Source organism: Dendrobates tinctorius, unplaced genomic scaffold, assembly GCF_039654945.1.
Source record: "Dendrobates tinctorius isolate UK_male_01 unplaced genomic scaffold, ASM3965494v1 ptg000151l, whole genome shotgun sequence".
NCBI classification, from domain to species: Eukaryota; Metazoa; Chordata; class Amphibia; order Anura; family Dendrobatidae; genus Dendrobates; species Dendrobates tinctorius.
The window spans coordinates 31,837,353-31,909,441 of record NW_027361818.1 but is presented as its reverse complement, the minus strand read 5'-3'; the positions used below and the strand labels follow the sequence as shown (position 1 = coordinate 31,909,441).

The 72,089-nt window shown below is 49.1% G+C and overlaps 2 protein-coding genes across 3 annotated transcripts in view; one reads left to right on the top strand and one right to left on the bottom strand.

Moving 5' to 3' along the window:
* SPAG7 (sperm associated antigen 7) overlaps positions 1-923 on the top strand; it is a 16,691-nt gene extending 15,768 nt beyond the window's left edge. The window contains exons 5-7 of the mRNA XM_073547181.1: positions 22-111; positions 269-425; positions 504-923. Of these exons, the coding sequence (XP_073403282.1) occupies positions 22-111; positions 269-425; positions 504-616 (360 nt within the window). The 3' untranslated portion in view covers positions 617-923. The remainder of the gene's footprint in view (positions 1-21; positions 112-268; positions 426-503) is intronic.
* A 16,730-nt stretch (positions 924-17,653) lies between these two features.
* On the bottom strand, positions 17,654-55,391 carry LOC141050284 (beta-enolase). 2 transcript variants are annotated; one of them, XM_073547180.1, is made up of 12 exons: positions 55,367-55,391; positions 45,345-45,435; positions 45,031-45,126; positions 44,895-44,953; positions 32,925-32,994; positions 32,714-32,847; positions 28,166-28,388; positions 27,835-28,032; positions 21,985-22,186; positions 19,593-19,701; positions 18,230-18,288; positions 17,654-18,089 (listed from the first exon to the last, which is right to left on the bottom strand). In XM_073547180.1, exons 2-12 carry the CDS (start codon positions 45,427-45,429, stop codon positions 18,020-18,022), a joined length of 1,305 nt encoding a protein of 434 aa, XP_073403281.1. In that variant the 5' UTR covers positions 45,430-45,435; positions 55,367-55,391; the 3' UTR covers positions 17,654-18,019. The 2 variants fall into 2 exon arrangements, with proteins under 2 accessions (XP_073403281.1, XP_073403280.1); XM_073547179.1 differs by lacking the exons at positions 32,714-32,847; positions 32,925-32,994; positions 44,895-44,953; ... (1 more) ...; positions 45,345-45,435; positions 55,367-55,391 and having other exon boundaries at positions 28,166-29,862.
* Positions 55,392-72,089: the final 16,698 nt, after the last annotated feature.

Here is a 72,089-nt window from a genome sequence, read left to right as displayed (position 1 = left end):
CTCATTGTGCTCCATATTTAGGAGTTTGCCCCGTGTGATGAGGAGCTGGAGTCGTACCGTCGCGGGGAGGAGTGGGACCCGGTGAAGGCGGAGGAGAAGAGGAAGATGAAGGTAAGCTTCCTGCAGCCACCAGCAGAGGGCACTGTGGGCTGACCCTTGTAACCATGTGACCTATGGTGGCCAATCACAATGCAGCTTTAATTTTTTGGTGACCAGTCCGCGTCTGCCGTGGGTGTATATTTATAATATATATTCTTTGTTGCGGCAGGAGTTGGCCGAACGAGAGGCTGAGATAGACGCCATGAAGACGCCATCAAGTGTCAACCCAAACAGCGACTACAAAGACAAATACAGTCACCTGATCGGGAAGATGGCCGCCAAGGACGCCGCCCATACCCTGCAAGCCAACAAAGCGTACGGCTGCGGTAAGTGATGCATGGTGTCGGGGGTCAGCGGAGATATGGGGATGTTGGTGGTCTTGACGTCTCCCCCTTTATCCTCAGTTCCAGTCGCCAATAAGCGTGACACGCGATCCATCGAGGAGGCCATGAACGAGATCCGAGCCAAGAAGCGATCAAAGCAAGAGGACGGTGACTCCGCACCTGGGAAATGCTGATCGTCCAGTGTGTTGTCCATGTTTGGGGGAATCTTCGTTTATTTGTATGAATCGGCGCTGCTGTTCTGCCGCCAGCTGTAGACTGTCAGACACGCGACGTCTCCGGCGCTGCTGTTTTTGCCGCCATTCCCGGACTGTCAGACACACAACGTCTCCGGTGCCGCTGTTCTGCCGCCATTTCTGGACAGTCAGACACGTGACGTCTCCGGCGTTTTATTTAATCTGGTTTTATTCGCGTTCAGGACTCATTTTAACCCTTGTCATGCTGTTATTATTCAGAGGTTTTTAAAGTAAGAGTATAAAAGAAGGTGGCTGCGATGTGTGATGATTTCCTGGCTTTGCTGCTGTTTGTGACGCCCATCGCAGATTTATCTAGAAATTATTATCCTTGTACAGACGCCTTTGTCCCAATATCTGACCGGGTGACACCGCTTCTTACTGCAATGATGGCTGCCCCTGAACACTTTAGGGTCTGGTTTTCAGATGTTTTATCTCCGCAGAGAAGAAAAGCAATCTGAAGACCCATAGGAGGAGGACTAGTGTTGTAGGATCGTGCTCAGAATCAAGTCCATCAGTAGAGGGGGGGGTTTGAGTCCTCAGAATCCCCCTCATCTTCAGATGAGGAGGGGAGGCCTTGTTTCCCCATTGAAAATATGGACACATTGGTGAGGTCGGTACGAGACACCATGGGACTCACGGACAGTAGGGAGCCCCGGTCTGCTCAGGACTTAGTGTTTGCAGGCTTATGTCAGAGGAATCGTAAGTGCTTCCCATGACATGGTGAAAAACCTCATAAAAAGAAGTGGGATAGCCGAGGGTTCCTGCCATCTTCCTCAAACTGTAAATACCCATTCGATGATTATCTGCCTATGGAATGGGTTAAAATCCCCAAGGTTGATGTGGCGGTGGCCTCCTCATCAAAACGGTTAGCGCTACTACCCCTAGAGGATGGAGGTAACTGCTAAAGGATGCGTGGGATAGAAAAGCAGAGATGTTTCTGAACTAGGCGTGGGAGTCGTCGGCCGGTGCATGATGAAATCCTCACAAAGGCAAGTGACAAAAAAAAGGGATTCCCTAAACTATTTACCCCTACTTTCAGGAACACCTTTAGAAAGCGGTCGTCTTTCTAGAGAAAATAGAGACCAAGACTGGGAGACGGTGGAACCGACGTGAAAAGGTGCCTACTTCGGTGTGCCTCATCTTCCAAGTATAGGCGCAAGTATCGCTATCCCTGATCCTCCGTTGGGTGGTAGATTGAAATATTTTTATAGTCAATGGGTCTATATAACATCCAGCGCCTGGATCCTCGATAGAATATCATCCAGGTTGAATTTAGAGTATTCCTCCAGACTCCTTCCTGTTAACAACCTTGAGGCATTCCACCGTCCAGCAGCGGGCCCTGGAAATAGAGATTCTGCAATTGATGGAGAAACGATGGGAACAAGATACCTTTGTCATTCCATACTTGGATGACTTCCTTATAGTAGGGGGGTCGGCCGTCCAGTGTAGGAACCGGCTGAACCATATAATATCGTCCCTGCAGGGTCTGGGTTGGTTACTCAATCTGAAGAAATCAAGACTAGTTCCCTTGACCTGTAAAAGATTCCTTGGCAACCTCCTGGATTCGGTAGCTCAACATTGTTTCCTTCCAGAGGACAAAAAGTTAGGCATCATCCGCAAAGTCGGAAAGATAATAGACTATCCAGATCTGTCTTTGAGAGATACAATGTCCCTGCTGGGTTCTCTGATGTCTTGATTGCCAACTGTACAGTGGGCCCAATTTCACACCAGGACGCTACAGAACGAGGTGCTCGAGGCAGAAAGGAGGCTGCGAGGCCACCTCGGAAGGAGATTGCAATTGTCGGTCACCACGGTCAACAGTCTATCCTGGTGGCTAGACCCGCTACATCTGTCCAAAGGGGTGCCCTGGGGGATAAAACCCGACAGTATAATCACGACAGATGCCAGTCCCTTGGGGTTAGGAGTTCACGTGGGAAACAGTCTAGCCTAGGTGAAGTGGACAACCAGGGAGGCACAGGGTTCCTCAAATCTGAAGGAATTAAGAGCGGTGAAGTATGCGCTTCTTGAGTTTCTACTGATTCTGTGGGACACCCATATATGGATACACACCAACACCACTATAGTGGTAGCCTATTGAAATCATCAGGGGAGGGCAAGGTCACAATGATGTCCACCGCAGACGACATACTCACCTTGGTCGAAACACACCGCCTCTCCCTGTCGGCACTTCACATCAGAGGGGAGCACAATATTCAAGCTGACTAAACCAGGAGGAATGGTCCCTGAACCGATAAGTTTTCAGGCAGATCATACACTTATGCGGCCTTCTGGTCATAGGCCTTTTTGCCACAAGACGCAATAGGCAGGTCAGGAGGTTTGCATCACTGCAGGTGTCAGACCAGCCAAAGATGGTGGACTCCCTTCAGGTTCGGTGGGATTATACTCTGGCCTACGCCTTTCCCCCGATGTCTGATTCCTATAGTGATCAGAGAGGAATGAGCGAGAGTAATTCTGATTTCCCCCATTTGGCCCAAGAGGCCTTGGTTTTCTTGGCTAAGGGCGATGTCCGTGACTGACCCTTGGGTGCTACCAAGTCCGGGGCTTCTCAAGGACCGTTCCGTCATCCACAGATGGATGGTCTCCACTTGAGTCCGTAGAATTTGAGAGGGAGCTGCTGAGGTGTGGAGGGGTTTTCAGAAGCCCTAGTTACCACCTTGCTAAGCAATAGGAAGGAGGTTACCACAAAGATTTATCATAAGACCTGGAAAAAGTTTTTGTTTCACTCAGCTCCCCGTTCGGACCAGGTTCCAATTCCGGCAATTCTGGAATTCTTACAGAAGGGCCGAGAGTTGGGGTTATGTGTCAATACCCTTAGAGTACAGATGTCTGCTCTGGGGGCACTGTATAACTATAATGTAGCAGGGGACAGGTAGGCCACTAGGTTCATAAAAGCCTGTGAGCGAAGTAACCCAGTACGTATTGCTAGATTGCCTCTGTGTGATTTAAACCTTGTGCTGGACGCATTGACAGGTCCCCCTTTAAACCCTTAGATTCAACCTCGGTTAAGGTTCTGATCCTCAAAAAAGCTTTGTTAGTAGCCTTAACTTCTGCAAGACGAGTCAGTGATATTCAGGCGCTATCAATAGATGCTCCGTTCTTGATTTATCAGTATAAGATGGTTCTGAGACCAGACCCAGCCAATTTACCAAAAGTTGCTTCTAAGTTTCAAAGGAGCCAAGAGATCTATTTACCATCCTTTTATGATAGCCCGGCTACAGCGGAGGAGTGAAGGTTCCATACTCTAGACGTTAAGAGCTGTACTGGAGTACTTAGAAAGGAAAGGCTTGGAAGCAGAGTAGGGCGCTGTCTTCTTTCCGGGTCAAAGAAAAGGGTCAGGTGTCACAAAAAACACTATGGCCCCGTGGATAAGAGATGCAATCTTCCTAGCTTATTCGGCCAAAGGGGAATCTCCACCAGAGGAAGTAAGAGCTCTCTCAGCGTGGGCCATGGCGTCCTCCTGGGCTGAAAAGGCAGATGTTTCCATTGATTTGATTTGTAAGGCGGCAACGTGGTTGTCACCCTCCACGTTTTTTAGACACTACTGTCTTGATCTATCGTCCACCTCTAGTCTAGACTTTGGGCGATCAGTACTTAATGCTGTGGTCCCTCCCAGGTTGCAGCCACTGAAAGTCTCTCACTAGGGTTCTGTCGTGGCGATAGGAAAACTGGATATTACTTACCGGTAATAGGATTTTACGGAGTCCACGACAGCAGCCGCACACACCCCTGCCCCCCCGTAATAGATCACTTGGCTTCCTACACTCTGAGGGAAAGTGTGTTATTAAATTTTCACTCTCTAGAGGTGATGGTATTTTGTAGTGTAAATGATATAATTATTGTGTACTAATCCAATGGGCAGTTCCTCTCATAGTAACATAGTAAGGCCGAAAAAAGACATTAGTCCATCCAGTTCAGCCTATAAAATTCTGTCAGAATAAATCCCCAGATCTACGTCCTTCTAAAGAACCTAACAATAACTGTAAGATACAATATTGTTACGCTCCAGGAAGACATCCAGGCCTCTCTTGAACCCTTCGACTGAGTTCGCCATCACCACCTCCTCAGGCAGGGAATTCCAGATTCTCACTGCCCTAACAGTAGAGAATCCTCTTCTATGTTGGTGGAAAAACCTTCTCTCCTCCAGACGCAGAGAATGCCCCCTTGTGACCGTCACCTTCCTTGGTATAAACAGATCCTCGGAGAGATATTTGTATTGTCCCCTTATATACTTATACATGGTTATTAGATCGCCCCTCAGTCGTCTTTTTTTCTAGACTAAATAATCCTAATTTTGCTAATCTCTCTGGGTATTGTAGTTCCCCCATCCCCTTTATTAATTTTGTTGCCCTCCTTTGTACCCGCTCTAGTTCCATTATATCCTTCCTGAACACCGGTGCCCAAAACTGTACACAGTACTCCATGTGCGGTATAACCAGGGATTTGTACAGAGGCAGTATAATGCTCTCATCATGTGTTTCCAGGCCGCTTTTAATGCACCCCATGATCCTGTTTGCCTTGGCAGCCGCTGCCTGGCACTGGCTGCTCCAGGTAAGTTTATCATTAACTAGGATCCCCAAGTCCTTCTCCAGGTCAGATTTACCCAGTGGTTTCTCGTTCAGTGTGTAATGGTGATATTGATTCCTTCTTCCCATGTGTATAACCTTACATTTATCATTGTTAAACTGCATCTACCACCTTTCGGCCCAAGTTTCCAACTTATCCAGATCCATCTGTAGCAGAATACTATCTTCTCTTGTTTTGACGGCTTTACATAGTTTTGTATCATCTGCAAATATCGATATTTTACTGTGCAAACCTTCTACCAGATCGTTAATAAATATGTTGAAGAGAAGAGGTCCCAACACCGACCCCTGCGGTCCCCACTGGTCACAGCGACCCAGTTAGAGAATATACCATTTATAACCCCCCTCTGCTTTTTATCACTCAGCCAGTTACTTACCCATTACACACATTTTCCCCCAGACCCGGCATTCTCATTCTGTGTCCCAACCTCTTGTGTGGCTCGGTATCAAACACTTTGGAAAAATCAAGATCTACCACGTCCAATGACTCACCTTGCCCCAGTCTATAGCTTACCTCTTCATAAAAGCTGATTAGATTGGTGTGACCGGAGCGATTCCTCATAAACCCATGCTGATATGGAGTTACACAGTTATTCTCAGTGAGATCATCCAGAATAACATCCCTCAGAAACCCTTCACATATCTCACCAACAATAGAGGTTAGACTTAGTGGCCTATGATTTCCAGGGTCACTTTTAGAGCCCTTTTTTGAATATTGGTACCACATTTACTATGCGCCAGTCCTACTCCACACTGATGAGGGACAATACCCCGAAACAGCTGTCTGTGGATGGATACCATGTTTTGGCATAGGTGGTTTCCTTCATTGGAGACTGCCCTTCCCGTGGTTGTTCCTTCCCGGGGAAAGACCTGGCTAGTCATTGCTTGTGTTGAGAAACATGTGATGGTGTCTCCGCGGCTTGTGTTTTGCATGTTTTTACATATTTCCCATAAGGGATGGGGGCATTGCTCTAGAATCACTGCATTGAGAAACATTGGTTGGTGTGTCCGCAGTGTTGGATGTTGATCTCCATGAGTTCATTCATCCTCATTTTTCACAGTCCTGTGGAACAGACCCCGTCGCTATAGAGTCTCTAAATATAAGAAATAATGGTTTGTCTATTTCATGACTTAGTTCTCTTAGTACTCGTGGGTGTATTCCATCCGGACCCGGAGATTTTTCTATTTTAATCTTTTTTTAGCCGGTTTCGCACCTCCTTTCGGGTTAGATTGGTGACCCTTAATATCTGGTTTTCTTTGTCTCTCGGCATTTCATTTTCCACCGTGAATACCATGGAGAGGAAGGTGTGTAATATATTCGCTTTTTCCTCGTCATCTACAACCATTCTTCCCTCACAGTTTTATAAGGCTCCTACACTGTCACTTATGATTCTGTTACTACTGATATAGGTGAAGAACAGTTTGGGATTAGTGTTACTCTCCTTTGTGCTTCTCTGTCTCCTTTTTGGCAGCTTTAATTAGTTTTTTATATGAAGTATTCTTCTCCCTGTAGTTCTTAGATCCTCAGCGGGGCCGTCCTGCTTTAGTAGCGTCAATGCTTTCTTGTTACTGGAAATCGCCCCTCTTACTTTTTTGTTTAGCCACATTGGGTTTTTCCTATTTCTTGTCCTTTTATTCCCACAAGGTATAAACCGCTTACGGCGCCTCTTTAGGATGTTCTTACACATTTCCCATTTATTATCTGTATTCTTATTTCTGAGGACATTGTCCCAGTCACCAGATTAAGGGCATCTCTAAGCTGGTCAGACTTTGCCTTCCTAAAGTTCAGTGTTTTTGTGACGCCCTGACAAGTCCCCCGAGCGAAACACAAGTGACACTGTACAATATTGTGGTCGCTATTTCCTGCAGATCTGTTATTCTGTCCGGTCTGTTAGGTAGTATTAGGTGTAAAGTGCTGCTCCTCTGGTCGGATACTGCACCAACTGTGAGAGATAATTATTCTTGGCTATTAGCAGAAACCTGTCGCCTTTATGGGTTTCGCAGGTCTCTGTTTCCCAGTTAATATCCGGGTAAAGTCCCCCATAACAAGGACCTCATTATGGGCTGCAGCTTCATCTATCTGCCTTAGTAGTGGACTTTCCATGATTTCTGTTATATTTGGGGGGTGTAACCGACCCCAAAGAGAATTTTGTTACTATTTTTCCCTCCATGTATTTCGACCCATATGGACTCGACATCCTCATTCCCTTCGCTAATATCTTCCTTTACAGTGGACTTTAGACAAGATTTTACATAAAGACAAACCCCTCCTCCTCCTCTCCGATTTTTACGGTCCTTTCTAAACAGACTGTCACCCTGTAAGTTACCTGCCCGGTCACAGCTTCCATCTCACCATGTCTCGGTTATTCCCACTATGTCTCAGTCACCTGTAGATGTTTCTGCTTCTAGTTCTTCCATCTTGGTTGTCAGGCTTCTGGCGGTTGCGAGCATGCTGGTTAGAGGATTTTGCTTTGTTCCAATCTCCTCCCTGTGGATTGTTTTAGACATTTTCTTACCTCCCTTCGGAGTACGTTGTCTTGGATCTTCTCTGCACCTCATATCATTCATCAGAATAATTTCTGGTTTCTTGTTCGTGTCTAACGTTTTTCTTCCCATCCCCTCTTCTAGTTTAACGCTCTCCTCTCTCATGCTCTGAAACACAACTGAGGAGACGAGGGGATCACACTCCTTTTTAACCTGTGGGTTCCTGTCCTGATGGTGGGCGGATACCCGCTCTCAGTAGGGTGCTGTCGTGGACTCCGTAAAATCCTTTTACCGGTAAGTAATATCCGGTATCCCCCCATTGCTATAGTGAGCGGCTGAGTCAGGGCGTCACTGCTCTTACTGCAGAGAATCTCGCTCACTGCTCTTCCAAGAAGGAGAATGATGGCGATCACAGGACAGAGACGGCGCTGATCTGTACACGATGGAAACCACACGATCACCTCCTCTGAATTTCTCCATTTTGGAGTCTTGGGTCGCGAGCAGAAATCCCGGCACGTCCATCCTCAACCGCCATCGGTGAGGTTAATCCGTTCCCACTCTGCCAACTTCCGTTTTTATAGTTTTTATTTTGAGTTGTAACGTGTTTGCTTTCCTATAGATGTGAGGACTTGTTGTTTTTTACAGGACACATTGTCTTCTGAATGACACCATCCATTTTACCGCATATTTTTTTTCCCCATCTTATGTTTAAAAAACCCCATAAAATACCAGAATTTAGTTTAATTAATTGTGTTTACGGTGTAGTTTGTGTGGTAAAAATTACCTGGAAATATGATTCTCCTCATCGGTGCGATTGTGGTGACGCCGAACTTGTCCAGTTGTTGTTTTTTATAATTTTAGTGATGGGGGGGGGGGGAAAAAAAGAAACAAATCTGTAACGGCTTCTTGTTTTTATGGAGCCGTGCGACGGATTTTGTTTTGCAATGTGAACATTTTTTTCTTCGAACCATTTTGGGATGGATGTGACACTTTGCTTCTTAAAATGCCCCTGTCAGCAGGATTGTGCTCAGTGACTACAGACAGTGTCAGGTCGGTGCCATTATACTGATTACACTGATACCGGTCAGCAGGATTGTGCTCAATGACTACAGACAGTGTCAGGTCGGCACCGTTATACTGATTACACTGATACCTGTCAGCAGGATTGTGCTCAGTGACTACAGACAGTGTCAGGTCCATGCTGTTATACTGATTACACTGATACCTGTCAGCAGGATTGTGCTCAATGACTACAGACAGTGTCAGGTCGGTGCCGTTATACTGATTACACTGAAACCTGTCAGCAGGATTGTGCTCAGTGACTACAGACAGTGTCAGGTTGGCACCGTTATACTGATTACACTGATACCTGTCAGCAGGATTGTGCTCAGTGACTACAGACAGTGTCTGGTCGGCGCCGTTATACTGATTACACTGATACCTGTCAGCAGGATTGTGCTCAGTGACTACAGACAGTGTCAGGTTGGCACCGTTATACTGATTACACTGACACCTGTCAGCAGGATTGTGCTCAATGACTACAGACAGTGTCAGGTCGGTACCGTTATACTGATTACACTGACACCTGTCAGCAGGATTGTGCTCAATGACTACAGACAGTGTCAGGTCGGCACCGTTATACTGATTACACTGACACCTGTCAGCAGGATTGTGCTCAATGACTACAGACAGTGTCAGGTCGGTGCCGTTATACTGATTACACTGATACCTGTCAGCAGGATTGTGCTCAATGACTACAGACAGTGTCAGGTCGGCACCGTTATACTGATTACACTGACACCTGTCAGCAGGATTGTGCTCAATGACTACAGACAGTGTCAGGTCAGCGCCGTTATACTGATTACACTGATACCTGTCAGCAGGATTGTGCTCAATGACTACAGACAGTGTCAGGTCGGCACCGTTATACTGATTCGGCCGGAATCACACTACGGCCGGGGTCACACTTGAGAGAAACTTGCACGTGTCTCACATCTCAATACCTGGCACTGTCTCCGGCACTCGGGACCGGAGTGTGCGGTTACTTGTATTTCTATGCAGCTGAGCGCTCCAGTCCGAGTGCCGGGTATTGAGATGCGAGACTCGTGCAAGTTTCTCTCAAGTGTAACCCCGGCCTACCGTAGAATATGGCCGAGTGTTATGCGAGAAAACATCACATAGCCCTCGTCCCAGTGTTAATCTATGGGGCAGCTCACATCAGTGTTGTTTTTTTTCTCAGGCATTCGTGTAAAATCGCAGCATGCTGCATTGTCACAGAGTGTCGCCTATGGGTGCAAGAAAAAGAATCGCACCGCACTCTGACCATGCAAGTGCTCTCCGATTTTTACACGCCAATGTCCTTTGAAAAGCCGGCAATTCATGTGCCGCGTACAGTGCAATCACACTGACAGGTTAGGCTAGTTTCACATTTGCGCTTTTGAGCGCAGCGACGGCCTGCGCACGGCCGCCGCTAAGCCCCTGCCGCGCCTCCGCCGGTAGCTCCGCCTACCGGCGCATGACGCTGCATGCGTCCTCTATCTTTATCACTGGGGGCGCAGGCCGTGCGCAGTATGCGTTTGGCGGCGCATGTGTCCTTTTCACGGTGCGCCGAGCGCAACCAAACTGCAGCAGGTTGCATTTGGCGCTGGTCGGCGCACCGTGAAAAGGACGCATGCGCCGCCAAACGCATACTGCGCACGGCCTGCGCCCCCAGTGATAAAGATAGGGGACGCATGCAGCGTCATGTGCCGGTAGGCGGAGCTAGCGGCAGGGCTTAGCGGCGGCCGTGCGCAGGCTGTCGCTGCGCTCAAAAGCGCAAATGTGAAACTAACCAAAACAAAATTCCACATGGTCAGGTGGAAAAAGCCTCTAGACCACAAACATGAAAACCAAAGAGGACCATCAAGGTCAAAGAGATCAAGGGCAAAAGGAATTCTTCTAAGGTGAAAGAAAAAATATATAAATGACTATCAATAGAGTCTCATAGATTAAATATCTTTCACCAATTCATAAACGCAAATATAAATGTGCTATAATATTACTCCTTGATATAATAGAGGCTCCATACATAATTACAAACATTGAAATTTTTATTAAGCATAATACATAAATAGTGACAACATGGGAGCAAAGAAGACACGGGATAGTGAAAATTCTGAATATGGAATGTCATATAACCAAGGCGAGGAGAATGAACATGTCCTTCATACAAAACAATGGATCTAAGCACAATTTGTTATAAAAAGATGAATAACAGGTAAATGCATAGAATATTCTCAAAATGTTAGCTAGAATAGCTAAATATACGTATAACAAATGTGCAAGGACATGTAAAAGGACATATATCCCCCTAAACAGGGTGTATAGACATAAGACAAGGGAAACTGTCTCACACTGCCTTACATAATTACTGCAGCTGCTCTGAGGAGTTAAATGCTCACCTCTAACATGGCTATTGTGAAGATCTCATCAGCAAGTGAAGTAATCGCTATGCCATTCGTTACAGAACGTAAATAAGAAAGAATGAATAGATGTGTCCATATACTAAATACCTTCAGTCATGGTATAGCAGAATATAAGTGCAGCAGACACGTGTGCGACACCAGGAGCCTCTTTGACCTTGATGGTCCTGTTTGGTTTTCGCAAATGTGAAACTAGCCTTAGAATAAAATAGATATATACACACAGAATATATAAAAGTCAGTGACACACAACACAGCTCTGGCAAAAATTAAGAGACCGCTGCACAATGTTCAGTTTCTCTGATTTTCCTCTTTATATCTTTGAGTAAAATGTAAATTGCTCTTTTATTCTATAAACTTCTGACGACATGTTTCCGAATCTCCAAGCACTAAAGTTTGTATTTATTTTCAGAAAATGAGAAATGGTCAAAATAACAAAAAAAAAACAGTTCTTGCAGACCTCAAATAATGCTAAGAAAACAAGTTCATAATCATTTAGAAACAACAATACTAATGTTTTACCTCAGGAAGAGTTCAGAGATCAGTATTCTGTGGAATCCCCATGATTGTTAACCCCAGCTTTCCTGCGTCTTGGCTGCTTTCCTCCAGTCTCTCACGCTGCTTCTGGGTGACCTTATGCCACTCCTGGAACACATATGTAAGCAGTTCTTCTTTGTCTGATGGCTTGTGACTCTCCATCTTCCTCTTGATTACATTCCAGAGGTTCTCAGTGGAGTTCAGGTCTGGAGATCGGGCTGCCATGACAGGGATTGGATGTGGTGGTCCTTCATCCACACATTGATGACCTAGCTGGGTGGCATGGCGCATTGTCCTCAGAGTTGGGGAACATTGCCTGAGCAGAAGGAATCAGCTGTTTTTCCAGGATAACCTTGTATGCGGGTGATTCATACATCCTAACCTGCCCAATTCCAGCCTTGCTGAAGCATCCCCAGATCATCACCGATCCTCCACCAAATTTCACAGTGGGTGTAAGACACTGTGGCTTGTGCGCCTCTCCAGGTCTCCGTCTAACCATTAGATGACCAGGTGTTGGGCAAAACTGAAAATTAGACTCATCAGAGAAGATTACCTTACTCCAGTCCTCTATGGTCCAATCCTTATGGCAAACTTCGGCCTGGCTCTCCTTCTCATTGATGAAAGGCTTTTTTCTACCTTTACATGACTTGAGCCCTGCCTCTAGGAGGCTGTTAACTGTTCTTGCCGTGCACTTCACCCCAGCTGCCATTTGCCATTCCTTTTGTAGGTCACTTGATGTCATCCTGCGGTTGCTGAGTGACATTCAAATAAGATGATGGTCATTCCGGTCAGTGGAGAGTCGTTTTCGCCCTCTGCCGGTCTGTAGCTTTGTTGTCCCCAATGTCTGCTGCTTGACCTTGTTGTAATGGACTGCCGTCTTAGAAATTTTAATGATGGAGGCAACATGACGCTCACTGTATCCCTCTGCTAGTAAAGCCAGAATTGAACCCTTCTTTTTCTCACTCAAGACTTTTCTTTTCAGCTCCTTTGGCATGGTTAAAAGTTATTTTTTCATTCCTATTACTTTTGGGATATTACTAGCACTTGTTTTGCCATCCAGCTTGTCCTATTGCAAGAGGATTGTGAACACCACAGCAGGGTTTTTTTTTTATACTTTCCTTCATTAAATAAGACTTGGTTCAGGTGATCACCTGATTAGAAGCACATTAAGTAGAATGAGGTGTACTCTGGTTGGAATTCAACTGACACTGGATTGGCTGTCAGACATGGAGAGAAGCGGATTTTTATAAACTGTGCAGTGGTTTCTTTTTGCCAGAGCTGTATATAATTTGATAGAAGAAAAATCGGCAGTTCCTCAGCCGCGTAATATAAAATCACATCAGGACTCGACAGGATAGAAGGGGGTAATACCCATGGAGCTTCCCAGGCTAATAATATCAACTCACAGCTGTATACTTAACATTTACTGGGTATTAAAATGGGTGACCCTAAAAAAAAATGATGTAATGTCACTCTATAATTAATAACCAGCAAAGGCTATGCAGACAGCTGCAGGCTGATATTAATAGCCTAGGAAGGGTCCATGGATACTGCTCCCTCCCCGGCTAAAAACATCAGCTCTCACCCACCCCAGAAAAGACTTATCTCTAAGATACGCCAATTCTGTCATCTTCTCTGCAGAAAGGTGAGGGAATATTGTTTTGTTTTTTTTATCTATTTTGCAGAAGATAATGGCAAAATAGCCGCGCTCTCTGGTCTGCGTGCCGAGTATTGCTGCGAGAGACTCGCACGAGTTTCTCGCATCACACTCGCAAGTGTGACCCCAGCCAAATAGAACAATACATATGTATACGATATATATTCAGTATGTGTCTATGAATATATCAATTATGTATGTCTTTAGCCTGAAAAGGAGAAGGAAAAAATGCTAAGTCCCTCAAATTCAGTGTGAGAGACAGAAATAGATGTCAGTCAGAGATAGTAATGAATGATATCTACCTATAGGATTCTGAATCGGAGAAAAATCAATCAAGCACACATTATTAATAAGCTAAAGGTATGTATATGCCCACTGAATGCAGAATAGATTCCAAGTAGACCCAAAAATAGGGATAGGCATAATCAGTGGTGTGCCTAGATGTAAAAAAGAGCAAGTGAAAAATTTCACCAATACTATGGAGTAACGGCATAACTGATCAGGCTAGGTAGATTACTTGGGCTGTTCTCGGTTCAGGTGCAGCGCACTCCCCAACGCGCGTTTCAGAGTGTGTCTTTCATCAGAGGGTGGACATGATCTCGAAGGATACACTCTGAAACGCGCGTCGGGGAGTGCGCCGCACCTGAACAGAGAACAGCCCCGCAGCACAAGAATCTGATTAACTGAAAATTGAAAATAAAGATTAAACAACAACAACAAGACTGATTTCATCAACCAAGGTATCATTGTAATCAGTATAACGGCACTGACCTGAAACTGTCTGTAGTTTACTGACAAAATCATGCTGACAGGGGCACTTTCAGCATTTTTTGCAGTATTGAGGTGACCAAAAATAAATTTTGGTGTTAAATATTTTTATATTTTGATCACTTTGCTGGACACTTCGATAACATCATTTTTTTAAAATTGTCCTTATTTTTAATGAATGCTAAGGAGGTAACGTGAACTTTTTTTTTATTCTGTTAATATTTTTTTTACATTTTGTTTTCCTGTTTTTTAGTCCCCTTAGGCTGGTTTCACATTTGCGTTTTTTTGCGCTGTAAAAAAACGCATACGTGCGCATGCGTTTTTCCCCTATATTTAACATGGGTGCGCATACCTGCGCGCTGGTAAGCGCACATATGCGATTTTCATGCGCTGCGTTTTTTTGGGGTGTGCGTTTGTATTTTCCAGACGCAGCATGTTGCATTTTTTGGCCCTGCAAAAAAGCGCATGCGCACGTATGCGCACGTTTTGCGCTAAAAATGGCCATTATAGCCTATGGATGCGCATACGTGCGCACTGGCATGCTCATGTATGCGTTTTTTTGCACATGCGTTTTTTTTTGTTAACCATGGAATTTAGGGGTTTGGGTTAGAGTTAGGGTTAGTTAAGGGGGTTTAGGGTCAGGGTTAGGGTTGGGGTTAGGGTCAGGGTTAGGGTTAAGTATGGTTTGGTTAAGGGTTAGGGTCAGGGTTAGGGTTAAGTATGGTTTGGTTAAGGGTTAGGGTCAGGGTTAGGGTTAAGTATGGTTTGGTTAAGGGTTAGGGTCAGGGTTAGGGTTAAGTATGGTTTGGTTAAGTGTTAGGGTTAGGGTTAAGGTTAGTTAGGGTTTGGGTTAAGGTTAAGTATGGTTTGGTTAAGGGTTAGGGTCAGGGTTAAGGTCAGGGTTAGGGTTAGTTAGGGTTTAGGGTTTGGGTTAGGGTTAAGTATGGTTTGGTTAAGGGTTAGGGTTAGGGTTAGGGTTAGTTAGGGTTTGGGTTAGGGTTAAGTATGGTTTGGTTAAGGGTTAGGGTCAGGGTTAGGGTCAGGGTTAGGGTTAGTAAAGTCATGGTTTGGGTTAGTGTGAGGGGCCACCTAATGTTGGAAAAAAACGCAAACGCGGTAAAAACGCACTAAAAACGCATACAAACGCATAAAAACGCTGCGTTTTTTTCATGCATGCTCATAAAAATGCTTGAAAAAAACGCAGCAGTTGTATGCTTTTGTATGCGTTTTTTCAATGCGTTTTTTTGCGGGAAAAACGCGCTGCAAAAAAAGCAAGTGTGAGACTAGCCTTAGGGGCCTAGAACTTGGGATCATACCCCAGTATTGCTTCATATAGTAAAAATCAATGTCATTTTTGATGCCTAGCCATGTTTCAAGGGAGCCCTATAATTACAAGTGCGGAGGTGTTCCAAAGACCCCCGGCTGTCATAGCATGGGTGCTCTTCAATTGCGTTAAGGGGCGGTGATGGGAGCATGAAACAAGGCACCCTCATGCCAGGGCCTTGTCAATGGTGTTATAAATTTGACAGTGGCATTTAATATGTTAACAGTCGTGGACAGAACTCTGCTCCACCTGCGGCTGTTAGGGGCAGATCCTGCCTGCGTGTCTCTGCCATTATCTGCCCGGTATGGGGTGAACTCTGCACCATGATGGCCCCTGAGAGGTGACGTGAGCTCTGCACTATGATGGCCCCTCAGAGGTGACATGAGCTGTGCACCATGATGACTCTGGTATGGGGTGAGCTCTGCGCCACGATGGCTCCTGAGAGGTGACTTGAGGTCTGCACAATGATGGCCCTGGTATGGGGTGAGCTTTGTGCCATGGTGGCCCCTGTATTGGGTGAGCTCTGCGCTTTGATGGCTCTGGTATGGGGTGAGTACTGCGCCATGATGGCTCTGGTATGGGGTGAGCTCTGTGCCATGATGGCTCTGGTATGGGGTGAGCTCTGCGCCATGATGGCCCCGGTATGGGGTGAGCTCTGCGCCATGATGGCCCTGGTATGGGGTGAGCTCTGCGCCATGATGGCCCTGGTATGGGGTGAGCTCTGTGCCATGATGGCTCTGGTATGGGGTGAGCTCTGCGCCACGATGGCTCCTGAGAGGTGACTTGAGGTCTGCACAATGATGGCCCTGGTATGGGGTGAGCTTTGTGCCATGGTGGCCCCTGTATTGGGTGAGCTCTGCGCTTTGATGGCTCTGGTATGGGGTGAGTACTGCGCCATGATGGCTCTGGTATGGGGTGAGCTCTGTGCCATGATGGCACCGGTATGGGGTGAGCTCTGCGCCATGATGGCCCCGGTATGGGGTGAGCTCTGCGCCATGATGGCCCTGGTATGGGGTGAGCTCTGCGCCATGATGGCTCTGGTATGGCGTGAGCTCTGTGCCATGATGGCTCTGGTATGGGGTGAGCTCTGTGCCATGATGGCCCTGGTATGGGGTGAGCTCTGTGCCATTATGGCTCTGGTATGGCGTGAGCTCTGTGCCTTGGTGGCCCTGGTATGTGGTGAGCTCTGTGCCATGATGGCTCTGGTATGGGGTGAGCTCTGTGCCATGATGGCCCTAGTATGGGGTGAGCTGTGCGCCATGATGGCCCCGGTATGGAGTGAGCTCTGCGCCATGATGGCTCTGGTATGGGGTGAGCTCTGTGCCATGATGGCCCTGTTATGGGGTGAGCTCTGTGCCATGATGGCCCTGTTATGGGGTGAGCTCTGTGCCATGATGGCCCTGTTATGGGGTGAGCTCTGCACCATGATGGCCCCGGTATGGGGGGGGGAGCACTGCGCCATGATGGCCCCGGTATGGGGTCAGCTGTGCACCATGATGGCCTCAGTATTGGGTGAGCTCTGCTCCATGATGGCCCCAGTATTGGGTGAGCTCTGCTCCGTGATGGCCCTCGAGAGGTGACAAGAGCTCTGCACCATGATGGCCCCGGTATGAGGGGAGCTCCGCTAGGTCACCCTAGTATGGGATGACCTGTGCACCATGATGGTCCCAGTATGGAATGAGCTCTGTGCCATGATGGCCCATGAGAGGTGGCGTGAGTTCAACGGCTGCCTGTAGCCGAGTTTGGTGCAGATGCCTTCTAATGGTTTGTGTAACCCCGTGCTTCTAATGGGACATCAATGGTGACACCAGAGGTCAGTGCCTGGATTTCTATTTGTGACTTTCTCACTCCAGGTGAAGATACAAAGACATGAACATTTAGTTTCCATTTCGCCACTATTTTTCGTCAGTGTTTTCTCCGGCCTGTGACTTCCATCGTTCACCTCTTCCCTTCTTGGTGCTGGAGGTTCAGGGCTGAGAAGAGTAGTTTAGACAGCCGGGCGCTGCGAGCCGACATCACTAGGACCCTCGAGACCAGGAGACATCTGTCCCATACTGCGCCTGTCTGAGAAGGGCCCAAGAAAGATGTCACCAGCACACGGGGATGGAGAGACATCTCTTCCTAAAATAAGTAGAAAACACATTTCCTTTGGTTTTTATATTTGTTTTATTTGTTGTTTGGGGTTCCATGGAGGCGCCATTATAATGGCCGGTACCACGCGCCGTATGATGCCGTAGATGCCGGTTATGTCATGCCGGTGATGTCATATGTGGCACGGATACATGGAGGTGCAGTAGGAGGCCCAGACGATCATGCCTCATACGGCACCAAATGTCCTGTACACGTGAGGGATGGGCCTGGCGGATGAGGTATGGCGCACTTACACCCCTCCAGGTGACGCGTTGGGGTCACGGTAGCCATGTTGGATCTTTAGTATGTATAGACGAGTCTAAGGTGGTTGGTGAGGAGACCGATGAGGCAGAAGATTCATGAACGTCAGATTCATCTTCACTTGGCCCGGGGGTTTCTGAAGTTACGTCCAGCAAACTTTGCTTTGTCGCCCAGTTCTTCCTCAATTCTGCAGAAGAGATCGGTGCCGGTCAGAGACACAAGGGCCCATATTTTAGTGCTGCTGTGGGCACTGCCCTTCATTAGATTGTTTATGCCCACATATAACCCACCAGCTATAAATAATAACATGTGGTTGCAAGGCCTTACCTCATCAGCTGGTTGTATTTAGCCAATCTCTCTGACCTGCAGGGGGCGCCAGTCTTAATCTGGGAAAACAATGAGCAGAATATTATTTAATGTGCTGGTGGCTTTTTTTTTTCATTTCATTGTGTGACGTGGGAAGTCCATGTGTGTACCTTCTCTTCACAGTCCTGTACGCAGCCCTTGTCCTCACCATTTCTGCACCCCTTGCCTGGGTGCAGCCCGTCTTCCTCCTTCCCTCGCCTGGGTGCAACCCCTCTACCCCTTCCTCTTCCTTCCCTCACCTGGGTGCAGCCCGTCTTCCCCTTCCTCTTCCTTCCCTCCCCTGGGTGCAGCCCGTCTTCCCCTTCCTCCTCCTTTCCTCGCCTGGGTGCAGCCTGTCTTCCCCTTCCTCCTTTCCTCGCCTAGGTGCAGCCCATGTTCTCAGTCCTCTTCCTTCCCTTGCCTGGGTGCAGCCCGTCTTCCCCGTCCTCCTTTCCTCAACTAGGTGCAGCCCATCTTCCTACTTCCCTCGCCTGGGTGCAGCCCGTCTTCCCCGTCCTCCTTTCCTCGCCTAGGTGCACCCCGTCTTCCTCCTTCCCTCGCCTGGGAGGATCCCGTCATCCCCGTCCTCTTCCTGCCCTTGCCTGGGTGCAGCCCGTCATCCCCGTCCTCCTCCTTCCCTCGCCTGGGTGCATCCCATCTTCCCCGTCCTCTTCCTTCCCTCGCCTGGGTGGATCCAGTCTTCCTCGTCCTCTTCCTTCCCTCGCCTGGGTGCAGCCCATCTTCCCCGTCCTCTTCCTTCCCTCGCCTGGGTGCAGCCCGTCTTCCCCGTCGTCCTCCTGCCCTCACCTGGGTGCATCCTGTCTTCCCCGTCCTCTTCTTTCCCTCGCCTGGGTGGATCCAGTCTTCCCCGTCCTCTTCCTTCCCTCGCCTGAGTGCAGCCCGTCTTCCCCGTCCTCCTGCCCTCGCCTGGGTGCATCCCGTCTTCCCCATTCCCTCGCCTGGGTGCAGCCTGTCTTCCCCGTCCTCCATCCCTCACCTGGGTGCAGCCCGTCTTCCCCGTCCTCCTCCTTCCCTCACCTGGGTGCAGCCCGTCCTCCCCGCCCTCCTCCTGCCCTCGCCTGGGTGCAGCCCGTCTTCCCCGTCCTCCTCCTGCCCTCGCCTGGGTGCATCCCGTCTTCCCCGTCCTCCTTTCCTCGCCTAGGTGCAGCCCATCTTCCTCCTTCCCTCGCCTGGGTGCAGCCCGTCTTCCCCGTCCTCCTCCTTCCCTCCCCTGGGTGCATCCCGTCTTCCCCGTCCTCCTCCTTCCCTCGCCTGGGTACAGCCCGTCTTCCCAGTCCTCCTCCTTCCCTCGCCTGGGTGCAGCCTGTCTTCCCATCTTCCTTACCTGTCCTGTGCAGAGTCCCACTACAAGGTCAGCAATGAAGGTGTCTTCTGTCTCTCCGGAGCGATGGCTGACCATCACACCCCATCCGTTAGACTGAGCCAACTTGCAGCTGTAAAGAGGAAATAAAACCAGTTTGGTCATGATCAGGAATAACAGCGTATTGGACGCAGAGTATTTTTGCGGCGTTTAAAGCGCTGTGTTCTACCGTAATTGCCGCACTTGTTTGTAATGACATTAAATTGGTCAAAATCCACGCCTCGGCTACAGAAATTGACATGCTGCGCCTCATAAACCTGTGCCGTGGGGGAGTGTACAGAGCGATAAACAGCGACACAGTGGGCGTGGGATTCCTATAAATCCATCCACTGCTTGTATGGGCCCCACGTCACTATGTACAGAAAGACGTCATCTGCACCTTAATCTAACAAATTACCCCCTGATTATTATATATGACAGTTATGTGATATCTGCATGTGAACAATGGCCCCCAGAGTCAGTGCCAGACGTCATACACGGGAGGAAGGAGCTGAGGGTCTGGATGTCATACAGCGGGGGGAGGGGGTAGATGGATGGGCCAGATGTCATAGACTGGGGAGATGGAGGGGCCGGATGTTACGTATTGTGAGATGAAGGGGCCTGATGTCAGACTGGGAGGGATAAAAAGATCGGATGTTATGCATCGTGGGCAGATGGAGGGGCCGGATGTTATACATCATGGGGAGAAGGAGGGGCCGGATGTTATACATCGTGGGGAGGAGGGGCAGAATGTTACACATCATGGGGAGATGGAGGGCCGGATGTTACACATCGTGGGCAGATGGAGGGGACGGATGTTACGCATCGTGGAGAGATGGAGGGGCCGGATGTTACGCATCGTGGACAGATGGAGGGGCCGGATGTTACGCATCGTGGGCAGATGGAGGGGCCGGATGTTAGACATCGTGGGGAGATGGAGGGGCCAGATGTTACGCATCGTGGGGAGATGGAGGGGCCGGATGTTACACATCGTGGGGAGACGGATGTTACACATCGTGGAGAGATGGAGGAGACGGATGTTACACATCGTGGGGAGATGGAGGGGCTGGATGCTATACACTAAGGGGAGAGGGAAGGGCCAGATATTAAACACAGGGGCAGTTGGAGGGGCCGGATGTTACACATCGTGGAGAGGCCGGATGTTACGCATCGTGGGCAGATGGAGGGGCCGGATGTTACGCATGGTGGGCAGATGGAGGGGCCGGATGTTACATCTCGTGGGCAGATGGAGGGGCTGGATGTTACGCATCGTGGGGAGATGGAGAGGCCGGATGTTATGCATGGTGGGCAGATGGAGGGGCCGGATGTTACATCTCGTGGGCAGATGGAGGGGCTGGATGTTACACCTCGTGGGCAGATGGACGGGCCGGATGTTACGCATCGTGGGGAGATGGAGAGGCCGGATGATACGCATCGTGGAGAGATGGAGGGGCCGGATGTTGCGCATCGTGGGCAGATGGAGGGGCCGGATGTTACGCATGGTGGGCAGATGGAGGGGCCGGATGTTACATCTCGTGGGCAGATGGAGGGGCTGGATGTTACACCTCGTGGGCAGATGGACGGGCCGGATGTTACGCATCGTGGGGAGATGGAGAGGCCGGATGATACGCATCGTGGAGAGATGGAGGGGCCGGATGTTGCGCATCGTGGAGAGATGGAGGGGCCGGATGTAACACATCATGGGGAGATGGAGGGGCCGGATGTTACGTATCGTGGGCAGATGGATGGGTCGGATGTTACGCATCGTGGGCAGATGGAAGGGCCGGATGTTACGCATCGTGGGCAGATGGAGGGTCCGGATGTTACGCATCGTGGGCAGATGGAGAGGCCGGATGTTACGCATCGTGGAGAGATGGAGGGGCCGGATGTTACGCGTCGTGGGCAGATGGAGAGGCCGGATGTTACGCATCGTGGGCAGATGGAGGGGCCGGATGTTACGCATCGTGGGCAGATGGAGGGGCCGGATGTTACGCATCGTGGGGAAATGGAGGAGACGGATGTTACGCATCGTGGAGAGATGGAGGGGCCGGATGTTACATATCGTGGGGAGATGGAGGGGCCGGATGCTATACACTAAGGGGAGAGGGAAGGGCCGGATATTAAACACAAGGGGAGATGGAGGGGTCGGATGTTACACATTGTGGGGAGATGGAGGAGCTGGATATTATACAGGGGGAGGGGCCGGATGTTATACGTAGGGGGTGGGATGTTGTACACCGGGGAAGGGGGGGGCAGATGTTACACACCGGGGGGTGCTGGATGTTATATATTGGGGCAATAGGACTGACAGAATGAACAGAATTGATGCATCCTGTCCCCTTAGTGTCAGTATCTCTGCAGCGGCCGCTCCACTTACGCCTGGATGGACTCGGTGACGGAGCCGATCTGGTTGACCTTCAGCAGGAGGCAGTTGCAGGCTTTCTGCTCCACGGCTTTCTGGATCCTCTTTGGATTTGTGACAGTCAAATCATCACCAACGACCTGGATGTCAACAGTGGAGAGGAAGTTCTTCCAGTTATCCCAGTCATCCTGGTCAAAGGGGTCCTCAATGGAGACCACTGTGGGAAAAAGAGAAGATTACCCTACTGGGGGCTGGGCCAGCTCACAGCCCCCTCCTATCTGTATCACACTGCAGGGGGTGGGGTCACAGCTCCCTTCTGTATGTATCACACTGCAGGGGGCAGGGTCACAGTTCCCTTCTGTATGTATCACACTGCAGGGGAGGAGTCACAGCTCCCTCCTCTCTATCAAACTGCAGGGGGCAGGTCACAGCTCCCTCCTATCTGTATCACCCTGCAGGGGGAGGGATCACAGCTCCCTCCTATCTGTATCACCCTGCAGGGGGCAGGGTCACAGCTCCCTCCTATCTGTATCACCCTGCAGAGGTCAGGGTCACAGCTCCCTTCTATCACCCTGGAGGGGGCGTGGTCACAGCTCCCTCCGATCTATCATCTTGCAGGGGGTGGGGTCACAGCTCTCTCTTATCTCTATCACCCTGCAGGGGGTGGGGTCACAGCTGCCTCCTATCTGTATCATCCTGCAGGGGGCGGGGTCACAGCTCCCTCCTATCTGTATCATCCTGCAGGGGGCAGGGTCACAGCTCCCTCCTATCTGTATCACCCTGCAGGGGGCGGGATCACAGCTCCCTCCTATCTGTATCATCCTGCAGGGGGTGGGATCACAGCTCCCTCCTATCTGTATCATCCTGCAGGGGGCGGGGTCACAGGTCCCTCCTATCTGTATCATCCTGCAGGGGGTGGGATCACAGCTCCCTCCTATCTGTATCATCCTGCAGGGGGCGGGGTCACAGCTCTCTCTTATCTCTATCACCCTGCAGGGGGTGGGGTCACAGCTCCCTCCTATCTGTATCATCCTGCAGGGGGCGGGGTCACAGCTCCCTTCTATCTGTATCACCCTGCAGGGGGCGGGGTCACAGCTCCCTCCTATCTGTATCATCCTGCAGGGGGCGGGGTCACAGCTCCCTTCTATCTGTATCATCCTGCAGGGGGCGGGGTCACAGCTCCCTCCTATCTGTATCACCCTGCAGGGGGCAGGGTCACAGCTCCCTTCTATCTGTATCATCATGCAGAGGGGTGGGGTCACAGTTCCCTCCTATCTGTATCATCCTGCAGGGGGCGGGATCAAAGCTCCCTCCTATCTGTATCACCTTGCAGGAGGCGGGGTCACAGCTCCCTCCTATCTGTATCACCCTGCAGGGGGCGGTGTCACAGCTCCCTCCTATCTGTATCACCCTGCAGGGGGCAGGGTCACAGCTCCCTCCTTTCTGTATCATCCTGCAGGGGGCAGGGTCACAGCTCCCTCCTATCTGTATCACTCTGCAGGGGGCGGGGTCACAGCTCCCTCCTATCTGTATCATCCTGCAGGGGGTGGGGTCACAGCTCTCTCTTATCTCTATCACCCTGCAGGGGGTGGGGTCACAGCTACCTCCTATCTGTATCATCCTGCAGGGGGCGGGATCACAGCTCCCTCCTATCTGTATGACCTTGCAGGAGGCAGGGTCACAGCTCCCACCTATCTGTATCACCCTGCAGGGGGCAGGGTCACAGCTCCCTCCTTTCTGTATCACCCTGCAGGGGTAGGGGACACTCGGTCAGAGTGTGGGCCCCCCTAGCTAGGCGACACTCGGTCAGAGTGTGGGCCCCACTAGCTAGGCGACACTCGGTCAGAGTGTGGGCCCCCCCTAGGTAGGCGACACTCGGTCAGAGTGTGGGCCCCCCTAGCTAGGCGACACTCGGTCAGAGTGTGGGCCCCCCTAGCTAGGCGACACTCGGTCAGAGTGTGGGCCCCCCTAGCTAGGCGACACTCGGTCAGAGTGTGGGCCCCCCTAGCTAGGCGACACTCGGTCAGAGTGTGGGCCCCCCTAGCTAGGCGACACTCGGTCAGAGTGTGGGCCCCCCTAGCTAGGCGACACTCATTCAGAGTGTCGGCCCCCCTAGCTAGGGGATCACAGCTCCCTCCTATCTGTATCATCCTGCAGGGGGCGGGGTCACAGCTCCCTCCTTTCTGTATCACCCTGCAGGGGGTGGGATCACAGCTTCCTCCTTTCTGTATCATCCTGCAGGGGGCGGGGTCACAGCTCCCTTCTATCTGTATCATCCTGCAGGGGGCGTGGTCACAGCTCCCTTCTATCTGTATCATCCTGCAGTGGGCGGGGTCACAGCTCCCTTCTATCTGTATCACCCTGCAGGGGGCGGGGTCACAGCTCCCTCCTATCTGTATCATCCTGCAGGGGGCGGGGTCACAGCTCCCTTCTATCTGTATCATCCTGCAGGGGGCAGGGTCACAGCTCCCTCCTATCTGTATCACCCTGCAGGGGGCAGGGTCACAGCTCCCTTCTATCTGTATCATCATGCAGGGGGCGGGGTCACAGCTCCCTTCTATCTGTATCACCCTGCAGGGGGCGGGGTCACAGCTCCCTCCTTTCTGTATAACCCTGCAGGGGGTGGGATCACAGCTTCCTCCTTTCTGTATCATCCTGCAGGGGGCAGGGTCACAGCTCCCTCCTATCTGTATCACCCTGCAGGGGGTGGGATCACAGCTTCCTCCTTTCTGTATCATCCTGCAGGGGGCGTGGTCACAGCTCCCTCCTATCTGTATCACCCTGCAGGGGGTGGGATCACAGCTTCCTCCTTTCTGTATCATCCTGCAGGGGGTGTGGTCACAGCTCCCTCCTATCTGTATCATCCTGCAGGGGGCGTGGTCACAGCTCCCTCCTATCTGTATCATCATGCAGGGGGCGGGGTCACAGCTCCCTCCTTTCTGTATCACCCTGCAGGGGGTGGGATCACAGCTTCCTCCTTTCTGTATCATCCTGCAGGGGGCGTGGTCACAGCTCCCTCCTATCTGTATCATCATGCAGGGGGCGGGGTCACAGCTCCCTCCTATCTGTATCACCCTGCAGGGGGTGGGGTCACAGCTCCCTTCTATCTGTATCACCCTGCAGGGGGCGGGGTCACAGCTCCCTCCTATCTGTATCATCCTGCAGGGGGCAGGGTCACAGCTCCCTCCTATCTGTATCATCCTGCAGGGGGCGGGGTCACAGCTCCCTTCTATCTGTATCACCCTGCAGGGGGTGGGGTCACAGCTCCCTCCTTTCTGTATCACCCTGCAGGGGGCGGGGTCACAGCTCCCTCCTATCTGTATCATCATTCAGGGGGCGGGGTCACAGATCCCTTCTATCTGTATCACCCTGCAGGGGGTGGGGTCACAGCTCCCTCCTTTCTGTATCACCCTGCAGGGGGTGGGGTCACAGCTCCCTCCTTTCTGTATCATCATGCAGGGGGCGAGGTCACAGCTCCCTTCTATCTGTATCACCCTGCAGGGGGCGGGGTCACAGCGCCCTCCTATCTGTATCATCCTGCAGGGGGTGGGGTCACAGCTCCCTTCTATCTGTATCATCCTGCAGGGGGCGGGGTCACAGCTCCCCCCTATCTGTATCACCCTGCAAGGGGCGGGGTCACAGCTCCCTCCTATCTGTATCACCCTGCAGGGGGCGGGGTCACAGCTCCCTCCTATCTGTATCACCCTGCAGGGGGCGGGGTCACAGCTCCCTCCTATCTGTTTCACCCTGCAGGGGGCGGGGTCACAGCTCCCTCCTTTCTGTATCACCCTGCAGGGGGCGGGGTCACAGCTCCCTCCTATCTGTATCAACCTGCAGGGGGCGGGGTCACAGCTCCCTCCTATCTGTATCACCCTGCAGGGGGCGGGGTCACAGCTTCCTCCTATCTGTATCACCCTGCAGGGGGCGGGGTCACAGCTCCCTCCTATCTGTATCACCCTGCAGGGGGCGGGGTCACAGCTCCCTCCTATCTGTATCACCCTGCAGGGGGCAGGGTCACAGCTGCCTCCTATCTGTATCACCCTGCAGGGGGCGAGGTCACAGCTGCCTCCTTTCTGTATCATCCTGCAGGGGGCGGGGTCACAGCTCCCTCCTACCTGTATCACCCTGCAGGGGGCGGGGTCACAGCTCCCTCCTAGCTGTATCACCCTGCAGGGGGCGGGGTCACAGCTCCCTCCTAGCTGTATCACCCTGCAGGGGGCGGGGTCACAGCTCCCTCCTTCCTGTATCACCCTGCAGGGGGCGGGGTCACAGCTCCCTCCTAGCTGTATCACCCTGCAGGGGGCGGGGTCACAACTCCCTCCTTCCTGTATCACCCTGCAGGGGGCGGGGTCACAGCTCCCTCCTATCTGTATCACCCTGCAGGGGGCGGGGTCACAGCTCCCTCCTTCCTGTATCACCCTGCAGGGGGAGAGGTCACAGCTCCCTCTTTTCTGTATCACCCTGCAGGGGGCGGGGTCACAGCTCCCTCCTTTCTGTATCATCCTGCAGGGGGCGGGGTCACAGCTCCCTCCTTTCTGTATCACCCTGCAGGGGGCGGGGTCACAGCTCCCTCCTATCTGTATCATCCTGCAGGGGGCGGGGTCACAGCTCCCTCCTTTCTGTATCACCCTGCAGGGGGCGGGGTCACAGCTCCCTCCTATCTGTATCATCCTGCAGGGGGAGGGGTCACCGCTCCCTCCTTCCTGTATCACCCTGCAGGGGGCGGGGTCACAGCTCCCTCCTTTCTGTATCACCCTGCAGGGGGCGGGGTCACAGCTCCCTCCTAGCTGTATCACCCTGCAGGGGGCGGGGTCACAGCTCCCTCCTAGCTGTATCATCCTGCAGGGGGCGGGGTCACAGCTCCCTCCTATCTGTATCATCCTGCAGGGGGCGGGGTCACAGCTCCCTTCTATCTGTATCATCCTGCAGGGGGCGGGGTCACAGCTCCCTCCTAGCTGTATCATCCTGCAGGGGGCGGGGTCACAGCTCCCTTCTATCTGTATCACCCTGCAGGGGGCGGGGTCACAGCTCCCTCCTTCCTGTATCATCCTGCAGGGGGCGGGGTCACAGCTCCCTCCTTTCTGTATCACCCTGCAGGGGGCGGGGTCACAGCTCCCTCCTAGCTGTATCACCCTGCAGGGGGCGGGGTCACAGCTCCCTCCTTCCTGTATCACCCTGCAGGGGGCGGGGTCACAGCTCCCTCCTTTCTGTATCACCCTGCAGGGGGCGGGGTCACAGCTCCCTCCTTTCTGTATCACCCTGCAGGGGGCGGGGTCACAGCTCCCTCCTATCTGTATCACCCTGCAGGGGGCGGGGTCACAGCTCCCTCCTTTCTGTATCACCCTGCAGGGGGCGGGGTCACAGCTCCCTTCTATCTGTATCATCCTGCAGGGGGCGGGATCACAGCTCCCTCCTATCTGTATCATCCTGCAGGGGGCGGGGTCACAGCTCCCTTCTATCTGTATCATCCTGCAGGGGGTGGGGTCACAGCTCCCTCCTATCTGTATCATCCTGCAGGGGGCGGGGTCACAGCTCCCTTCTATCTGTTTCACCCTGCAGGGGGCGGGGTCACAGCTCCCTCCTATCTGTATCATCCTGCAGGGAGCGGGGTCACAGCTCCCTCCTTCCTGTATCACCCTGCAGGGGGCGGGGTCACAGCTCCCTTCTATCTTTATCATCCTGCAGGGGGCGGGGTCACAGCTCCCTTCTATCTGTATCATCCTGCAGGGGGCGGGGTCACAGCTCCCTCCTATCTGTATCATCCTGCAGTGGGCGGGGTCACAGCTCCCTCCTATCTGTTAACTCTGGAGGGGACGGCTAACAACTCTGTTCTGTCTGGAAATGCAGTATTGTCTCCGCCCTCACCCGGGTAGCCCTTGATGAAGGACTTGTACAGGTTTCCCAGTTCTTCTCCACTTATGTAGCGGTTCGGGTCATCTGGTGATTTGAAGTCCAGATCGTATTTTCCTTTGCGGAAGAATTCAGATGCGGCGACGTCCATCCCGATGACGATCTTGTCTGGGTATCCAGCCTTCTCGATGGCTGCTTTTAGGAGCTCCAGGGCTGCAGGAGACATAAAGCCCTCGTTCATTCCCCACTGATCTCCAGGCGCAGATATTATACTGTAGGATTATACGATGAGGAGTGTGGGGCACTGTCAGACCCTGCACCACCCCGAGGGGTCTTGTTTGCTCACCCTCATTGTTCTCCAGGATGTTGGGAGCAAATCCACCCTCGTCTCCCACATTGGTGGCATCTTTGCCGTACTTGGCCTTAATGACAGCCTTCAGGTTGTGGTAGACCTCTGCCCCGATGCGCATGGCCTCGCGGAAGGTTGATGCCCCCACAGGAAGGATCATGAACTCCTGCATGGCCAACTTATTACCGGCATGGGAGCCGCCATTAATGACATTGAACGCCTGAAAAGAGATAGAAATAATGAGGAGACGGGGACGAGAGAGAATGAGAAGTGGAACGTAGAGATAGAGAATGAGGAGACAGAGGGACGAGAGAGAATGAGGAGACGGGGAATGTAGAGAGAGAGAGAATGAAGAGACTAGGGGACAGAGAGAACATGAGGAGAAGGTGGAAGGAGAAAGCATAAGCATGAGAAGATGGGGGATGAGAGAGGATGAGAAGATGGTGACGGAGAGAGGATGAGGAGATGGGGACGGAGAGAGGATGAGGAGATGGGGACGGAGAGAGGATGAGGAGATGGGGATGGAGAGAGGATGAGAAGATGGTGACGGAGAGAGGATGAGGAGACAAGAAAGAATGAGAAGAGGGAATGAGAGAGAGGATGAGGAGACGGAGGGACGAGAGAATGAGGAGAAGTGGGAAGGAGAGAGAGGATGAGGAGATGGGGAGAGAGAGAATGAGGAGACGGTGGAAGGAGAAAGGATGAGGAGGCGAGGAGAGGGCATGAGGAGAAGGGGGATGTACAGACAGAATGAGGAAACGCGGGACGAGAGAGAAGAGAGAGAATAAGGAGACGGGAGACAGAGAGAGAGAAAGAGGATGAGGAGACGGGGACATGGAGAGAATGAAGAGACTGGGGGACAGAGAACATGAGACGATGGAAGGAGAAAGCATGAGGAGATGGGGGATGAGAGAGGATGAGGAGACGAGATAAGAGAGAGCATGATAAGACGAAGAATGAGGAGACGCGGACAAGAGAGAATGAAGAAAAGGGGGAAGGAGAAAGAGGATGAGGAGACGGAGAGAGACAGTATGAGGAGATGGGTACAAGAAAGAATGAGAAGGGGAAGGAGAAAGAGGATGAGGAGACAGGGAAACAGAATGAGGAGACGGGGAAAAGGAAAGAGAGGATGAGGAGACGGGGATGTAGTGAGAACGAGGAGACGGAAGGAACAAGGATGAGGAGATGGAGAGAGAGAGAGAGAGAGAATGAGGAAACGGAGAAAGAGAGGATGAGGAGACGGGGGAACATAGAGAGAGAGGAGAGAATAAGGAAACGGAGATTGAGGATGAGGAGATGGGAATTAGAGAGAAAGAGAAGGGGGACACAAAGAAGATGAAGCGACGGGAACAGAGACAGAGGATGAGAAGACAGTGAGGACAGACAGAGAGAGAGGATGAGGAGTAATCATGATGGAGAGAGAGAGGAGAGGAGACGGGGTAACGGAGAGAGAGGATGAGGAAACAGGAGGATGGAGAGAGACTAAGGAGACAGAGGTACGAGAGAGAATGAGGAGACTTGGGGACTAGAGAGAATGAGGAGACGGGAGGATGGAAAGAGAATGAGTAGTGTGGTGAAAGGAGAGCGAGAGAATTAGGAGACCGGGATGGAGAAAGAGAGAGAATGAGGAGATGAGGGGACGGAGAGAGAATGAGGAGACATAGCAGGGAGAGAGAATGAGAAGACGGGGGCGGAGAGAGTGAATGAGCAGATGGGGATGGAGCAAGAGAGAGAATGAGATGAGTGGACAGAGAGAGAAAAATAGAAGACAGACAGAAAGAGAGACTGGGGAGACGTAACAGGGAGAAAGAGAATGAAGAGACGGGGGAACAGAGACAGGATGAGGAGAAGTCGTGACGGAGAGAGAGAGGAGAGAATGAGGAGACAGAAAGATGGAGAGGGGATGACACGGGGGACAGAGAGAGAGAGAATGAGGAGACTTGGGGACGAAAGAGGATGAGGAGATGAGGGCAGGAAGAGAGGAGATGAGGAGGGCAGGAAGAGAGAATGAAGAAACTGGGGACGGGGAGAGAGATAATAAGGAGATGGGTATGAGAGAATGAGGAGACTTGGGGACAAAAGAGGATGAGGAGATGAGGGCAGGAAGAGAGAATGAAGAAATTGGGGACAGTGAGAGAGATATAAGGAGACGGGTATGAGAGAATGAGGAGACGGGGACAAGAATGAGGAGATGAGGAGATGAGGGCAGGAAGAGAGGAGATGAGAGGACAGGAAGAGAGAATGAAGAAACGGGACGGGGAGAGAGATAATAAGGAGATGGGTACTAGAGAGAATGAGGAGACGGGGACAAGAATGAGGAGATGAGTGGATGGAGAGAGAAAAATAGGAGATGGGGACAGAGAGAGAGAATGAAACGAGGGATGGAGAGTGTCAGAAAGATTAATAACTCCTAAACTTGTAGACTGTGAGCCCTCGCGGGCAGGGTCCCCTCTCCTTATGTACTTGTGTGTTCCTTGTCTTACCCACGTTTATTATACTTGTCTATATTTCCCCTTTTCACATGTAAAGTGCCATGGAATAAATGGCGCTATAAAAATGCACAGTAATAATAATAACTTCTATGTAAACTTCCAGAGCTCGTGCTGCCCCTCCACCATCATGTTTATACAGTGTCACACTGAGCTTCTCATGTGTAGTTCTCTCGCCCCCTGCCTGTGTGTAATTCTATCCCACTCTTTCCCCCCCTCCCTTGGGAATTTGATCTGAGGTTAAAGGGGGCGCCAGAGAGCTGCAAGTTCTTAACCCAAACTGGAAAGTGGGATATAAAGATAAATCCCTGACTTATAAGCTTGAAAGAGGATTCCCTGACAGAGAAAGAATAAGGAGATGGGGAAAGAGAGAGTGAGGGGATGGGGACAAAAAGAGAAAATGAGGAGGCGGGGGGTGGAGCGAGAGAGCATGAGGAGCCAGGGTGATGAGAGAGAATGAGGAGATGGGGACGGAAAGAATGACGAGATGGGGACGGAAAGAGAGGATAAGGAGATGAGAGGACAGAGTATGAGGATACGGGAGATGGGGAGACAGAGAGGAAGCGGAGAGGAGACGGCGGATGGAGAGAGAGAGGATGAGGAGATGGGGACGGAGAGAGAGGATGAGGAGACGGAGTGAGCGCGCATGAGGAGACAGAGGACCGAGAGAGAGGTCAAGGAGATGGGGGGGACCGAGAGAGAACAAGGAAAAGGAGACAGAGAGAGAGAAAGTATAGGATGAAGAGATGGGGAAGAGAGAGAGGAGACAGAGGGATGGGGAGAGAGAGGATGATGAGACGGGGAGACGAGAGAGAATGAGGAAATGGGGGACAGGGAGAGAAATGATAAGGAGATGGGGACAAGTAGAGAGAGGATGAGGAGATGGGGATGGAGAGAGAGAGAGGAGAGGAGACAAGGGGAAGGGGAGAGAGAGGATGATGAGACGGGGTGAGGAGAGAGAATGAGGAGATGGGGAGAGAGAACATGAAGAGACGAGGGGACGGAAAAAGAATGAGGAGATGGGGATAGAAAGAGAGAATGAGGAGACAGGGAGACGAAGAGGACAAATAGATGGTGGGACAGAGAGAGATAGAGAATGAGGAGACAGAGATGGAGAACGGAAATGGGGGGACGAAGAAAGAGAATGAGGAGTCGAGTGGACAGTGATATATAAAGGGGACGGAAATAGGGAACAAGGAGACCCGTCTCCTGGAGAGAGAGAGAGAATGAGGAGATGAGGGGACAGCGAGAGAGTGAGGAGACGGGAGGACGGAGAGACAGAATGAGGAGATGAAAGGACGGAGAGACAAGATGAGGAGTCGGGAAGACAAAGAGAACAAGGAGATGGTGGGATGGAGAGGAAGAGATTGAGGAGACAGGAGGAATGGATGGATAGATTGAATGAGGAGATGGGGACGGAGAGAGAGAAAATGAGACTGGAGGGAGGAGATAGAGAAAATGAGGAGACGGGAGTATGAAGAGATAGAATGAAGAGATGGGGGACTGAGAGAGAGAGAATGAGGAGATGGAGAGAAAGAAAATGAAGAGACGGAGAGGGAGAGAGAAAATGAAGAGACGGGGTGACAGAGAGAGAGAAAATGAGGAGACGGGGTGACAGAGAGAGAGAAAATGAGGAGACGGGGTGACAGAGAGAGAGAAAATGAGGAGACGGGGGGACGGAGAGAGAGAGAGAGAGAATGAGGAGACGTGGGATGGGAAGCGAGAGAATGAGGAGATGGGGGACAAGAGCGAGAAAATGAGGAGACGGGAGGACGGGGAGAGAGAGACTGAGAATACAGGGGGACGAGAGAGTAAGGAGTCGGGGAATATCCTGATATATCCTCGACCTCTATATGCCCCCCTACCCCACCCCTCTACCCCACTATTTTTACCATTTGCTTTGGCAATGCTAACATGTACTTAGTCCTGCCAATAAAGCTCATTTCAATTTAATTGAATAGGTGAGAGAGACTGAGGAGACAGAGGAACGGAGAGGAAGTAACTGAGGAAATGGGGGACGGTATAATTTTTGGGGAATGTGATAGTGAATACTCACAGGGACGGGAAGAATAATATCGGGGTTTCCTGCAAGGTCAGCAATGTGCCTGTAGAGGGGGACCCCCTTCTCCGCTGCTCCAGCCTTACACACAGCCAGGGACACCCCCAGGATTGCATTAGCACCAAACTTAGCTTAAAGAAAAGAGGAAAATCAGATTTTCTCACCACAGATGTCTCACCTCTCACATCTCTTTACGTTCCATACTTACATTTGTTCTCGGTCCCATCCAGCTCCAGCATCAGTTTATCGATCTTCTCCTGCTCCACAACACTGAGTTTCTACAGGCACAGAGAGCCCAAAGATGAAAACTTTCGCCCCAATCTACAGACTCCCATTTACTGGAGGGTGGTCCATATACAGTCATCACAACATTTATCCCGAGGTTCAGGGCGAGATATACCAGACCATGAGACCCCTGACCACCATACACCAGACATTCAAACCCCTGACCGCTACATAACAGACCATCAGAACACTGACCACCATATACCAGTCCATCAGACCTCTGACCACTATACTCTGGACCATCAGACCCCTGACAACCATATGTACGGAAGTGGTGGGGACCCTCACGTGCCTCCTCTCCCCTGGTAGCTGCTCACAGGATTATGCACGGCACCTCATTGTTTATTGATGTGAAATGTAATGTTTATGTACTGTAATGTTGTAGATAATAGCAGGTACGCAGGATGCAGCGACGAGACGCGAGACTGAGTTGTACTTTGGGAAGAAACTTTTATAAATTGAAGCCGCTAGGGCTATCCTAAGCAACCAAAACAAAATAACAGCAATTGTCCTCGCAGGGACTCAGTACAACCAAACACTATTTAAAGAGAACACGACTAACCCGGCAAAGGCAGGTTATTATAGGGCCGCGATATGGCCGACTACGGGTCCTTATTTCCTATAGTGTCACTTATCCGTCCTGACGTCCCTCGGCGTCTCTGTTGGAGCTGCTTTGGCGTTGCAGCCGCTGGGCCCAGCTGCTGAAGATCTGGCGTAGTCTTCGGGCGCTCCAACGCCTAGGAGGGGTAGGGGCACAACAGGCCCTGGGTGAGTCCGGTGAGTTGTGGCGTAGTCTTCGGGCGCTCCAACGCCCAGGAGGGGTAGGGGCACAACAGGCCCTGGGTGAGTCCGGTGAGTTGTGGCGTAGTCTTCGGGCGCTCCAACGCCCAGGAAGGGTAGGGCACAACAGGCCCTGGGTGAGTCCGGTGAGTTGTGGCGTAGTCTTCGGGCGCTCCAACGCCCAGGAGGGGTAGGGGCACAACAGGCCCTGGGTGAGTCCTTTGATGAGGTAACCCCCTGGGAAGGCAGCGGGGTTCCGCTCGTTAGCGGGTTAAAGGAGACTCCAGTCCCCAAGCAGGGGTGTGTCGCAGTTACCTGGAGTGGCAGTTGGTCGGCCACGTGCACGGCCTGAGGCTGTGCAAAGAGTCTCTCTGTTAGCGAGAAGCAGGCCCCAACTGCCAGCTGCAGCAGGGTGATGGCAGCCGCGGGCGGTGATGAACAGGCCGCAGCCGTGGGCTGAAGCGGAGCGGCGGTGTCCGCGGGCGGCAGCGGTCAGGCCGCAACCGCAGGCCATGAGTGAGGCGGCAGCAGACAGGCCGTAACGGGCTGGAGCACAGTGGCAACGGCCACGGACGACCGTGGGCAGGTAGTGACTCCGGATCGGAGTGAAGAGACAGTCTCTTGTCGGTAAGCTCGGCGTCTCCTACCCGAAGGCCGCTGTAAGTCTCCCCTCAGCTGCTGGCCTTCTGTCTGGTCACTGTTTGTCACTCTGGCTCTCTCACGCCCCCACAGTCTCTTGCTCCGTGTCTGCCGTTCAGCTAACTGCCTCTCTTGGGCGCTCCCTGCCCCTTTTATACTCGCCCCTCCCCTTGTTGTCCTGTCACTCTCAGCCATCCACCTTTCCCCTCTGTTCCCCGGGTACAGTTCCCTTAGGAACCTAAATGGAGGTCCCCTCGGTTCCGGCCCGGACACTCTGCGGGGGCCCTCCCCCCTACACTGTCATCTGTCTGTCAGGTACTGTGTATAGGCTTAGGGATAGAATAGGATCTTAGAAAGTATAGGACCATAGGGGGATTAGAATATAGGGGGGCACATTAAAGAGAGAATAGAATAGACAGGTGTGTTAGCTCGATACCGCCAGCCTAGGGGTTAAGCAAATGGGATGGGTCGCAGAGCAGAGCAGCATAGAGTACGGAAGTATAGGACAGGCACTTCCTGATTAGAGGCAGAAGCCCAGGCATCCTTGCCCAGGGCAGAGTGCATGCAGTATTGAGTCCAGACAGATTGCTGGCCATGGGGATAAAGCTGCAATGGCAGCAAGGGGCCCCAGGTGGGGGAATAGTGCAATCGGGCACCAGCTCAATAGGACCATCCTCAAGAAGTATCCGGAGACTAAAACCGGGTGGGAGCAGCTGAGATGCCGTTCCCGGCACCTTTCCCAATTGGAACCGGACGAGGGGCTGACAGGGAGCTGGTGACGTGGAAGGTACAGATGGGACATGGACTGTCCAAAGAGGCTGCCCGGATGGCAGAGAAAAGGAAGGCACAGACAGAACAGAGTTTAACTAGAGGTACGGCAGCGAATGCCGGGAGGAAAATGAGAGAGATTACAGAAAGAATAGAGTCTGCCCGGAAGGCAGGGAAAGTGCAGAATACGTGTCTCTGTTTGAATTGTGCTGCCCGTGTGATGAATATACTGCTGTCTAGTAAAGGTAAGCTGTTGAAAAAAGACCTCGTGATTTGAGGAGCTCATGGATGCGCAGCCGACATGACAGCAGCTGAGGGGAATCTGATAGAGCCTGTAAGTGTGCTGTGGCACATGCTGCATATGCAGCAGAAAGGACTTTGCATTTCATCTGTGGGGCGCCAGGGTGTGGGAACACTACAGCTCATTGCCACAACTATCACACTGGCCGCCTTACACATACACCAGTCCATCAGACCCCTGACCACCATACACTTGACCATCAAACCCCTGACCACCATACACTGGATCATCAATCTCCTGACCATCATACACCGGTCCATCAGACCCCTGACCACCATTCATTGGACTACCAGACCCCTGACTATTATACTCTGGACCATCAGACCCCTGACCACCATACACTGGACTATCAGACCCCTGACCACCATACACTGGACCATCAGACCCCTGACCACCATACACTAGACCATCAGACCCCTGACCACTATACTCTGGACCATCAGACCCCTGACCACTATATTCTGGACCATCAGACCCCTGATCACTATACACCAGTCCATCAGAGCCCTGACCACTATACTTTGGACCATCAGACCCCTGGCTATTATATTCTGGACCATCAGACCCCTGATCACAATGCAATGGATCATCAGACCCCTGACCACTATATTCTGGATCATCAGACCCCTGGCCACTATATTCTGGATCATCAGACCCCTGACCACAATACAATGGACCATCAGACCCCTGACCACTATACTCTGGATCATCAGACCACTGACCACTATGTTCTGGACCATCAGACCTCTGACCACTGTGTTCTGGACCATCAAACCCCTGACTATCATACACTGAACCATCAGACCCTGACCACTATTTTCTGGACCATCAGACCCCTGAACACCATACATTTGACCATCAGACGCCTGACAACCATACACCAGTCCATCAGACCCCTGACCACCATACACTGGCCCATCAGACCCCAGGCCACTATACTCTGGACCATCAATCCCCTGGCCACCATAAACTGGACCATCAGACCCCTGACCACCATACATCAGTCCATCAGACCCATGACCACCATACACTGGACCATCATACCCCTGACCAGTATACTCTGCACCTTCAGACACCTGACAACCATACACCAGTCCATCAGACCCCTATCCACCATACACCAGTCTAAAAGACCCGTAACCACTATATTCTGGATCATCAGACCCCTAACCACTATACATTGGACCATCAGATCTCTGACCACCATACACCAGTCCATCAGACCCCTGACCACCATACACCAGTCCATTAGACCCCTGACCACCATACACCAGTCAATCAGACCCCTGACCACCACACACTGGACCATCAGACCCATGACCACTATTCTCTGGACCATCAGATCCCTGACCACCATACACCAGTCCACCAGACTCCTGACCACTATATGCTGGATCATCAGACTCCTGACCACCATACTCTATACCATCAGACCCCTGACCACCATACACCAGTCCATCAGACCCCTGACCACCATACACCAGTCCATCAGACCCCTGACCACCATACACCAGTCCATCAGACCCCTGACCACTATACTCTGGACCATCAGACCCTTGACCACTATACTCTGGATCATCAGACCCCTGATCACCATACACCAGTCCATCAGAGCCCTGACTGTGATGTACAATTTCTGTGAGGTATGGGGTTTTGTCCACAAAATATGATGTTTTCTGTTGTAACTTTCCAGAAAGATCCGTCACATATGACAATCCAGGCTGCTAGCTCTGCAGCTTCACCCCTCCTCCCTTCACACACACACAGAGCAGTGCCACCCCCCCTCCTCTACAGCCTGTGTTCGCACTAGTAATAGGAGACCCCCCTGCTGTTACAACCATTTGTTTCCTTCTCTCAGCTGAAAAATGCGGGAAAAGGTCTTTGTTTGAAATAAAGGTTAGTAGTAACCCTTTAAGAGCCTGCCCTGCGAAAACCGTACCAAGTAGAGATATGAAAATCATATTTTTGTAACCTGAGCGGTCCCAGCTTCGATACCGCGTATCTTTCAAAGTTCTACCCTGTCCAGAACATGAGATAGGATTTGCGCCCAAATGGACGGTCATATCGCATAGATGTTTGATGTTTTCTTGATAGGCTCATTACGCTGGGAAACATGATACCACTGATGAGTCCATACCAGCTTCTCCCATAAAGTTATAGCTAATCTAAGTTTTGTAGCCAAAACATAACTTGGATAAGAGAGGTGGGATCAACCCAGAATGCACCTCTCTGTGATGTCACATAGGAAAGTCTATAAGGTATTCCCTGGCAGAACCAGCTCAGAACAGCTCAAGTCGTCGTGCTAGAAAGACCCGCAGATGAGCGGAGAAGTGCAGCTCCGCCTCCACCCCCCTTAAAGCCACATGGGATGCCAACTGACCACATGTGAGTGTGACTTTCTACCCTTTTAATCCTTTTATTTTATATTTGTACTGTACCTATTTTATGTCTCAATTTTATAGCAACTTTTATCTGTAATCACTGTCCTCTTTCGGAAAATAAATGAAATAATTATTTAGATCTGTCTCCATGCTCTAAGAATCGAACTATACGCCTTTGATAGATAATCGCTACTAATTCAAGGGGTTTGCCACGGACCCTCTTAATTTAACACTGTGAATTAAGTAACTGTGACTGGTGGCAGCGCGTTGTGCACGGCTATTGCGGCTTGCTGGCAGTCCAGAAGGGTCTTATATTGCTGAATAAGGGTCTGCGGCCACAGCATTGATAATTCCCTTACTGCAGAAGCCTAATTGCCGGTTCACAACAGGCAGCCCGTCCGGCGACCAATTATCCTAGGTGCAGTTCCCTGACTGACCTGAGGGTAAGGGGGGCGCCGGAGAGCTGCGAGTTCCAAAGTGGAACTGAGAAAGTGGGATATACATAAATCCCCGCAGTACTTGGAAGGTTGATAGCAGTGGTGGGGCATCCAAAATAAAAAAAACCCTGCGGGCAAATTGTAGAGCGAGAGTAGCTTGCTGGATATTTTGGTCACATGGTGCCAGTGGTGGGATAACTAAGATAAGCCCCAACTGTGCCTGTGATAGCCGTGTGCCGGCAGTGTGTCTCGTCCCTCCGTCCGCTGATACACCCGTGTCAGTGGTGGGACTGTGACATAGTGGTGACACAGGGTCCGCTGTCCGTCGCATATTGGTGGCAGCGGGACCCCCCGTTAGTCGCCCGTACTTGGACGAACGGCCGTGGGCTGTTCGTCACATATTGGTGGCAGAGCGGTGGGATCATCCTAGAGCATTAGTGATTTGGTTTGAGCAATCATTCCTCTCATTAAAAACCTGCACGGTTCCTGCGGGAATCCTGCATCATAGGTTTTGGAGAACAGACTCAGTGGTTACTAGTCCTGAGACATTAGTGTGTACTTGCAAGTATCCCCCTCCCGTTTCTTCGTTTTTCTTTTTCTATCTTTTATTTGGCAACCATGGCGGCAAAAGGAGAACCTTGGTACAAACGGCAGACAAAGGAAGTTCTTGCTGTGTTATGCACGTACCAAGGCCTTGACGCCACAAACAAAAACAGAGCTCAATTGATCGCGGCTCTAGTGCAGCTGGACAACGACCAGAATCCAGCGAGCGCAGAAGTTGGCCCAAGTGGCAATGGGGCTGCAGCAGAGGCTCCACTCATGAGCGCGGGCCCCACATTCAATCAGAGCACGCTGGACCCCTACCTGCAAGCGGCCTTGGACGCACTCCCTGCCGAAGACCGTGACGGACGTCTGCAGCTGATCCAGCAAGCTTGAGAGAGAGCAGAGCAGCGAGCCGAGCGGGAGGCGGAGAGACGCGAGCGCCAAGCGGAGGCTGAGAGAGCCGAGCGCCAGGCGCAGAGGGCCCATGAACTGGAGGTACTCCAGCGGGGTGGGAATGCCCCCACAGCCCGAAGCAGTGAGCCCAGCAGCGTCCAGACTCCTAAACCCCGGCTAGAGCATTTTCCCATGATGGAAAAGGACGGGGACTTGGACACGTTTCTGCGAGCCTTTGAGAAAGCCTGCAGACAGTACCAGCTGCCTAGAGACCAATGGGCAAGGTACTTGACCCCGGGGCTAAAAGGCAAAGCCCTGGAGGCATTTGCTTCTCTTCCGCCAGAAGCCGATGACGACTATGACGCCATAAAGCAGGCGCTGATCGCCAAATACCGGCTGACACCTGAGGTATACCGAAAGAAGTTCCGGCACCTCCAACGTGGCCCACACGATAGCTACAGTGATGTGGTGCAAGGACTCAGGACCCACTTTGACCAGTGGATCCATGGACTGTCCGTTGAATCCTTTGAGCAGCTACGGGACCTGATGATCAAAGACCAGTTCCTGCATCTCTGCCCAGCTGAGGTCCGACAGTTCATCCTGGACCGCGAACCAACGAACGCGGACAAAGCGGCGCAGATCGCTGACAACTACGAGGCCAACCGGAAGCCCGAGACGCGGAGGCCAGTCGCCACCAGCTGGAAAGGGGGTAAGCCTGCAACCAACCCCAGTGCCCCAGCTAGCCGTCCCTCCGGAGGCCCTGTCCCTGTTGCCAACAACAGGCCGGCTACTGACAGTCGCCTGTGTCACCACTGCAAGCGGCCTGGTCACTTCTCTTACACCTGTCCGGATAGGCCGAAGAACCCCCCAGCCAAGGCCCCCGGGCCCAACGCCTCTGTTCTTTTGGTGGGAGGTGTGGTTGGGAGGGCTGACGACAACGTTCAACCTGTTCAGGTGGGGGCCCGTCTTGCTACAGGCCTCAAGGACACCGGGGCTGAACGAACCCTCATCCGTCCTGGACTGGCGGCCCCTGAAGAGTTTGTTGAGGGGAAAACCCTGACTGTCACCGGGATTGGAGGCACCCGTTGTCCCTTGCCAGTGGCCCGGTTTTTTCTTGATTGGGGTGCCGGGAGCGGGTTGAGGGAGGTGGGAGTGTCTGAAAACCTGCCCACTGATGTTTTATTGGGGACTGACTTGGGGCGGATGGTTGCATACACCCTTCCCTGACACCCTTACCCAAACTGATAATAAGGGTAACGTTAACCCTGATGATGTTGATGATGGGAAACTGAATGTGTTACCTGCTAATGCCTTGATGAGTAATGATGTAACTAACAACCATTCTTTCCCCAGGTATGATGCTGATGCTGATGTGAATGTACCAAAGCAAACTGATAACCATTCTTCTCCTAGGAAGGATGATGATGATGTTGATGTATCTGTGCCGACTGAACCCGTTAACCCTTTCTTTGTAGCGGTAGATGTGTCCACAGGTACCGAAGTGCTCAGTCCCGTCACTCTGCGGAGTGAGACGGCTGAGGAACCCCTGGCAGGAGTAAGCAACGGTGCTCAAGGAAATGGGGAGGTGCATGGGGACCATGAGGAAGGTAATGCCATGCAGCTGACCAGTGCCACCGAGAAAGGTAACTGGCCCATAAGTAGCCCTGCTCCTGAAGTGTTGGGGGTGGATGGGGAGGTAGAGCCCAGGGCAGCACCGGCTGGTGGGTCTGTAGAAATCCCCAGGGAGACAGCATACATAGCAGCTGTCACACGCAGTCAGAGTGCCCAGATCGCAGGTAACGCACTGTCTTCTGGACCCTCTGCTGCTACAGGAGAGACTGAACCAGAGGTGAACCCAGAGCCGGTTCCAGAGGGTCCCAGTAAAGGAGGTACCCTGACGTCACTTCTGGCAGCCTCCAGCATGGAGTTCCAGGCTGCTCTGCACTCAGATGCCAGCCTGGACAAATTGAGAGGTCTCGCCGAGACGCCCACCTCCAAGCCTGATAAGGAGAGGGTGTTCTGGGAACGAGGAAGGTTGTACCGGGAGACAGTACCCGGAGATCCTAAAAAGGAGTGGTTGAGGGAAAGACAGCTGGTCGTCCCCTATCAGTTCAGAACTGAGTTGTTGCGGATTGCCCATGAGATTCCACTCGCTGGACACTTGGGGATCAGCAAAACAAAGGCACGGCTGTCTCAACACTTCTATTGGCCCAAGATGGGGACAGATGTAACACACTACTGCCGCTCCTGCGCCACCTGTCAAAAAGTGGGTAAGGCGGGGCCTGCTCTTAAGGCTCCCCTTATTCCTTTGCCGGTGATAGAGGAGCCTTTCCAGAGAATCGCGGTGGACATTGTAGGACCGCTGTCCGTCCCCAGCAGCTCCGGAAAGCGATACATTCTCACCGTGGTAGACTACGCTACCCGGTACCCAGAGGCAGTAGCTCTGTCTTCAACCAGGGCAGATAAGGTGGCTGACGCACTGGTGACCATCTTTTCAAGAGTAGGATTTCCCAGGGAGATGCTTACCGATCAAGGGCCCCAATTCATGTCTCGCCTAATGGAGGCTCTCTGTGAGAAAATGCAGGTGACGCAGCTGGTATCGAGTCCGTATCACCCACAGACTAATGGTTTGTGTGAACGTTTCAACGGTACCCTCAAACAGATGCTCCGCATACTGGTTGAGACCCAAGGGCGCGACTGGGAGCGGTACCTCCCACACCTGCTGTTCGCTTACAGAGAAGTTCCGCAGGCCTCGACCGGGTTCTCCACCCTTCGAGCTCCTGTATGGCAGGCGAGTCCGGGGACCCCTTGGGTTGATAAGAGAATACTGGGAAGATGAGCCAAACCCCACAGAAGTGTCCATCGTGGATTATGTCATGTGCTTCCGTGACAAGATGCAGACCTTGACGCAGTTGGTGCATGACAACATGACGCAGGCTCAGGCTGACCAGAAGCGCTGGTACGACCAGAACGCCCGGGAGCGGACCTACCAGGTGGGTCAAAAGGTGTGGGCGCTGGTCCCTGTACCAACGGATAAGCTTCAGGCAGCCTGGGAAGGCCCGTACGTCGTCCACCAACAGCTCAACCCGGTCACCTACGTAGTCACGCTTGACCATGCTCGGGGTAGGCGCAAGGCCTTTCACGTCAACATGCTGAAGGCGCACTACGAACGTGAAGCTTGCGTCCTACCGGTCTGCAATCTGCCAGAGGATGGGGAGGAAGATCCCCTCCTGGACATGCTGGCCCAGGCCAAGGCCGATGGGTCCATTGAGGACATGGAGATAAGTGGTTCGCTAACCATATCCCAGCGGTTGCAGTTGATGGCCACCCTGGAACTCTTCCGGCCCGTGTTCACCAACCGTCCTGGGAGGACGGAGTTAGCGGTTCATGACGTGGACACCGGGAATCACGCCCCATTACGGCGAACACCTTATCGGATCTCTGAAACGGTGCAACAAGTCATGCGCCAAGAGATCGATGAGATGTTAAGGCTGGGGGTGATTCAACGGTCAAAAAGCGCGTGGGCTTCACCTGTAGTCCTCGTGCCTAAAAAGGATCGAACCACCCGGTTCTGCGTGGACTACAGGGGGCTCAACGCCATCACAACCTCTGATGCCCACCCAATGCCGCGCATCGAGGATCTGCTCGAGCGGTTGACAAAAGCCAACTACATATCCATCATGGATTTGAGTCGGGGATACTGGCAGATTCCCCTGAGCCCTGAGGCGCAGGAGAAATCCGCCTTTATCACCCCCTTTGGACTGTACGAGTCCACGGTCATGCCCTTCGGCATGAAGTATGCCCCTGCCACTTTCCAGCGGATGGTCAACCACCTGCTTCGGGGACTGGAAGAGTACGCAGTGGCGTACTTAGACGATATTGCCGTCTTCAGTTCCACCTGGGAGGAACACCTTCAGCACCTCCAGGAGGTGCTCAAGCGTCTTCACCAGGCAGGCCTGACCATCAAGCCGGGGAAGTGCCAGATAGGCATGCGCAAGGTCCACTACCTGGGGCACCGGGTAGGCGGGGGTTCCATGAGTCCGGAGCCAGAAAAAGTGGACGCAATCGTGTCCTGGCCCACCCCAAGGACCAAGAAACAGGTGAAGTCCTTCTTGGGCACTGCAGGGTACTATAGGCGGTTCGTACAGGACTATAGCGCCCTTGCCAAACCCTTGACTGACCTCACCAAGCAGAGGCTACCCCAAACAGTCAACTGGACAGATGACTGTGAGGCGGCTTTCCAAGCTTTGAAAGCAGCCCTGTGCAACTCTCCAGTGTTGAGAGCAGTCGACAGCAGTCGCCCGTTTCTGGTACAGACCGACGCCAGCGAGTTTGGCCTCGGTGCTGTGCTTAGCCAGGTCGATTCGGGGGACCAAGAGCACCCCGTGTTGTATCTGAGCCGGAAACTTTTGCCGAGGGAAGTGGCATACTCGACCATCAAGAAGGAGTGTCTGGCCATGGTGTGGGCACTGCAGCGTTTGCAGCCCTACCTGTACGGGCGCGCCTTCACGGTGGTAACTGACCACAACCCTCTGAGCTGGTTGCACACAGTGTCCGGAACCAATGGAAGGTTGATAGCAGTGGTGGAGCATCCAAAATAAACCCCCCCCTGCGGCAAATTGTAGAGCGAGAGTAGCTTGCTGGATATTTTGGTCACATGGTGCCAGTGGTGGGATACTAAGATAAGCCCCAACTGTGCCTGTGATAGCCGTGTGCCGGCAGTGTGTCTCGTCCCTCCGTCCGCTGATACACCCGTGTCAGTGGTGGGACTGTGACATAGTGGTGACAGCGGGACCCCCCGTTAGTCGCCCGTATTTGGACGAACGGCCGTGGGCTGTTCGTCACACTGACCACTATACTCTGGACCATCAGACCCCTGGCTATTATATTCTGGACCATCAGACCCCTGATCACCATGCAATGGATCATCAGACCCCTGACTATATTCTGGATCATCAGACCTCTGGCCACTATATTCTGGCCCATCAGACCCCTGACCACAATACAATGAACCATCAGACCCCTGGCCACTATACTCTGGACCATGAATCCCCTGGCCACCATAAACTGGACCATCAGACCCCTGACAATCATACATCAGTCCATCAGACCCATGACCACCATACACTGGACCATCATACCCCTGACCAGTATACTCTGCACCATCAGACACCTGACGAACATACACCAGTCCATCAGACCCTTCTCCACCATACACCAGTCTAACAGACCCCTAACCACTATATTCTGGATCATCAGACCCCTGACCACTATACATTGGACCATCAGACCTCTGACCATCATAAACCAGTCCATCAGACCCCTGACCACTATACATTAGACCATCAGACCTCTGACCACCATACACCAGTCCAACAGACCCCTAACCACTATATTCCGGATCATCAGACCCCTGACCACTATACTCTGGACCATCAGACCTCTGACCACCATACATTGGACCATCAGACCTCTGACCATCATAAACCAGTCCATCAAACCCCTGACCACCATACGCCAGTCCATCAGACCCCTGACCACCATACACCAGTCCATCAGACCCCTGACAACCATACACCAGTCCAACAGACCCCTGACCACCAGACCTTGGACTATCAGACCCCTGACCACAGTGCTTTAGGGTCACTTACCTTCTCTAGAACGGCGGGGACAATAGTCTTGTTGATGTGCTCCACCGCCTTTTGGACACCTGTAGGGAGTAGTAGTGGTTACAGAACATGTGGGGAGTATGGGTAGATCCCCATGGATGATTTATAATGGCCTCACCTTTCCCCAAATATCGTGATTTGTCACCATCTCTCAGCTCCAGGGCCTCGTAGATTCCTGTGGAGGCTCCGCTAGGGACCGCAGCCCGAAACATCCCTGTCATAATCAGAACAAGAAACTGCTCAGCTGCTAGCAATGCATCTCCTCATATACTCTGTGCTGCTGGGGACGCTTCAAATATGTAATTATCAATCTGTGACCTCTCAACGAAGCAGCGCAACCCTCTCCTGAAATACTTTGTGCTGCTCTGCAATCAGCATCACAGGACCCGTGACCTCTGTACCTGAGTGTCGCATGATGATGTATACACGCACCTTTCCCGGTGTACAGGTCCACCTCTACAGTCGGGTTACCCCTGGAGTCCAGGATCTCCCGAGCATGAATCTTCTGAATAGACATAATGCCCTGAAGAGGAGCAGGAGATAGAAATGAGGGGAGACAGTGATCACATGACAGTAATAATACCGATATACACTGGTCACATGACACTAACAATACCGATATACACTGATCACATGACAGTAATAATACCGATATACACTGGTCACATGACACTAACAATACCGATATACACTGATCACATGACAGTAATAATACCGATATACACTGGTCACATGACAGTAATAATACCGATATACACTGGTCACATGACAGTAATAATACCGATATACACTGATCACATGACAGTAATAATACCGATATACACTGATCACATGACAGTAATAATACCAATATACACTGATCACATGACAGTAATAATACCGATATACACTGGTGACATGACAGTAACAATACCGATATACACTGATCACATGACAGTAACAATACCGATACACACTGATCACATGATAGTAATAATACCGATATACACTGGTCACATGACAGTAATAATACCGATATACACTGGTCACATGACAGTAACAATACCGATATACACTGGTCACATGACTGTAATAATACCGATATACACTGGTCACATGACTGTAATAATACCGATATACACTGATCACATGACAGTAACAATACCGATACACACTGATCACATGATAGTAATAATACCGATATACACTGATCACATGACAGTAATAATACCGATATACACTGGTCACATGACAGTAACAATACCGATATACACTGGTCACATGACTGTAATAATACCGATATACACTGATCACATGACAGTAATAATACCGATATACACTGATCACATGACAGTAATAATACCGATATACACTGATCACATGACAGTAATAATACCGATATACACTGATCACATGACGGTACTAATACCGATATACACTGGTCACATGACAGTAATAATACGTATATACACTGGTCACATGACAGTAATAATACCGATATACACTGATCACATGACAGTAATAATACCGATATACACTGATCACATGACAGTAATAATACCAATATACACTGATCACATGACAGTAATAATACCGATATACACTGGTCACATGACAGTAACAATACCGATATACACTGATCACATGACAGTAACAATACCGATACACACTGATCACATGACAGTAATAATACCGATATACACTGGTCACATGACAGTAATAATACCGATATACACTGGTCACATGACAGTAACAATACCGATATACACTGGTCACATGACTGTAATAATACCGATATACACTGATCACATGACAGTAATAATACCGATATACACTGATCACATGACAGTAATAATACCGATATACACTGATCACATGACGGTACTAATACCGATATACACTGATCATATGACGGTAATAATACCGATATACACTGATCACATGACAGTACTAATACCGATATACACTGATCACATGACAGTACTAATACCGATATACTCTGATCACATGACAGTAATAATACAGATATACACTGATCACATGACAGTAATAATACCGATATACACTGATCACATGACAGTAATAATACCGATATACACTGATCACATGACTGTAATAATACCGATATACACTGATCACATGACAGTAATAATACCGATACACACAGATCACATGACAGTACTAATACCGATATACACTGATCACATGACAGTAATAATACCGATATACACTGGTCACATGACAGTAATAATACCGATATACACTGATCACATGACAGTAATAATACTGATACACACACTGATCACATGACAGTACTAATACCGATATACACTGGTCACATGACAGTAATAATACCAATATACACTGATCACATGACTAATAATACCGATATACACTGGTCACATGAGAGTAATAATACCGATATACATTGATCACATGACTAATAATGCCGATATACACTGGTCACATGACAGTAATAATACCGATATACATTGGTCACATGACAGTAATAATACCGATACACACTGGTCACATGACTGTAATAATACCGATATACACTGGTCACATGACAGTAATAATACCGATACACACTGGTCACATGACTGTAATAATACCGATATACACTGGTCACATGACAGTAATAATACCGATATACACTGATCACATGACTAATAATACCGATATACACTGGTCACATGACAGTAATAATACCGATACACACTGGTCACATGACAGTAATAATACCGATACACACTGGTCACATGACTGTAATAATACCGATATACACTGGTCACATGACACTAATAATACGTATATACACTGGTCACATGACAGTAATAATACCGATATACACTAATCACATGACAGTAATAATACCGATATACACTGATCACATGACAGTAATAATACCAATATACACTGATCACATGACAGTAATAATACCGATATACACTGGTCACATGACAGTAACAATACCGATATACACTGATCACATGACAGTAACAATACCGATACACACTGATCACATGATAGTAATAATACCGATATACACTGATCACATGACAGTAATAATACCGATATACACTGGTCACATGACAGTAACAATACCGATATACACTGGTCACATGACTGTAATAATACCGATATACACTGATCACATGACAGTAATAATACCGATATACACTGATCACATGACAGTAATAATAGCAATATACACTGATCACATGACAGTAATAATACCGATATACACTGATCACATGACAGTAATAATACCGATATACACTGATCACATGACGGTACTAATACCGATATACACTGGTGACATGACAGTAATAATACGTATATAAACTGGTCACATGACAGTAATAATACCGATATACACTGATCACATGACAGTAATAATACCGATATACACTGATCACATGACAGTAATAATACCAATATACACTGATCACATGACAGTAATAATACCGATATACACTGGTCACATGACAGTAACAATACCGATATACACTGATCACATGACAGTAACAATACCGATACACACTGATCACATGACAGTAATAATACCGATATACACTGATCACATGACAGTAATAATACCGATATACACTGGTCACATGAGTGTAATAATACCGATATACACTGATCACATGACAGTAATAACACCGATATACACTGATCACATGACAGTAATAATACCGATATACACTGATCACATGACGGTACTAATACCGATGTACACTGATCATATGATCATATGACAGTACTAATACCGATATACTCTGATCACATGACAGTAATAATACAGATATACACTGATCACATGACAGTAATAATACCGATATACACTGATCACATGACAGTAATAATACCGATATACACTGATCACATGACTGTAATAATACCGATATACACTGATCACATGACAGTACTAATACCGATATACACTGATCACATGACAGTACTAATACCGATATACTCTGATCACATGACAGTAATAATACAGATATACACTGATCACATGACAGTAATAATACCGATATACACTGATCACATGACAGTAATAATACCGATATACACTGATCACATGACTGTAATAATACCGATATACACTGATCACATGACAGTAATAATACCGATACACACAGATCACATGACAGTACTAATACCGATATACACTGATCACATGACAGTAATAATACCGATATACACTGGTCACATGACAGTAATAATACCGATATACACTGATCACATGACAGTAATAATACTGATACACACACTGATCACATGACAGTACTAAAACCGATATACACTGGTCACATGACAGTAATAATACCAATATACACTGATCACATGACTAATAATACCGATATACACTGGTCACATGAGAGTAATAATACCGATATACATTGATCACATGACTAATAATGCCGATATACACTGGTCACATGACAGTAATAATACCGATACACACTGGTCACATGACAGTAATAATACCGATACACACTGGTCACATGACTGTAATAATACCGATATACACTGGTCACATGACAGTAATAATACCGATACACACTGGTCACATGACTGTAATAATACCGATATACACTGGTCACATGACAATAATAATACCGATATACACTGATCACATGACTAATAATACCGATATACACTGGTCACATGACAGTAATAATACCGATATACACTGGTCACATGACAGTAATAATACCGATACACACTGGTCACATGACTGTAATAATACCGATATACACTGGTCACATGACAGTAATAATACCGATACACACTGGTCACATGACTGTAATAATACCGATATACACTGGTCACATGACAGTAATAATACCGATATACACTGATCACATGACTAATAATACCGATATACACTGGTCACATGACAGTAATAATACCTATATACACTGATCACATGACTAATAATACCGATATACACTGGTCACATGACAGTAATAATACCGATATACACTGATCACATGACGGTACTAATACCGATATACACTGATCACATGACAGCAATAATACCGATATTCACTGATCACATGACAGTACTAATACCGATATACACTGATCACATGACAGTAATAATACAGATATACACTGATCACATGACAGTAATAATACCGATATACACTGGTCACATGACAGTAATAATACCGATATACACTGATCACATGACAGTAATAATACTGATACACACACTGATCACATGACAGTACTAATACCGATATACACTGGTCACATGACAGTAATAATACCAATATACACTGATCACATGACTAATAATACCGATATACACTGGTCACATGAGAGTAATAATACCGATATACATTGATCACATGACTAATAATGCCGATATACACTGGTCACATGACAGTAATAATACCGATATACACTGGTCACATGACAGTAATAATACCGATACACACTGGTCACATGACTGTAATAATACCGATATACACTCGTCACATGACAGTAATAATACCGATATACGCTGATCACATGACTAATAATACCGATATACGCTGGTCACATGACAGTAATAATACCGATATACACTGATCACATGACTAATAATACCGATATACACTGGTCACATGACAGTAATAATACCGATATACACTGGTCACATGACAGTAATAATACCGATATACACTGATCACATGACTAATAATACTGATATACACTGGTCACATGACAGTAATAATACCGATATACCCTGATCACATGACAGTAATAATACTGATACACACACTGATCACATGACAGTACTAATACCGATATACACTGGTCACATGACAGTAATAATACCAATATACACTGATCACATGACTAATAATACCGATATACACTGGTCACATGAGCGTAATAATACCGATATACATTGATCACATGACTAATAATGCCGATATACACTGGTCACATGACAGTAATAATACCGATATACACTGGTCACATGACAGTAATAATACCGATATACACTGATCACATGACTAATAATACCGATATACACTGGTCACATGACAGTAATAATACCGATATACACTGGTCACATGACAGTAATAATACCGATACACACTGGTCACATGACTGTAATAATGCCGATATACACTGGTCACATGACAGTAATAATACCGATACACACTGGTCACATGACAGTAATAATACCGATATACACTGATCACATGACTAATAATACCGATATACACTGGTCACATGACAGTAATAATACTGATACACACTGATCACATGACAGTAATAATACCGATACACACTGGTCACATGACTGTAATAATACCGATATACACTGGTCGCATGACAGTAATAATACCGATATACACTGATCACATGACAGTAATAATACCGATATACACTGATCACATGACTAATAATACCGATATACACTGATCACATGACAGTAATAATACCGATATACACTGATCACATGACAGTAATAATACCGATTTACACTGATCACATGACAGTAATAATACCAATATACACTGATCACATGACAGTAATAATACCGATATACACTGATCACATGACTGTAATAATACCGATACACACTGGTCACATGACTGTAATAATACCGATATACACTGGTCGCATGACAGTAATAATACCGATATACACTGGTCACATGACAGTAATAATACCGATACACACTGGTCACATGACTGTAATAATACCGATATACACTGGTCGCATGACAGTAATAATACCGATATACACTGATCACATGACAGTAATAATACCGATATACACTGATCACATGACTAATAATACCGATATACACTGATCACATGACAGTAATAATACCGATATACACTGATCACATGACAGTAATAATACCGATATACACTGATCACATGACAGTAATAATACCGATATACACTGATCACATGACAGTAATAATACCGATATACACTGTTCACATGACAGTAATAATACCGATATACACTGATCACATGACAGTAATAATACCGATATACACTGGTCACATGACAGTAATAATACCGATATACACTGGTCACATGACAGTAATAATACCGATGCACACTGATTCTGCACACTGTGACAGTGCGGTACGTGTGGCTCTCGGGTTCTACGTGAGGTATTTTAATTTGTTTCTAGAATTATCTCAGGAGGTTTATAAATAGCCGACGAAAAAGTCACTGTAGACAGATAAATGTCAGGACAATTATAGCCAAATGGAAAGGTCACCAGGACTGTGACTGAGTCCACATCATATAGGGCCACCCCACAATCCATACACTACTGGCACCTGGCTGTAACCGCATATAATATACAGTGCAGGGGTGACGGCGTAATATACAGTGTATAATGTACAGTGCAGGGGTGACGGTGTAATATACAGTGTATAATGTGCAGGGGTGACAGTGTAATATGCAGTGTATAATGTACAGTGCAGGGGTGACGGTGTAATATACAGTGTATAATATACAGTGCAGGGGTGACGGTGTAATATACAGTGTACAATGTACAGTGCAGGGGTGACAGTGTAATATACAGTGTATAATGTACAGTGCAGGAGTGACGGTGTAATATACAGTGTATAATGTACAGTGCAGGGGTGACAGTGTAATATACAGTGTATAATGTACAGTACAGGGGTGACAGTGTAATATACAGTGTATAATGTACAGTGCAGGGGTGAGGGTGTAATATAAGTGTATAATGTACAGTGCAGGGGTGAGGGTGTAATATACAGTGTATAATGTACAGTGCAGGGGTGACAGTGTAATATGCAGTGTATAATGTACAGTACAGGGGTGACAGTGTAATATGCAGTGTATAATGTACAGTGCAGGGGTGACGGTGTAATATACAGTGTATAATGTACAGTGCAGGGGTGACGGCGTAATATACAGTGTATAATGTGCAGTGCAGGGGTGACGGCGTAATATACAGTGTATAATGTACAGTGCAGGGGTGACAGTGTAATATGCAGAGTATAATGTACAGTGCAGGGGTGACGGTGTAATATACAGCGTATAATATACAGTGCAGGGGTGACGGTGTAATATACAGTGTATAATGTGCAGGGGTGATGGTGTAATATACAGTGTATAGTGTACAGTGCAGGGGTGACGGTGTAATATACAGTGTATAAAATACAGTGCAGGGGTGACGGCGTAATATACAGTGTATAATGTACAGTGCAGGGGTGACGGTGTAATATACAGTGTATAATGTACAGTGCCGGGGTGACGGTGTAATATACAGTGTATAATGTGCAGGGGTGACAGTGTAATATACAGTGTATAATGTACAGTGCAGGGGTGACGGTGTAATATACAGTGTATAGTGTACAGTGCAGGGGTGACAGTGTAATATGCAGTGTATAATGTACAGTGCAGGGGTGACGGCGTAATATACAGTGTATAATGTACAGTGCAGGGGTGACGGTGTAATATACAGCGTATAATGTAAAGTGCAGGGGTGACAGTGTAATATACAGTGTACAATGTACAGTGCAGGGGTGACGGTGTAATATACAGTGTATAATGTACAGTGCAGGGGTGACAGTGTAATATACAGTGTATAATGTACAGTGCAGGGGTGATGGTGTAATATATAGTGTACAATGTACAGTGCAGGGGTGACAGTGTAATATGCAGTGTATAATGTACAGTACAGGGGTGACAGTGTAATATACAGTGTACAATGTACAGTGCAGGGGTGACGGTGTAATATACAGTATATAATGTACAGTGCAGGGGTGACGGTGTAATATACAGTGTATAATGTACAGTGCAGAGGTGACGGTGTAATATACAGTATATAATGTACAGTGCAGGGGTGACGGTGTAATATACAGTATATAATGTGCAGGGGTGATGGTGTAATATACAGTGTATAGTGTATAGTGCAGGGGTGACAGTGTAATATACAGTGTATAATGTATAGTGCAGGGGTGACGGCGTAATATACAGTGTATAATGTACAGTGCAGGGGTGACGGTGTAATATACAGTGTATAATGTACAGTGCAGGGGTGACGGCGTAATATACAGTGTATAATGTACAGTGCAGGGGTGACGGCGTAATATACAGTGTACAATGTACAGTGCAGGGGTGACAGTGTAATATGCAGTGTATAATGTACAGTGCAGGGTGACGGTGTAATATACAGTGTATAATGTACAGTGCAGGGGTGACGGTGTAATATACAGTGTACAATGTTCAGTGCAGGGGTGACAGTGTAATATGCAGTGTATAATGTACAGTGCAGGGGTGACGGTGTAATATACAGTGTATAATGTACAGTGCAGGGGTGAGGGTGTAATATACAGTGTACAATGTACAGTGCAGGGGTAACAGTGTAATATGCAGTGTATAATGTACAGTGCAGGGGTGACAGTGTAATATGCAGTGTATAATGTACAGTGCAGGGGTGACAGTGTAATATACAGTGTATAATGTACAGTGCAGGGGTGAGGGTGTAATATACAGTGTATAATGTACAGTGCAGGGGTGACAGTGTAATATGCAGTGTATAATGTACAGTGCAGGGGTGAGGGTGTAATATACAGTGTATAATGTACAGTGCAGGGGTGACAGTGTAATATACAGTGTATAATGTACAGTGCAGGGGTGACAGTGTAATATACAGTGTATAATGTACAGTGCAGGGGTGAGGGTGTAATATACAGTGTATAATGTACAGTGCAGGGGTGACAGTGTAATATACAGTGTATAATGTACAGTGCAGGGGTGACAGTGTAATATACAGTGTATAATGTACAGTGCAGGGGTGAGGGTGTAATATACAGTGTATAATGTACAGTGCAGGGGTGACAGTGTAATATACAGTGTATAATGTACAGTGCAGGGGTGACAGTGTAATATACAGTGTATAATGTACAGTGCAGGGGTGAGGGTGTAATATACAGTATATAATGTGCAGGGGTGACAGTGTAATATACAGTTTATAATGTACAGTGCAGGGGTGACAGTGTAATATGCAGTGTATAATGTACAGTGCAGGGGTGACAGTGTAATATGCAGTGTATAATGTACAGTGCAGGGGTGACGGTGTAATATACAGTGTACAATGTACAGTGCAGGGGTGACAGTGTAATATACAGTGTATAATGTACAGTGCAGGGGTGACAGTGTAATATACAGTGTACAATGTACAGTGCAGGGGTGACGGTGTAATATACAGTATATAATGTACAGTGCAGGGGTGACAGTGTAATATGCAGTGTATAATGTACAGTGCAGGGGTGAGGGTGTAATATACAGTGTATAATGTACAGTGCAGGGGTGACAGTGTAATATGCAGTGCATAATGTACAGTGCAGGGGTGACAGTGTAATATACAGTGTATGTTGATATATAAGGTGGGGAGCCTGTATAACACACAGCATATAATGTACAGGCGGGAGCCTCTATCATCTATACGGCAGCTCTTACCCGGTGTGCGGTGCCACTGGCCGGTGGGTAATGTGACAGCTCAGGACGTCGCCTGTCTTATATACAGAGAGGGACGGCCGGGGGTCACATAACGAGCGCCTACAGGGAGGGGGAACCAGACACCAGACCACAGGGCTGGGAAAAAGTATCTGCGCCTTCATTGTCATAATATGCAATAATCAGGACATCTGAACAGTTCACACCGTGTGGGACCCCCAGCCCAGTCCTGCAGCTTTATACCCCCCCCATCTATTGCTGCCATATAACGCTACGTGTGCACGTGTCAGATTACACACAGGTTCAGTATCAGGATCCGGGCTGAGATACGCGCCACATCCAACAGTAATCTGAATCTTGTGATGTTTCTGTGGCGCCACTGAGGCTCAGTCGCCACAGAGGTACTACACCTCCTCCTAAGGTGTGGTGCCCCACCATCCAGGTAAGTTGGAGGCTCCTGACCACGCTCCAACACTCGCACCCCACACAAAAGAGTAGTTCAGCACAACCACATTGCGGCTCCTTGCTTAGAGAGAAGCAGAGCACCTTTGGTGGTTCCCTGCTTGGAACACTAGACATGCTGGGAGGTGGGTGGAGTTGAGAACACATAAAAGAGCAGGAAGGGTTAGGATTACAGGTCAGTCGTTCAGTCGAGTTCAGAGGTGAAGTAGGAGAGAGGAAGCCACTCGGGAGGAGTGGGGATCCCTGGAAGAGGGATGGAGGAAGGAGTGCTGCAACTGCCTCAGTGACCTGAGCCAGCTGGCCTGGGAAAGGAAAGGAGAAGGACATTGAACTGAAGCCTGAGCTTCCATAGAAGGGAAAAGACAAGTACGGAACGTAGGAGTAAAAGGGAACACAGAGGACGTGGGTTAGAGGAAGAACCCTGCCTAGAAGTTCTAAGCGCAAGGCTGGGGCCCGGTCCCCGAGGTTGTATGAACACTAATGGTTCTGCAGCAGACACCGGTGGAGTAGTTGGCTGTAAATGCACTACTCCCATCTAAGACTTGAGGGCACAACAGCAACACGGATAGAGAGCCGGGACTTAGGAGTAAGGAGTCCCTGAAGCAGGCTACAGCTGTCTGCCGTACAAGTAGAGTTCTTGGGAACATCTGTCAGGAGGAACTCCAGTGTAACACGGTACTAGGAGATCTTCACACTTAAAGGCGCTATAGAGGAGACATTCAGGAAAGGCACATAAGTTGGCGGAGTGTGGAAGGGAGCATTCCATCTTGCCTGAAGGTTGACCTAGTCCCTGACCCGGAGGACACGGCACAGAAGCGGGCACTATAGACTGTAAGTAAAGCTTTGGAAATACATGCCCTGGTGTCCTCCATTCCTTCCTGCGTCCGTTCGCCTGGCACTGCTACATCCCCTGCGCCGGACACTACACCATCTAAGTGTCTCCACATCTACACTGCCCTGGGACAACAGTCCTGCCTGTGGAGGGTTATACTGTCGGGGTCGTAAACGACAATAAATCCTCATTCACCAGTCATTCCAAATCATTGTGCGAGCGCAAAACATCTGGTACCGATTAAGAATGACTCAGACACACAGCTGATTCAGTCTTAGCTAATGTCCCGCATCCACACCTGTCAGGAGCAGTACAACAACTGGCTTTATTTACAAATACACAATACTATATTGAGTGTTAGGGGAAGGCGTGCATTAGGCGGGGTTTATGCAGTATACATCTAGTGTCCAGTCTCTCTCTGATTCGTCAAAAAGTCTCCCGATGGTTACATCTTCTTCACATTCCTGAGTTATCTTTTTTTAGGAGAAATGAAACTTAACTTAACTCTTTAGACACTGAATTTAAGTGAAAGTGAACACTGGCAGCCATCTTTAATACAGTTACATTTGCATTAGCAAGCAATTAGGAAAAACTTATTGTTTCACAGTATAAAAGTATAAAAGTTATATAAGAAAATATATTTTCACCTTGACAATCCCCCCTAAACACTAAGTTTTTCCCTTAATGAAAGATCCTTCGAGACTGTCCATGTGATGGGAAAAGGGGAGGTGGATTTCTTCATCCAGACACCTCAGAAGCTCTCCCCTAGCGAGAGGCCTCCAGGCAGCTGAACCCTTCACTAACCTCACATGGAGTTCTCCCGCTGTCCCTAAACTAAGTCTCTTAACATCATCTGAGAATGGGGGGTTTTGTCTACTCTCTTGAGGGGAATATACTTAGGGATCTCCCCTAGATCAGTACCATCGTACTCTGGTGGGTCTACTTCTTGATTGAGGAAGGTGCCAGTCGGAGTTGCTTTGGCAATAACCTTTTTATACAAGGGAATAACACAACAAAGAGTTATCGATCCAATTACAAGGAGGGCAATCAGTACTATACAAGCTTGTTGAAGGAATCCCTTGAGTCCACCCAACCAGCCGGAAAAGAAAGAGGTGTCTACTCCAGCATTAGTTTTCAATTCTGCTGCTAACCCAGTTATCTTTTTAAGGGCTATCATGGTTTTTCCATTCACTCCAGAGTTCTGAGGGATATAGGTACAACACTCCTCTCCCACCATCCCACAAACTCCTCCTTTCTCAGCTAATATCATATCAAGGGCTAGTCGATTTTGGAGTGTCATTCTAGTGTTAGGGCCCAATTCTTCAACTATACCTTGGAAGGCATCTTGGCTGAAATTGACAAACCTTTGTTCACTGTAATATATGTAATTGATCCATTCAACATTTTTATTAATCTGCACCTGTGGGATTATAGAAGCAAAGCCAGCATAGATCTGGTTCTGGGCTTTAAATTGGTCAGGCACCCCCCTTGGCACTCCAATAGCATCAATATATACTAGTGGATCTTCTTCATAACTCATATGGAGCTGATCGAGGCTTCTCCTTTTCCTGGTAGGTTCATCAGGTATCTTTGGATCCCAGGGTAGAATCTTGAACTGCATAGCTAGTTTAACAAGGGTGCATTGGCCTGTCCAGGCATTTGGCAACCTAGGACGGAGCTTACCATCTCCACATAACCAATAAATGTCATACATATATTGTGTATGTTTGATTAACAAGTCAGTATCTAGAGAACTATTCTCTTTGCAGAAACCTGTCTCGAAGATCCCTACTGGTGTACCTGTGGTGTCGTGGGAATTATAGCAGGTGTAATTGTCAGCTAATACAGTTACTTCTCCTGGGACCTTTAGTTTGGGTTCCTTATGAATTAGTGGGACGTAATCTGGGCAATCAGTGGGCTTCAAACCTTTCAACAAATTCATGACACAGGCAGTGGTGTTGTCATCAGGGAAAAGCAATGCATGTGTGTATAGGTGTGTATTCGCAGCAGCACAAGCAATACATCCTACAGAGATATTCTGGACTTTTACATTGTACCTCACCCATTCTAACCACAAATTTTTCCTTGGGGCTGTTTGTGTTTCTATGGAGAAAACCTCTTGCCAACTGAGACCTGGAATGGGGATCACTTCATTAACTACATTTTGCAAACGCTCACCTGGGCCTATTTTAGGTGTACTGGTAACGGGGGCCTTGGTTGGTCTGAAGCTAATATCCTGAAGCCGTATATGGCCTAAATACGCATAAGGTCCAGCACTAAATACATAATTATAATGCCTTCCTAGTACGAACGTCTGCAGATCAGCAGATTGAGGGCTTTCAAGATTTAGGAGAAGGGGGTGACAGCTTCTACCCCATTTACAGCCCCTAAATGGTTGCAGAAGGGCTGTTAGATGCATTCTCTCACGAAGACTCCTACCCGTCCCATCCTTGGGGAACATGGCTTCGCTAGGTTTATATCCCCAATCATTCCCCGTACTCCAGGCAGCATCTGTCCAATAATGACAATTATTGTTGTCTTGTCTGGTAACACACATATAGAACTGGATGATCCCCTCTACCACCCGTTCAGTCTCAAGGCACTTGACTACATCACAGAAATCAAATCGCCAGATATTCACCGGGGCTGTCAGGTTTACCCAGAGAATAAAGGGACCAGAATTCTTATTTACAATAGGGGCCGAAGGATGGCCCCAAGTCCCAAGGTCAAAAACAACAGCAACATTTCCCTTCAGTCACTACTGTGACTAAACACTGGTTCGGTCTCTTTTACAGTGTGAAGCATGAATCCAGGTGCTCTTTCCTTCAAGTTTTACTGCAGTGGGGGTGACCAGGATCACCGTGTGGGGTCCTTCAAATCTCGGCTGGAGACAATCTCTGCGCACAAACTTTTTCACATACACCAGGTCTCCTGGCACAAAGTCATGGACCACGTCACCTGTGGATTCTGGAAGAGAAGCAGAAACTGTAGAGTGGGTGTTAGACAGTTCCTTAGACAATGCAATCACAAATTGTACAACTTTATCATTTGTCTCAGAAAACTCTTGTGGCCTAATGTCTCCTATTTTAGGTGGAGCACCAAAAAGAATCTCAAAGGGAGTCAGGCCGTGTTTTCCCTGTGGGGTGTGTCTGATATGGTATAGGACCACGGGGAGCAAATCTGGCCATGGGAGTGGGTGGTCCTGGCTCATTTTAAGCAACTGGGTCTTAATTGTGGAGTTCATTCTCTCAACTTTGGCTGAACTGGAGGGGTGATAGGGGGTGTGCAGACCCAAATCTGTCCCTAACATGTGCCACAATTCCTCGTAGACATTGGCAGTGAAGGCTGGGCCTTGATCTGATTCAACAACTTCGGGAATTCCAAATCTGCACGAAATTTCAGTGATGAGCTTCTTAGCTGTAGTTTTGGCAGTCATGTTGGTCACTGAGTAGGCTTCGGGCCATCCTGAGAACATATCCACAGCCACTAGGACGTACTCATACTTTCCTGACTTGGGCATCTGAATATGATCAACCTGGATTCTCTGCCAAGGGTAGTCTGGTTTGGCAAGATGCTGAAGTGGAACCTTGGTGGTGGCTGTTGGGTTACAGATGGCACAGACTGGGCAGGCTCTTGAGTAGGCTGTGACAGTGGTAGAGATTCCTGGGGCCCAGTAGAGCTTCTTGATACAGGCCAGAGCTTGGTTCTTTCCTCGATGAGTTGATCCATGAGCCCATGCTGCAATGGCTGGATACATTCTTTTGGGTAGACAGGGTTTCCCATCCACCTTATAGAGTCTAGGAAATTGGTATTGTCCGGCAGAACTACGATTCCCATGAATGGCTCCTGCAGCTTCCCACTGCTTCTTTTCTTCTTTAGAGGTCAACTTTTGTTCTTCCCACAATCTCTCTTCAGGTGGTCGGGCTGGCTTCCAGACAGATCCGGTGGCAGGGTATTCCATTTCCATGTCTTCTATCAACTCCCTCTTCTTTCTTCGGGCTTCGGACTTCTCAAAGTCTCGTTCTTCTTCGGCTTGGGTAGCTTCTTTGGTTGCCTGTTCTCTTGTTTGTGCTCTGGTAAGCACAGGCATCACAGGTGTATCAGTGCCTTCCCAACAGGGTTTTTCTGGTGCTGTTTCTTCTTCTTCCCACTTTGCTGAGACATTCTTTATGGCAGCAGCTTTGGCAGCTTGATCTGCTAAATGGTTTCCTCTAGTCTCCTTCGAATTGACTTTCCCGTGAGCTTTGACCTTGATCACCGCAATTTGTACAGGTAGCTCCAATGCCTTCATCAGGGCTTTAATCCTTAGTGCATGTTTAACAGGGGTTCCTGTAGCCGTAATGAACCCTCGGGACTTCCACCGGAATCCAAAATCGTGACAGATTCCATAGCCGTATCTTGAGTCAGTGTAGACATTGGCCGTCTTCCCTTCTGCTAGATAACATGCTTGTTGTAGGGCCACAAGTTCGGCTTCTTGAGCCGAAAGGTGAGGTGGCAAGGCTTCAGCCAGAAGGACTTCTGTTTCAGTGGTGACCGCATATCCAGTGTGGAACTTGCCATAAGAGTCTGCAAATCGAGATCCATCAGTCCATAGTTGCAAATCAGGGTTGAGAAGTTCTTGAGTTACCACATTTTGTGGTGCAGAGGCTTCTTGTTCCAGTGCTTTTACACAGTCATGCGGGTCATCAGGTGACCTCCCGTCTGGTAAGTCCTTATACCCGTCAGGGAACTCCCCCCTAGAATGTGGAAGCAAAGTGGCTGGGTTGATGGTAGTACATTTCTGGAAGGTGATGTTGGAGGGCAGAAGTAGAGAGCACTGAAGTCTGAGATGTCTTTGGCTCGTTAGATGCTTAGGAGATGTTTGTTGGAGGACAGCAGAGAGATCATGTCCAGCTTGAATGACCAAGTCATGACCAAGTGCTATGTCAGCAGACTTATCCAGAAGAACATGGGCTGCATGCACAGCCTTGAGGCAGGAAGGAGCAGTTCTGGCAACAGGGTCTAGCCTGGCTGAGTAGTAGGCCAGAGGACGGAAACGATCAGCATGTTTCTGTGCCAGCACACCAGAGGCATGTCCTTCAGATTCTGAAACAAAGAGATGAAACGGCTGAGTGTAGTCAGGGAGACCCAGAGCAGGGGCGCTGACAACAGCTTCCTTGAGAGCCAGGAAACAGTCCTTTTGCTGAGCATAGATATACAGATTTTCAGCATGATCCCAGTCCGGTCCTCCAGTCTTGAGGCAATCATACAAAGGTTGCATGAGTCTTGAAGCATCCGGAATCCACTGTCTGCAGTAGGTAATGAGTCCTAAGAAAGACTGCATAGCAGAGTATGTCTTTGGATAAGGGATATCCTCGATTGCATGTTTTCTGTCCTCGGTGAGGTGTCTCGAGCCTTGAGAGATGCAGTGTCCGAGGAAGACGACTTTCTCTTTGCACCACTGGACCTTGGCCTTTGAGACTTTGCAGTTGGCAGAATGAAGAAAAAGGAGCAAGGACTCAGAAGCAGCAAACAGATTCTCTTCAGTTCCACAGAGGAGTAGGTCATCAACATACTGGAGAAGCGTGACATGAAGATTCTGTAACACCCACGGATCCAGGGTCATCTTCATAGCATGAGTGAACTGGTTAGGGGAGTTCTGGGCACCCTGTGGTGTCCTGGTCCAGGTCAGCTGAGATCCTTGAAACGTGAAGGCAAATAAAAACTGTGAGTCTTCATGAAGCGGGACACTGAAGAAAGCATTAGCCAGGTCAATAACGGTGAAGAGTGTTGCTGAAGTAGGCACTTGAGAAAGCAAGGTGTTTGGGTTGGGTACCACAGGAGTTTCCAAGATGGTGGCTGAATTGACTGCTCTGAGGTCCTGTACAAGTCTGTACTTCGGAGGGTCTCCAGGAGCTGTCTTCTTCTTCACTGGAAACAGGGGTGTGTTACAGGGTGAAACACATCTGATTAGCACTCCAGAATGTAAGAGGGAGGTAATCTGAACTCCAAGGCTCCGCTCTTGGGCAGCCTTAAGCGGATACTGAGGTAGTCTGGGGTATGGGTGCCCAGGTTTGAGGTGGACTTTTACTGGAGGCACTTTGAGCAGACCCACATCCTCAGGTCCAGTTGACCACAGAGTGGTAGGTAGATTGGGCAAATCCGGGGAAGGTGTCGTTTGCAGAGTCATCATCATCAGAGGGAAAGCCTTAAGGACACAACGATCTTCAGTGCCTTGTTGTGAGGCAGGATCTTGTAATTGCAATTCCATCCCTTGATCACCGAAGATGATGGTAGCGTGAAGCCTTTGAAGGAGGTCAGCTCCTAAAAGGTTGACGGGGCAGGTTTCAGACACCAGAAATTTGGCAAAGACACCAGAGAATGGGCCAGCTGGGACGGGAACAGTGAGTGGTGATGAGGTTTGTTGACCTTCAACTCCAATACATGTGAGGAAATCTGAAGACAGGGAGATTGTAGGAGGCAGCTGAGATGAAGAGATAACAGAGGTGGCCGCCCCAGTGTCCACTAAGAACTTGAGAGGTTGATTGTCCACTTCCAGGGTCACTGTACCACAAGACGAGGAAGTACAGGTGGCGGGAAAAGTGGGCACCGGTTGGCCTGAACTTCATGAGTGTGGAGGAGGAAGAGGTCTCTGAGGGTGCCCCCTGCGAGGACAACTTCTCCTCATATGACCAGGGCTGGCACACTCCCAACACAGAGGTCTCCCTTGGTCATCACGAACTGGTCTGTCCCTGTAGTTTTGGCCCTGGGACCCTCTCGGCCTCAAGCGTGGTGATCCATACCGATCCTGAGCCTGATACACCATAACAGGTACTTCTGAGGCTTCTGCCATATACATGGCTGGTTTCTTCTTGCCTTTGTCCTTCTGTGCTTCCTTCTCTGCTTCCTTTTCTGCTTCTTTTTCTTCCCTTTGAAGCATTTTCTGATAACTCTTCACAACAGTGAGGGCCTGTTTTAGGGGACCATCAGGTAATTCGGGACGAAGCTTCATGACCTTATCCTTCAGTGGATCTTCCAGACCATCAATAAAAGCACGGACCAACAAGGCTGCCTGCGTCTTCACATGAGTTGAATAACCCAAGTCTTCAAACTGCATAGTTAGTCTGGCAGCGTATTTCTCCACAGCTTCACCAGATTCTTGTTGTATATCCTGTATTGATCCTGCTTCGTCACAGAGACGATCCTTGGGCCCACTTTGTGAGTTGAGCGATAAACTCCTTTCCAGACTTGAACTTGTTGAGAGGTCCTGCTTTAGTGGGGTCCAATTCCTTCATGATGGTGGGGAGAAAATATTCGGAGGCTTTGATTGAGGTGATGCCTGATAGATCAGACCATGTAGCCCCGTAGATGCTCCTAGTCTGTTCCAGTTTCCTTACATACTGCATGGGAAATTTGTCCGGGTCAGGTAACTTGTTAACAATAGCATCAATTTGTACCGGAGTGAAGGGTTTGTATTTCAGCTTCAGCCCTTCTTCTTCTTCGTCATGTGTCACTGCCTCATCCTTCGGGGCAGTTGGGGGTGCTGTGGGTATTACCTCATCCAGGGGCTTTATACCTGTGTGCATCAGTGGTATCATGTATTCAGCTACCAAGGGCATGATGCCCTCTAATCCGGATTCATGGTAACAGACGATCCTAACTTCTTGTAAATCGAGATCTGGGGTTGATTGGAGACAATTCTTGATGACTTCAACGTGTTCCTTCATACAGGGGCCCAGTGGGTATCCAAAGAGTCCTGAAGATATCAATGGTATAGCCAAAGTTCTACGAGGAAGTGTATCTCTCCCTAGCCGTCCTGCAAAGATAAGCACTGTCTGTAAGGCGGTCTGCAATATTGTACGGCAATGCTCGGGTGTCCTGTAATCATATATAGGGCCTGCAGTGTGTAACACTATATCACAGGGCAAATTCCCTCCCTGGGTGGACATAGCGTCTCCTGGATGCAAGGGGCCATAATTGGTAAGGTAGGCCTGACACTCTTGGGTTATGGCTGGGCCTCCCTTTTTAGCTATCTGTTGGGCCAAACCACCTCTATGCGACAGGGTAGAGTTAGCTGGGTTCACTATGGCTCCTACCTGGTGGGTAACTATGTCCCCATACCCCACTGAGAAAAGAACCTGGGAGCCCTGAGGTGTGATGTAATAGCGTGAATGACAGGGGAACCAGATTTCAGGGTCATGGGGCAACCTAGAGGATTTGTTGAGAGGGGTAGGTAGTGGGCTCCTTCTGGGCCGGGGGGATTCGAACGGACCTAATAGCAGTGGCGGGGCAGGGGGAATTGTAGCAACCTGATTGTCAGAATCTTCTGATCCCTCATCATCTCCGATAGCTTGGCGCCTCATACGCATTACGGACCGGAAAGCCGTACTGCCGGTCAGGGCATCAAGAGTGAAGGGACCTTGACCAGGTGTATTTACAAATATCACAGTGGGTTGCACCGGGAGACTAGGCCCAGAGGCCGGAACAGAAACAGGAACATTAGAGGTGGGAACAGCATCGGTCGGTGCCGGAGGTTTCTCAGGAAGTGGTGGTCCCTGATAGTACTCGCCGGAAAGTGTTACCAGCGGACATAGTGGCTGGGGAGGAATTCCGGGTGCACCAAGATGGCTGCTGGTGGAGGCGTGGCATGCCCCACTTCCGTCCATGGTCTGGGCGGAACCCCAAGGACGGCCCGCCCCACACACACGGCAGGTTTCCACCCAGGTTGGATTCTGCACGCCACAAACAGGACACACCCACGCTTCTGGAGAGCTCGTCTTGTCGCCATTATAGGGCGGTGGTTGGGACTGCATTTTCATCATCAGTGGCACGGCGGCCATTTTACAATCTATAAGATCACAGTTCAAAGGCATTTTATAACCAAACACAGGTTCCGCATTGTCTGATCCTCCTTCCCCATCAATCTCTTTCCATCCTTCATTCTTCAAGCCTCGCGCAACTCGCAGATGAGCTTGTGCTTGTTCTAACAATCCTTTATCTTTCAACATGCCTCGTTTGTTCTCTATGAGATTATGCCACATAGCCGGCTGTAATCTCCCTGACGAGGGCAATCCTACATGCTTATACAATCTCTCAACATTCTTGACTGCCTTCTTGCCTTCCCGTGACGCTACTATTGCCTTGACCTCCACAGCATCCTCATCTAACTTGTGGGGCACAGACTTCTTCTGCTTTAAGATACGCAGCATGACTCTTACAGAATACTATGGTTCTCTGCAGAAAAACCACTGGTAGCGATATCAACACTGATGTTCCACAGTACGGAGCCTCACGTTCGACGTACTAGGAAAAGAGCCTCGCGCTCAATATTTCCTTTCCCTAACCTTGAACAGCAGTGATTAACAGATTATCCTGCCACGATATTCCAACAGTCGGGAGGCGGTCTCCTAGTGAGAGCCCTCCACAGAAATACAGGTGGTCCCTTCTCGGGACGTCTTAATTACCTAGCTGGTACAATATCACAGAGGCTGCGTCTCCTATCCCTTCCTCTAAGTTGCCCCACAATCTGCAACTAGCTCAATTTATCACTCCACTTCACTACTAGACAATAGTCACGGGTAGGGTGGTTAAATGGAGTACAATGACCGGTGGAGGAGGTGTGGTGTACACGAGGACGCGCAGAATGCGACGTCTCTCAGTTGCTGGTTCAGAGTGTGGCACAGGATCGCACTCAGTCTCACCACTCGACCGGTCACCCCTCAGACCCAAGGAGACCACAGACAAACCAATAACGGCTGAGACACTAGCAAGTGTGACACATACAGTGTATATGATCTCACTTACCGTGTTTTGGAGGGTGATCAGTCCTCGAGGTCAGCCACTACAGGTATCATCCACAGACATCCAGGCATGGGTCCAGAGGAGCCTCGGATCACTGTCCACGCCCCCCGTTGGGCTCCAAATTGTCGGGGTCGTAAACGACAATAAATCCTCATTCACCAGTCATTCCAAATCATTGTGCGAGCGCAAAACATCTGGTACCAATTAAGAATGACTCAGACACGCAGCTGATTCAGTCTTAGCTAATGTCCCGCATCCACACCTGTCAGGAGCAGTACAACAACTGGCTTTATTTACAAATACACAATACTATATTGAGTGTTAGGGGAAGGCGTGCATTAGGCGGGGTTTATGCAGTATACATCTAGTGTCCAGTCTCTCTCTGATTCGTCAAAAAGTCTCCCGATGGTTACTTCTTCTTCACATTCCTGAGTTATCTTTTTTTAGGAGAAATGAAACTTAACTTAACTCTTTAGACACTGAATTTAACTGAAAGTGAACACTGGCAGCCATCTTTAATACAGTTACATTTGCATTAGCAAGCAATTAGGAAAAACTTATTGTTTCACAGTATAAAAGTATAAAAGTTATATAAGAAAATATATTTTCACCTTGACAATACCATCCTTGCTGCACCACACCATCTGTCCCAGAGGATCTGTCTGCAGCGTCGGCTTAACACCTCCCTTGCCGAACACCACAGGTGGCGTCGCAAACTATTCATTTAACAACATTCAAACCATTCACATCTTGCTATTACTTGGGCTCCCAGGGCCACGGTCCGGGTCACCGCCACTGTGACACATCCCACTGATACCGGCCCGGTACTAAGTACCCAGCGGCCCTGGGAGGGCGACCCAACTTGGCGTCACAAACAGGATGACGAGACCCGATGCCATCGGGGTCTGTGTGCCTAAGATTTGTTGGACTTAAAACTTTTGAGAATGTGCAGAAGACTCAATTTAATAGACTGTGAAATGAACTTTAAAAATGGCCGTTGGCATGGAGAAGAAGGGTGTGACGAGATGGGAGGTCCTAGGAAAAGACCGCAAACAGTATTGGGCCTCCTGTTATGAATGGGTCAAAGAGGAGAAAAAAGCAAAACAAGCTAAGCCACAGAAAACCAGAGTGGTTGGTAACTATGCCAATTTCAGATCCCTGATCTTACCACACAACTAGCAGTAGCCGTGGAGCGTGCCTATGATGAACCTAGACGCCTCATCACGGCCGGAGGACTACATAAGCCTAAAGCAAGAAAAGGGAAAACTAACTGCCCCAGAGTAGACCGCAAAGGAATAGATAGCCCCCACACATGTATTGACGGTGAAACAAGATGAAGGCACAAACACAGGCAGGAAAATAGGCGGAGCAAATGATGGGGCCCAAACTAACTAGACAGGAAAGGAAAGTGAAGACACTGTCTGCAACCTGCAAAAAACCCTACAAAAATAATGTCCAACACTTCTGATAGCAAAATTAACCCTGAAGTCTCTAGACTTCTCCCACTATATCGGCACTCTGAAATATTCTGAGACAGAGCACAAAGAGACCGAACTAGTAAGGGACAAAAAGCCAATTGGCAAAAAAACTGATAAATAAGAGTGGAAATTCAGTTCAGCCCCCAGCTGGGGCTGGCAGACCACACAAAAAACTGAATAGACCAACAAAATCAAGTGTGAACATTAGCAGAAAAACTTAGCTTTAGATGACTAGAACAGAGCTGAAAACCAAGAGCTGACAAGCCAGAAGGAATCACCAGCAACTGAATAGGGCGTCGGCTGTCTTAAATTCAATCTGAGAATCCTGAGATTCAATCGTCATCCTCATTCTAAGGTGGCAGATCTCCACCGATCAAACCAGCCGCACCACCTCCCGTCACCACCAGAGGGAGTCCAGAAGGGGGAACTCACAACTGGTGAACCCGAGAATGAACTCACAACAGCCTCCCCTGCCTGAATTACTATGTGACAGCAACATGGCCCACCCCCCGAGGGGTTCATATACTGGCTTGGTATGGAGGCGCTGGAAGAAGACGCTGCCCCAAGAAGGAGGGGCAGAAGCCAGTGGCGGGAAAGGGGCCGAGACAGGAGGGAGAAGAACACCAGAACGCCATCTTGGAGAGGGAAGGAAGCCTGCGGAGCGCGGGGAAGTGGATCTCCCCAGCGCCATGCCTGAAGGCTCCAACCCAGCAGTTGGAGGACGAAATCGCCCGGCTGACCCAATGTTTGCGGCTGAGGCAGGAGGCCTTGTGGAGGCTGAACTGGCAGCGCGCCCAGGAGGGGTCTACATCTGCGGTGACCGCCGCCGCTGCACCGGAGCTTCCCCAGGCAGATTCAGTGGAGCCTGCCACCGCCGTCGCATCGCCGGCAGCATCCGAAGCCCCTCTGCTGCCGCCACAGGAAGAATTATATGAGGCCCCAGGAGCTGAGGCGGAGGAAGAGAAACCCCCGCCTGGACCTGACGCGGCCACTCAGGTCCCACCGCGGACCCGGAGCCACCACCCGCTGCCACCGGCCCACTTTCACCGGCACCGGGGCAGAGACCACGCCGCCAGGAGGCCCCAAGTACGTCTGATGCCCTGACACCTGGGAAGGCCCTGGGGTGCACCACGGTCGCAGCGGCTTACCAGGTCCTATCCTGTCCTATGTAGTTAGCTTGGGCCCCATCATTTGCTCAACCTATCTTTCTATCTGTGTTAGTGTTTTCATCTTGCTTCACTGTCATTATATGTTGGGGGCTGCCTATTGTTTTGTTTTTGTCTGCTCTGGGGCAGTTTAGTTTTTCCCCTTTCTGTCTTTAGGCTATCTAGTTCTCCGGCTGTGATCGAGGGGTCTAGGGCACCGTAGGAACCCCCCACAGCTACTGCTAGTTGTTGTGGATAGGTCCAGGGGTCTGCAATCCGATAGCTGACAACCTCTCTGGTTTTTCTAGACTTAGCTGGTATTTTGTTTTTTCCTCCTTCGGTGACTCATCATAACAGAATCACCAGCCATACCGCAGATCCTAGGGTACTCAATAGCAGGAGAGAATTGTAAAAAAGAAAAGGAAAAAAACAAAAAAAGTGTCAGAATTTTTTTTTTTTTTTTGTGTGTGCTTATTTTTTCCTCTATATCTCTGAGGCCGTAGGGGGAATTTTTCTCTCAAAGGAGATGAAGCAATTGTCTGATCGTGTGGAGCAGCTCGCAGCTGAAGTGCGGGGAATTTCCGCCTATCTTGCTCATTCACATGCTGCTAAACCAAAGATTCCCACTCCTGATGTGTTTTTTGGGGATCGGTCTAAATTCTTGAATTTCAAGAATAATTGTAAATTATTTTTTGCCTTGAAGCCTAACTCGTCGGGGAACTCCGCGCAGCAGGTTAAAATTGTCATCTCTTTGCTGCGCGGCGATCCCCAGGATTGGGCGTTTTGAAACCTGATGATCCTATTCTGAATAATGTGAACGCATTTTTTCAAGCCTTGGGGTTGTTGTATGATGAACCTAATGCTATTGATCAGGCTGAAAAGACCCTGTTGGCATTAAGCCAGGGTCGGGATTCGGCAGAGTTGTACTGTCAAAAATTCCGAAAGTGGGCGGTCCTTACTACCTGGAATGATGGTGCCTTGGCAGCCCTCTTTCGGAAGGGTTTGTCAGAAACTGTAAAAGATACTATGGTGGGATTTCCTGTTCCCTCTGGTCTTGACGATTCTATGTCATTAGCCATTCAGGTGGATCAGCGTTTACGTGAACGCAAAACTACACGAGAGATGTTGCCACCTGTTGAACAAATGTCTGAACCTATGCAATGTGATAGAGTTTTGTCTAGGGCGCAACGTCAGGAGTTCAGAAGGCGTAATAAGCTGTGTTTTTTTTGTGGAGATGCCTCGCATATTATTTCTGTCTGCCCTAAACGAGAGAAACGTTGTGCACACACGTTTTCTGTGGGTGGTGTTCAACCTAAGTTTCTTCTGGCAATTACTCTGATCTGCTCCCTGTCCACATTTTCCACCAAGGCTTTTGTGGATTCAGGAGCAGCTCTTAACCTGATGGACTTGGATTTTGCTAAACGTTGTGGATTTCCTATGACACCTCTGCGGACGCCTATCCCTTTGAGGGGTATTGATGCTACTCCTTTGGCGAAGAATAAACCTCAGTTTTGGACCCAGGTGGTAATGCGGGTCGCCCCAGACCATCAAGAAAATTGCAGATTTTTGGTGTTGCATAATTTGCATGATACCATTGTTCTGGGATTTCCCTGGTTGCAAATCCATAATCCAGTTCTGGATTGGAAATCTGTGTCTGTGGTGAGTTGGGGTTGTCGGTGTGCCCTTAGTGATGCTCCTGTTTTCTCCACCTCTCCCCAGTCACATGATGTTCCTGACTATTTGGCTGACTTTTATGATGTATTTAGTGAGAATGAGTCTGTGTCTTTGCCTCCTCATAGGAGTTATGACTGTGCAATTGAGCTGAACCCGGGGTGTAAATTCCCCAAGGGTCGGCTTTTCAATTTATCTGTACCCGAGCACGAGGCTATGCGATCCTATATTAAGGAGGCATTGGAGAAGGGTCATATTAGACCATCCTCTTCACCCTTAGGTGCTGGGGTTTTTTTCGTGGCTAAAAAGGATGGTTCATTAAGGCCTTGTATTGATTATCGTGCCCTCAACAAAATTACTGTTAAATATCAGTATCCGTTACCCCTGATTTCTGATCTATTCTCCAGAGTTAAAGGTGCTTGCTGGTTTACCAAGCTTGACCTCAGGGGGGCGTATAATCTTATTCGCATTAAGCATGGGGATGAATGGAAGACGGCGTTTAATACTCCGGAGGGACATTTTGAGTACCTGGTGATGCCTTTTGGGCTCACTAATGCCCCTTGTGTCTTCCAGTGCTTCATGAACGATATATTCCGAGACTTTGTGGATAAATTTTTGATTATCTATCTGGATGATATTTTGATCTTCTCCAAGAATTGGGACTCTCATGTGGAACATGTTTGGACTGTGTTCCGGATTTTGAGGGAGAATTCCCTGTATGTCAAGGGATCGAAATGCCTTTTTGGGGTACAGATGATTTCATTTTTGGGATTTATTTTGTCTCCATCAACTATTGAAATGGACCCGGCCAAGGTACAGGCCATTTATGATTGGGTTCAGCCCACTTCTTTGAAGGCCCTCCAGAAGTTTTTGGGTTTTGCTAATTTTTATCGGAAATTTATAGCTAATTTTTCTGGTATTGCCAAGCCATTGACGGATTTGACTAGGAAGGGTGCTGATGTACTGAATTGGTCTCCGGAGGCTGTTTCTTCCTTTCAGGAGCTGAAGCGAAGATTCACTTCTGCTCCGGTTTTGCGGCAACCTGATGTCTCACTCCCGTTTCAGGTGGAGGTGGACGCTTCTGAGATTGGTGCAGGAGCGGTGTTGTCCCAAAAAGATCCTGTGACATCTAAAATGAATCCCTGTGCTTTCTTTTCCCGAAAGTTCTCCCCATCCGAACGTAACTATGATGTGGGGAATCGGGAACTGTTGGCCATGAAATGGGCATTTGAGGAGTGGAGACATTGGTTGGAGGGAGCCAAACACCAAGTTGTGGTCCTTACTGACCACAAGAATTTGATTTACCTGGAGTCGGCCAAGCGATTGAATCCTAGACAGGCTAGGTGGGCCTTGTTTTT

Coding starts and splice junctions, on each gene's coding strand:
- LOC141050284 (XM_073547179.1), bottom strand. CDS start 29,111: ATGCTCTCTCTTATCTCGTCTCCTCATCCTCTCTCATCCCCCATCTCC. Junction 28,033..28,165: donor CATCCTGGAGAACAATGAGG/GTGAGCAAACAA, acceptor TGTCTCCTGCAG/CCCTGGAGCTCCTAAAAGCA. Junction 22,187..27,834: donor CTTCATCAAGGGCTACCCGG/GTGAGGGCGGAG, acceptor TTTTTCCCACAG/TGGTCTCCATTGAGGACCCC.